Genomic DNA, 65,004 nt, shown 5'->3' with positions numbered 1-65,004 from the left:
GGATGCTCTTTCACTCTGGAGCTGAAAGGCAGGAGTGGGCTTACTCATAGCCCCCCGGCTTAGTGCCTGTATGTTGGGGTTTACCCAAGTGGACGAGAAGGTAATTTCCCTTTATAGTGATATTATCGGACTTGCGGCCATATGTTCTGGACACTCGGGTGAAGAGAGGTGCTGAGTGGTCTACTGATCACCACCTAGTGGTGAGTTGGATCACATGGCGGGGGAGGATGCCAGACAGACCAGGCAGGCCTAAACGTGTGTTGAGGGTTTGCTGGAAACATTTGGCAGAGGAACCTGTCAGAAAAATCTTCAACTCCCACATCCAGCAGAGCTTTGACTGCATCCCGGGGGAGTCAGAATGGACCATGTTCCGGACCTCCATTGTTGAGGCGGATGAACGGAGCTGTGGCTGCAAGGTTGTTGGCGCCTGTCGTGGTGGCAGTCCTTGCTCTCGGTGGTGGACACCCTGGGTGAGTCTGTCAAGCTGAAGAAAGAGTCCTATTGAGCCTATGGCTCATGGGACTCCGGAGGCAGCTGACAGGAACCAAAGAGCCAAGCGGCTTGCGGCTTCGGCTGTCGCTGCAGCAAAAACTCAGGTGTGGGAGGAGTTTGGTGAGGACATGGAAACCGACATTCTGTCGGCTCCGAGAAGATTCTGGCAAACCATCAGGTGACTCAGGAGGGGAAAGCAGTTTTCCACCAATAATGTATATGGTGGGGGTGGGGAGTTGTTGACCTCAACTGGGGACGTCATTAGGCGGTGGAAGGAATACTTTGAAAATCTTCTCAATCCCACCAGTCTTCCACAGAGGAAGTAGAGTTTGGGGATCCCAGGGAGGGCTCATCTATCACTGGGCCTGAGGTGGCTGAGGTAGTTGAACATTCCTTGGCGGTAGGGCCCTGGGAGTGGATGAGGTCCGCCCCGGGTTTCTCAAGGCTCTGGATGTTGTGGGGCTGTCCTGGCTGACACGTCTTTGGAACATTGCATGGACATCTGGGGCAGTGCCTCTGGACTAACAGAGTGGGGTGGTGGTTCCCCTGTTTAAAAAGGGGGGATCGGAGGGTGGGTTCCAAATATAGGGGGATCACACTTCTCAGCCTCCCCGGTAAGGTCTATGTGGGGATACTGGAGAAGAGAGTCAGACTAATAGTCGAACCTCGGATTCAGGAGGAACAATGCGGATTCCGCCCCGGTCGTGGAACACAGGACCAGCTTTTTACCCTCGCTAGGATCCTGGAGGGTGCATGGGAGTTTGCTCAACCAGTCTACGTGTGTTTTGTGGATCTGGAGAAGGCATTCCACCATATCCCTCAGGATATTCTGTTGAGAGTGCTCTGGGAGTATGGGGTATTGGGCTCTTTACTTATCCATTCCCTGTATAAACAGAGCAGGAGTCAGGTTCGTACGGCTGGCAGTAAGTCCGACTGGTTTCCAGTCAGAGTTGGACTCCACCAGGGCTGCCCGTTATCACTGGTTCTGTTCATAATTTTTATGGACAGAATTTCTCAGCGTAGCCAAGTGGCAGAAGGTGTCCGGTTTGGTGGTCTCAGGATTCCATGTCTGCTTTTTGCGAATGATGTGGTCTTGTTGGCTTCATCGGGCTGGGAGCTCCAGTTTGTAGCCGAGTGTGAAGTGGTAGGGATAAGAATCAGCACCTCCAAGTCCGAGTCCATGGTACTCAGTCAGAAAAAGGTGGAGTGCTCTCTCCAGGTTGCAAGTGAGATCCTGCCTCAAGTGGAGGAGTTCAAATACCTTGGGGTCTTGTTCACGAGCAAGGTAAAGATGGAGTGGGAGATTGACAGGCAGATCAGTGCAGCGTCAACAGTAATGCGGACTCTGTACCAGTCCGTTGTGGTGAAGAGAGAGCTGAGCAGAAAAGCAAAGCTCTCGATTTACTGTTCAATCTACCTCCCAACCCTCACCTATGGTCATGAGCTTTGGGTAGTGACTGAAAGAATGAGATCGCGGGTACAAGCGGCTGAAATGAGTTTTCTCTGCAGGGTGTCTGGACTCTCCCTTAGAGACAGGGTTAGGAGCTCGGACATCCGGGAGAGACTCGGACTGGAGCCGCTGCTCCTCCACGTCGAGAGGAGCCAGTTGAGGCGGTTCGGGCATCTGGTTCAGATGCCTCCTGGACGCCTTCCTGGTGAGGTGTTCCGGGCATGTCCAACGGGGAGGAGGCCCCGGGGAAAACCAAGAGCACGCTGGAGAGACTACATGTCTCAACTGGCCTGGGAATGCCTCGGTATACCCCCGGAGGAGCTGGAGAAGGTGGCTGGGGAGAGGGAGGTCTGGGTTTCTTTACTCGGACTGCTTCCCCCGCGACCCGGACCTGGATACGCGGTGGATAATGGATGGATGGATGGAGTTTCACCTTAAATAAAGAAAAATTAAGATACATCTGTGCCCTATTTAAATGAGCCATTTAATGTGGAAAGTAAATTAAAATAAAACCACTCAAAAATCTAATAACTGGTACGTTGGCATTGTACATTCGAATTAGAAATGTGAAAGAGGAAGCCACCTCATGAATAAATAAATAAACAAATAAAATATAGCACTTTCATAGATTTAGAACTCAAACAGTTAAGCGCTCCAAAATGGCGCACAAATAATAAGACCCTCTAGCTGTAATATTCTTTAATCAATTCACTCTCTGTAACAGTACTTCCATTACAGTTTTGGTCATTAAAAAGTCATAATTTTTACATTGTTTCTATATTTATTTACACTTTCCTACATGTATTTATTGATTTATCTCCATATTTCTACATCATCTATTTCTACATACATTTCTCTCTAGATCTAACTTCCAAGAGGATTGATTTTGTGAAAGGATTGTTCAGTGACATCTAGTGGCAAGTGTCAATCATTGAATGCTGTCAGTATTTATCCATTTTTGTATCAGTGACACTTCCCTGCTGATTTAGACCCTACAAATGACTTGTTCCACTCAACTAGGAACATGTATTTATTTCATAATTTGCCTATTTACATGTTTTGTGACATCTATATCAAGGTGATTGTACACTTATTCTGTTGATATTTTTGCTGTGCCACTATGGCCTTTCTTGTACAATTGTAAAATTTTTGTAAAATTGTTTTCCTGTGATTCATATGGTATTTCAGGTGATTGCTGGTTTCCTTCCATTTCACCCTCCTCCATCAGAATGAGTTTTTATTTTCCAATTGTTTTTCATCCAAATAATTAAATTCATTTGCCTACCTGCATTCCCATGATTTTGCATATGGTGGCCTTGATTACCATCTTTACCACTATATTTGACACTCCAAGCTACACAAAGAACAAAAATAAATATCTACATTAACTCGCCCTCAAGATTACACCACCATTTGGAACAAAAGAATTAAATTTGCATTTTGGCATTTTTTTTCCTCTTTTGCTGGGAGTGCCTTTTAACACTGTTACGTTAAACGCCTTGGAAAGTCTTAGAACATCCATCATCTCTAAGCCATGGACCTGGAGTTTGTTTTCAGTTTTGCTGATTTTGGCCTGAAATAAACTGCAAAAACTTAAGATATGTGCCTAATAGCAAAGCACTGCAGACTGATAAGATGAAAAGCTAAGACTTGTCTGATGAGACAAAAACAAGAATATGGTAACAAAATGAAAATAAAAAGGGCATACACAGTTGAGTAAAATTAACCAGCTACACCCACCTCAGGTGGTAAAATGTTGGTTTATTTTGGTTCGAGTTTAAAAGATTTCTCCATTTCTATGTTGTTCTTATAAACAGTAACTGCAGTGTCATGTATTAGTTGCTAAAAAATGTAATACAGAGGCAATGTTTCCCCCAACTTTATTCTTTTATTTTAAAAAAGGAAGAAAAAAAATGTAATACACATCCTATTGGACATACTCCTACCCAGCTTTACCCCAGACCAGTGATGAACATAACCTCTTGCTTTGAACTCCGAGGCCCACTATAACACTAATGAGAGATTTAAGCCAAGTCTCAGACAGACATTCACAAAAGATGAATAATCTGTCTCCAACTAGGCTTAAACATTGCTGTTGTATTTTAGGGAAAATTACGAAGTGGCTTCTCAAATTTGATGCCAAAGCATAAGAAGCAGCAACATTAGGAAGACCAAAGCTAGACTCGATCATTAGAGAAAACAAGGTTAAACCAGTCTCCCAAAAGGGCCTCGTCTCCTACTGCATTTCAGGACACTGCACAACCTGCCCTAAATCCAGCTCCACGTGTTTTTAAGTGCTCGCAGGGCAAAATGGTGGGCAAAAGTAGTACAAAATCAGCCACTTCACTTTGGTCTAATCAGTCCGATATTACACTGCTGTAAAACAAGGCTGAACTCTCCGTTTTCCACACAACCACTGCTATTCGTTGCTCCCTCAACAGCTCATTTACGAGAAGCAAAGAGAGGAAACATTTAAAGTTGGACTCTGAGGAAACCAGTACAAGTCAGAAAACAAATCTAAAGTGACCCCTCAAATAAAGGTCCATGATATGGCACCTGCTACTGACAACACAAGCAAACTGCTCCAGTACATTGCACAGATGTAAAAGGATGGAATGAGACCATGGGCAGGGTTTAAAACTACAGCTTGAATTCATAATGTTTTTTGCCCCTTTATTTATTTTATTATTATTATTTTTTTTTCACTGAAGACAGGACAAATGGAATATTAAAATGTACAATGACTGACGGTTGACTGAGTATTTGCTCCCCTACCCTATAACTGACATGCTGACTGGCTGATGGAAGGGCAATGAAACTGTCACAGGAGGCTCTTCTTAGGAATTTAAACTAAACAATTTTGAAAAAAATAATAAAAAAAATCCTGGGACAGGGATGTGTTGCCGTAACAGGACTCATGACCGCACAACTGGTCAAAGTGACTGAACAAGAACACTGTTGGCAAGAAGGAGACAGTGCATGTTTGTGTGTGCAAGTCTTGAGGTGCCTGATCTTTCCACACTGGGCAAAAAAATGAGGTTGAGTGACCCAATAATTATTGTACAGTAACACTAAATATTTGAGACTATTGCACAGTTAAAAGAAGAAAGACTCTCCTGGTGCAGCTGTTGTGTATAAACCGAAAGTGTTCATATAAAAGCTTGAAGAAAGAGGGAGAGAGAAAGGAGGGAGGAGAGAAAAAAAAAAAAAGAAAAAAGAAAAAAAAAACACTGCACCAGTCCTTGATAATTCACAGCATAAGACCAGATCTCTAAAAAGAATGAGGCCACACACAAACTATGCACTGATCTCCCTCAGAAGTTGCCCCAGACACACACAGGCTAATACTAGGAGGGGATCTAGCGCATCCTGTACTCTGAAGTCTTGGACATCTCGCAGAGCTGACCCTTGAAGTCGATGTCTACTGTGAAGTCCAGGTCTCTCTGCAAAGTAGGCAAATTAAACAAAATGAAACACTGAACAATGACTTGCTCGCTAGAATGAATAAAAAAAATAAAAAATAATAAAAAAAAAAAGATTTTTAAAAAGTTCCAGCTTTTACTGGAATGGAAATGACTCAAGCGGTTAAAGAATGAATGAGTTCCAGCTTTTTCAGGGAACATAACTTACGTTATTCTTGACATTAGGTTTCATGCTGATGGTGCCAAAAATCTCCTCCCCAGTCTTCACTGTGAGATAATCATCCAGGTAAAACACAGTCTGCTTCCAGTGGGTGTATGGAGACTCTGGACCTGAAAGATTAAAATAAAAACCATGTCAGATCAGAATACATTTCAAACATAAAAGGTCAAGATCAGAAAATCACAGCATATTGAGGGATTCATGGGACACGAAATTCCAAAACAAACAGCAGTACCCATATACTTGGTTAATACTGTGATAAACCAGTTTATGGCACACTACTTGTTTCACTGAACAGAGATAAACCAACATACACACCATGTCTGCTTTTAAATATAGAGCCGAACCATATGCCAAAAATTACAATCACATTTCATAATTTAAAGCCACAGAAAATCTGCCAAGAACTGAGATTACAATCCAAAAAAACTTCAGCTTTGTCAATATTAATATTTTTATATTAACTTTAAATTTGAGTGCAATGAACTGTTGGCAGCACCCTATAATAAACTTCAGTCAGTGACAGGTGCTGTAAATATTGAAAATGTAAAAAACATTGAAAATCACTGTTATAGAAACTTTATATTGCAATATATTGATATTGAATTATTGTCCATATTTGAACATTAATTACTGGTTACTTAACTAAGAGGCATTTTGCATTTTAACAAGTTCAGTGACTCTAAAAAAGAAGCAAATATTAAGGTTTTAGTTCTGTTTAATAACCTTTAAGCTTCACCATAAATGCTTGGTAGTGCTACAGAAAATCCAACTCCCAATTCACCCCAGAAGACAGTGACCAGTCATGCCTTGAGAGCATGCGCTTTTGTGGCAAGCGACACATCAACATTGAAATAGAGTTGCGATTTTCTCTACTAATTTGTTATAACAGAGGTACAACAAAACTAAATGAAATGAAGAGGGCAGACGAGTGGTCAATGCCCTCAAGCCCTGACTCAAGGTGATACTGAAACAGAGTGGCCCTGAACACACCCGTAACAGAAAAGTGGGACTTCAGGCATGATTTGCAGTCATTAGTGTGAGCATAGTGTGTGTAGGGACATTATAACTCAGGAGGTGGTCACTCACTGGTAGAGAAGCCGGTTCTTTTGTGGCAGCGTGTGAACTCTATGTTGAAGTAGGTGACCAGAGCATGGATGTAGTCGTTTCTCTTCACTTGCAGACAGAAGGGGGATGTGAAGGACAGGTCTTCTATCTTCACAGTGTAGATATCCACTTCCTGACAGAGATAAACGGAGGCCAGTCAATGACATTGACATCTTGGTTAGGACATAATAATTAAACATTATTGCCTATTGTTAACATTGCATGTAGGGCTCAATCTTTGAATCAAAGATGGGATCTTTCTAAAATGTTTACTTGGTGTGTGACAGAACCATCCAAACAATGTGACATGGCTCTGGTGATGCACCTTCAGAGTTACCTTTAGGAGTTACTCACTATGCTCCTCCACTCATCTGGCACAAATGATTATTTCACACTGAACAGTTTGCATAAATGTGAACTACCCTTGATAGATGGATTCAAATGTTCCATCAGCAGTTAGTTATACACAAAAGCACACAAGTTAAAAATTGATCTGGGATTTCATTGCAATTTGAATGGAGATTAACATTTTAAAAACCCACACCCGATCTCCGTTGTCGATTTGTTTATCATTTGAACAGCAGTCCTTCACACTGAACATTTCATAAAAAAGACAATAAGCACTTAGAATAAGATCTTTTGACATTGATGTTTCTTTTCAATCCCCTATAAAAAGATACAATCTGAGATTTCTTTTGGACAGTCTCAATATAAAACATTCAGCGAGATAGATTCATCCAGCTAACAGTAACTATCCATTAAGCTCATCAAGAGCTTAAGAACGCATACTTATTTCCACTTAGTAAAACCTGTTATTTGACCAAACACACAAACTTTTGCACTGCATTCACTCCATCAGTGTATTTTCACCTTAATGAGGCAGGCGCTGGTGACAAGCTGTTTGGGGTCAACAACATCCACCAGAGGTTCTTTAATGGCCACCTCTTTAATGCAGGACATGTCAAACCCATAAACGTTCTCCCACCCTGAAAAAGAATTTAAACAAATGAACAGTAATCTGTAAGTGACTTTGCTGGCATCTACTTGTGTCTTAAAACACATCAAAAATTTTTGGCCAAAGAGAAAAGCACAGAAGCAGGAAACTCACAGTGGATTTTGTAATCCTTGTATTGCCGATCCTCAATAGCTGTGACGTAAAGTGTTGCTCTGTCAGGGAAGATCAGTCCATCGGGTTTCTTTTAAAGAGAGAACACAATTAACCAACATCAAATTCAACTGGTCTAATATAGAACAGCACAGACTTATACACCAGCACCTATAGAAGTTCTGAATTAAAACCCTTTACCAGCCACTTGTCTCTGGCATAGATCACTGTGTTCAGCATGGACTCATAGAAGAGACAGTAGCCCATCCACTCAGAGATAATGATGTCTACATGCTCCACTGGAAGCTCCACCTCCTCCACTTTGCCCTTGATAATGGTTACAACTGGAAAAGACCACACACACACGCACTTAACTGCTGAAAAACATGAATACTGAAATATTAAATAAAAACATGCACCAACTGCAAAGGTTTTAACACAGGAGTTCCACCAATTCAAAGTTTCTTGATTGTTATGCAGAAATTGGAGCAACCATAGCCTAATGCTTAAAGAAGCAGGCTTGGGACTCGAAGATCATGGGTTAGGTTCTTAGGACTATCAGGAAAAAATGGCAGGGAGTAAAGGAACTGTACTGTATCTCAATATACACAGCTAAAATGCCCCTGAGCAAGGAACCTAACCACCAACCATTACCTAAGGGCTATGGCTGACAGCCCACTCTTTTGGGTGTATGCTCCCTACCTAGTGGGTGTGTGCGCCAAATTACTTTCAGAGAGAAATGTCTGAAGAGTTTAGTGCTTTTAAAAGTTCTCAGATTGATTTCTCAGTGTTGGGTACAAAATACTTAATCACATAAGTGTCACAAAAACATACATGCAGCTGGCTATAAAGGCAAAACTGCAGAACTTTTACTGCAAACAATAGAATTATGCACAAATAGAGGAATGTCAGTTTAAAATTAGTACACAAAAAAAATAAACAAAATAAAACCCTTACTATGATCCAGCTTGTTGGCCTTCACAATCTTCACAGCATAATCTGATATGCTGCTGCACTCAATCTAGAAACAAAAAGGGATACACCTTTTAAGTCAACAAATCCGGAACATTTTTTAAACCAGTTTATTCTTCAACAGAGTTATAGACTTTAGTAGTGAAAAATATGAAGAGTGAATATTTAAAGCGTCGTGGCCAGTTCGACCTCCTGTTTAGGGAAAAGCCCACTAAACACAGTTTCAATACTAGTATCGTGTCTTTGTCTGAAGCCAGTTTAAACAAACAGCAGCTATATGTAGGCAAAGCTCTAGATTAAGCTTTAATGATGATAAAACTAACATGTACAGTATTTAGCATATGCTCTCGTCCAGAGCAACTTTAATTCTAATCATGTTATAGAGCTGCATGTGTGAAAGACCACTCGGAAACATCTCCAGATGAAAGAGGCATTAGTCTGGTTACCCAGATAGGGAACTGAACCCTAGTCTGTTGTGTGGAAGTCAGCAGTGCTACAAACTACACCAAACCTCTCATGATGAGATCCTCATAAGGTAATGTCAAGAAATCACATAAGATCCTGTCCTTTCTCATTGAGCTAGTAAGTCATTATATGATGCTACTAGAGACTCCTGAATGCAATAAAAAAAATTAAAGAAATTTTCTGGGTAGATGTCTATACTAAAGTACACCAAGAATAATATTGATGCAAGTCTCTACTACAAAGATACAGACATGACAAATATCATACTCACTCCAATAACTTTCTTGGCTCCAGCCTTGGCAGCAAACATACACAGGATTCCAGTCCCACTGCCCACATCCAGCACTACCTTATCCTTGAACAGATGCTTGTTGTGGAACATGGAGTTTCTGTATGTGAGCGTGCGCACCTCATCCTTGAGCATCTCCTGAAACAAGAAACAAAACAAAGTGAGAAAAAAAGTTTTATGATGGCTCACGAGTTTGTTCCATCAAACTGGTAGAGAAGGCATTGAAAAAGAGACATTTGTCCAAATCTGGCACATTGACATCATAAAGCAATGATGATGTGTGTTATCTTGTTGAATAAACTAAACGCTCATCTGTCCTGAAACATCTAGGTAAAATTTGCTAACCTCATGGATACCGAAGTGAGCGTAGGAGTCAAAGTAGTAGTCCTTGGACGTCATGTCCTCTGCTGCAGGCTTTTCTGAGCTTTCTCCCTGGGACACCTGAAGAAAAGGGAATAGGGTGGGGGGGAAGCTTATATAAATATTACATTCCATTATTGGTTACAAGTCTAGAGAATTTAATGAAGTCATTGCCTTTTAAAACCATTTAGAACGTGAACATTAAAATAAACAGTTCAGGGGTCAGTCTTTGACCACAGATATTACACAGCTACAGTTTGTTAACCCTTCATACACAATGAGTACCAAACCCTGTTTTTAAAGTGCAACTCCAGTTAAATAAAAGCAAATGTGAAAACCTTTAATCTTGTATAATTTTTTTAAAAGGATTATGTCCATTGATATGAGTAAGCCCTCTTTTCCAGGGTATCTGTTAGAAGCTTCCACTGATGGTTGATATTACATGCTACAGCATCAGCAGGTCCTTGGGACAACTCAGAACTCAAAACTTGCATTTGTCCTTTTATTTGGGTCAACTGCATCCATCTTGCAGAAAAACGGTATTAAGACAACACAGTGGGGACATACAGAGCATTATGGTTCCAGTTTCCCTTTCCGCAAAAACATTGCATCTGCCACCACTGGATTAAGTTTACATCACGACTGACAGAGGCTTATGCAGAACCTTGGAAATTTATAGGGGGTTGGGTCCTTTCTAATCATTAATTGTTTAAATGTTATTGGAATGCAGATCTGAGTTACCAGAGCTGCTTTTTTATTAACTGCATACATTTTTATGACCGTCTACTCCTCTTCTGCTGATTCTATTAACCACACAGTCGGCAGCAGTTAAATACAACTTTGTAATGGATACCATCCCTGATACTTGTGTGTGAATAATTTCATTTTAGACAAAAATGATCGAAAAAGGAGAGTGGGTAAGAGTGTCGGTCCCGTGCTGGTAAATACTGGGTGTAACATGTTGTCACACTGAAGCTCTGTAAGTTACTTAGTATTTAATACTTAGTATTATCTCTCTTCTGCTGACACTGAGTTTGAGATTCATACTCATACATAGCCCATTCATATAGATGTACTAAACCCAACCCCACACTAAAGGAAATTCCGCTAACAACGAACCAATAAGATGATTTCCGTTTAGTTTGTGTTAGTTGTAAAGTTCAAGTGTGATTCACTCTCATAAAGAGGAGGGAAAAAGACAAGTTCAGCATGCGGACAAAGGCGGGTACTGAATACACACACGCGCACACACGTGGTGCTGGAAAAAAACGAGGCCTAAAATGAAACTCATTCCCATAGTTTAATACAGAACCATAAACACCAACTGATACGAGCCGTTAATGCACAGCTCAGCACAGCACACTTTGTGCACTTGGAGCACCATTATTACTGTAATTCTCCATTCCACCTTAAGAAACTGCCGCACCATTTAAGGGGGAACAGCAATGAGATTTTAGAAGCAGCGAGGTATCTCATTAATACACTCTGGCGTTTCAATTGCTACGGTATACGCAGCGCCATTTAATTTGGAATTGAATTCAAACAAAACTTGAGGCGTTCAATTTTAATAATTTTAAGATTTATTCATAATCTTAACGTCTACTCTCTAAAAGTTTAAATCTCAACATTAGTACTAGACCTTAAACGTGGCCTTCATTTCCACATCAAATATAATTTACAAAAACCCACATATTATAAATGTACGACATATTAAGAATTACATTGAAGGGCAGGTAGATCAGGTTAGCTCACTAGGCTAACGAGTTAGCCGGTCCCATGTGGTCTATTCTTCATTAGAAACGATAGCTAAGAGGCTAGTGACGAAGCTTAAAACGCCACTACTCAACGGATTTGTTTATCAGTTACAGCTTTAAAATGATACCATTTCACCTTAAATGACCCAGAATATTAGGTCACCGGGCTATACACTTCTTCTGAAACACAGCTGACTGAAAAGTTAATTAAGCTTATTAGACCATTCCGTTCCACCTTAAAAGATGCTGCTGGCAGCGCCAGAATGTAGCGCTAACTGCAGAACTATTTAAGGTGGAATGAAAAAAATCTAAAAGTGCGCGAATAAGTGACCAAGTATGATTCAGCGAGAAACTAAATGAGTTTTAAGAGTCACGTGGACAACGTAAACACAGCTCAGACGCCAGATTAGTAGGATTAAAGGTTTTATTAAACGCCTCGTGTTGAAAATGAATGGCGTTTTGTCGCTAAGATGGATGCTCCATTAACAACGTTAAGGTTTCTTCACTGCGCAACGAGATTGCGAGCCAAGACCGCGTCTTAACGGCAACAAAAAGTAAAGGCGCGTCGTGAAAGAAGACTTTTAATACACTCATATTTTCTTTAACATTTCTTTATCGTTTTCTCTAAATGTCTTTAGCTCACCTCCATTCTGTCCGTTGTCTCCGCCATTTCGACGAAAGATTTTGAGTCGGCGGCAGCTCTAAACGCTGCCCTTTTTACTGCCTACTTCTCTCTGATTGGTCCGCTCCAGGTTATCCCCGCTCTTTAGACATACCTCTTCTGCAGAGCTTCCCCGTAATTTGCTGTCAGTAGAGAAGTCATCGCTCTGATTGGCTGAACTCTTTGAGCTCTCCCACTATTGGATGTCAATCTAGAGATCGGTGCTCTGATTCGTCTACTCTTGCAAGGTCCAGCCCTTAAGTAACGCCTTCTCGTCCATTCCTTTCTACCACTGGTTGTAAGTAAATTTTTCCGCGCTCTAATTGGCCTGCTGTGATAAGATCCTGTCATTGGCAGCCAGTAGAAAGCTCGGTGCTCTGATTGGTCCATTCTTTCGAGGCGTCGTTTCCCTCAGTTTCCTAAAAACATCTAAGTATTAAGATCATATCAACAGCTAGAGAGAGTGTTCAATGTGATGGTTACTCTACCACTCAAAAATCTTCTTTGTTCTAAAATGCTTTTGGGAAATCCCAGCCTGAACATTTACCTTGGCTGAGATTTTAATCCAGATTCCAACAAAAAAAGTTGATCCAGGTTGTGTCACTGCTACAGCTCCAGGGTCCTGAGGTTGTTGGTTCAATCCCTACCTGGGGTCACTATCTATGAGTTATGTGGTGTGATTTCCCTGTGTCTGTGTGGGTTTCCTCTGGGCAGACCAGTTTCCTCCCACAGTCCAAACACACATTTGTAGGTGCATTGACCATGTGCAAGTCTCCATAGGTGTGTGACTGGGTGAACGTGTGATGCCTTGTCCAGGTTGTATTCCCGCCATGGGCCCACCTTGACCCTGAACAGGAAGCAGTTACAGGAAATTAATAAATTAATGAATGAATGCACATATTCTATGCTGAAGTTGATGTATTTTGGGCATTATGAAGCCATTCTACAGTAAAATAGCCAGTTTAGTTTAATTTATCCATTAGCATCTACAATAAGTTTCTCACCAATGGACTTAATTGCAAAGCCATCACTTCAAACATAAGCTGAACTTAGGTTTAAAATATGTTTTAATTAGTTCATTTGAGGATGCGGCTGGAGTGAAATGACCATGTCGTGTAAAAACCTCAAATATGTATAAGGTTTTGTATGTCTCTATGTTGTAGAAAATTCTACATCTCTGTATATCACATTAGTTTATGTGTAATTATATGTTATGCTGTAACACTTTAATGTCTTTTGGGATTAACAAAGGTTTACCTATCTATTTGTTCATCTATCTGTTCGGAGTGGTGGGCTAAGCCCCCTCCAAGGCTGACTCATGACGTCAGCCTGCAGTGAATTGTATTAAGCCGCTGTAGAGCAAAGGGAGTGATTGACTTTCTACACAGAGCACTGGTTGTTGCATAATGAGAATATTTATGACATACTATAACCAGCTACATTCATCCTCTGTGATAAAGTTCATGGTGCTGTGGAATAGTGATTTAAGATGTCTTTATTGCACTATGGTAAATGACCCTCTAGCAAACGAAAAGGAATGATCAGGAACTTCAGGAGAATGTGTCCCTCTTTCCAGCAGTAACAGACTCTGCTCTTCAGGGAAGACTTTGCACTACATACTGGAATTTTTTGTGAGGATTGTTGGCTTTATGCAATTTGACCATCAGTGAAGTCAGGTACTGATACTGGACGACTAATTTTGGGTCAAAGTAATCACGTCAGCTCATACAAATAATACTGGTTGGCGCTCCATCACCACAGTGAACTTACACCATAGAATGCCACCACTGCAGTACATATATTTTTGAAATGTATTCCTTCCTAGATATGATATGGTTGGCCACTGTGCCAGCTGTGAAGTTTGGTGGGGGAGAGATAATGCTATTGGGTTGGTTTTCAGGGGTTGGCCTTTGCTCCTTAATAAAATGAAACATTAAAATGTTACTATGCCAAAATATTTTCGAAACCTGTATTATCTGGGGAAGTACTTTTTCTTTTCCAGCATGACTGTGCCCAAGTGCACAAAGCAAGGTCAATAAAGGCATGGCTGGGCAGAGTACAAAATCATTAAAAAAAAGCCTTTCCAGAAAATCAGAAACCTCCATATTAATATTTAGATTTAGATTGGGAGTTACACTGGGATGTCTTAAATGTGCCAGTAGGTATAATGTGTAAATGTCCCAATACTTTTGTCCATATGGTATATGTGTGTTCAATGAGTGCACCTTCAAGCATCTGAAGTGACCCATTAAAAGGGGAATCTAGATTTTTTTAGATACTGAGTATATGGATACTACACTTCATTTGTGCAATTGGAAAATATGAGATTATCATTTTCATTATTAACCTAATGATCTATTACAGTTTACATTTAGGAGCTAATTAAAGCGAGTCACGATGTTTAACTGATTTTTAAATGATTTACAAATCATGCTTTTTGTAACGGGACTATGAACCTGTAACTGCCAATAAGAAAGCGCGGTGTTCGTGGGGGCGGGGCTTTACGGGAGGAAACGCTAGAATCTGTTCGTGTGTAGTAAGGTTCTGTTCGATTCAGTTCACTGATATGATTCTTTGGTTGTGTGATTCAATGACTCATAGACTCTGATTCAAAGATTCATTTTCGTTTTTTTTGAGATAGAAGAACCTCACAATGAACCTTTTCTTATCCTCTTAATTTACAGTGACTTTGATCAGAAATGTCCTCACGTTTTAGGCAGGATTCAGCAATAAAGAAGACTTTTCTGTCCCATAAAAATATGCTACTTAGTAGTTACTAATAATGAGAATGGTTCTTATGACAAATGACTTATACTACGATATTAAAAGGGAGTATATGAACTCATTAATTTGAGAAAGCAAGTAATGATTATGACATGGCTATATCTCTGAAACAACTTTTCATAAATCAGTCTGAATATTTTATTTTGCTAACAGAAAGATGCTGTTGAATTAGAGTTAAATATAGTTACAGGAATAGTTCTACAAATTACTAGTACCAGAATGCACATAAAAATAAACTGTAGCACTAAAAAACCCACTGCAATACTACAGAGAAAACATGTAAATGAAATTGTGAAAGTGAAAACAGCAAAAAAAAAAAATTCTAGTAGGGCTCCCTTGGACACTCAGCCTCAGAAAGTCGACAGAGGGTACTGAAATGGTGATCTCCTGATAACAGGAACAATGCATAGGCTTCTATTTTTATTTTTTAACTGTGCAGTTTCTAATATTGTGGACCTTTGTTTTTTTGGGGTGTAAGTAATTTCGTAACTTACGCCATGTTGAGCTATTCAAGGCAAAGTAGTAGGTTCACAGTTTTTAGACTTTCAGAATCTGGGGTCTCTCATGAGTTTTGGAACGTAACATAATACAACACTTCCCACTCATTTCAGTGCTGGTTTTAACAGACCCTCGTCCACTTAAACTTGTCATTTTTCATTTGAAGAACCTCAGAAACCATGTTTTGCACTTTTTATTTACTCAAGTTTAGTTTGTTATATGAGCCCTAGGGACTGGTCTGGGAGTGAATGCAAGTGATATCTTAACCAAAAGAACCTATAAAGGAATTACTGTGACATTAAGCAATTACTTTTAACCATAAAACATCAGCGGGCAAAAATTAAGCTGCAAATACATGAGATTTTGTCAATTAGCATCCATGTAAATGAATGATAGCATTAATGAAGCCCTAACAATTTACTTATATTATGCATGAGAGCATCTGATATTAAAAGGATTAATATGTGACTTACAAATGAATATTTTATGGAAATATGTGAAGGTAAAGACTAACATAGTGAGCTTGGGACTCATTAGCTGCTGAATTAAATAACAGTGCAACTATTATGAATGCTAAGTTAAGCTTGTTTATGTTGGTTAAGGGTCATATTGGTTGAAAAACACTAGATTTTATGACATTTCAAATAAAAGAATTGAAATATGTATGAAATAGGGACATTTTAAAGACCATCTCACCTGTTAGCATGTGCATGAAGAGCTGTTTAGAATATATATCAAGACTAAAATAAGCAATCAAAACAATGGCTGAGCATTTTTGTCTCAAAATCACAGATTCAGGTAGCCAGGGTTTCTTATGTCATAAACCTAAGGACCCAACAAATTAAGTCTGAGAGGCAGGGCATTCAAACTGCATGCAAGTGGGTGGGAACAGAGGTGTGGACTAATTGTATATGTGTAAATCAGTGCAGTGTTCTCCCCGTGTCCGCGTGGGTTTCCTCCGGGTGCTCCGGTTTCCTCCCACAGTCCAAAAACACACGTCGCAGGTGGATCGGCGACTCGAAAGTGTCCGTAGGTGTGAGTGTGTGAGTGAATGTGTGTGTGTCTGTGTTGCCTTGTGAAGGACTGGCGGGACTACAGGGTGTATTCCTGCCTTGCGCCCGATGATTCCAGGTAGGCTCTGGACCCCCCGCGACCCTAAATTGGATAAGCGGTTACAGATAATGAATAATGATGGATAAATCAGTGCAGAAAGAACAAACAAAGTGTAGTAGTTACATCTAATGCCTGGCCCACACCGGATACTCGGGCTGATTTTGAGGCCGACTTGCTCCTCTTGACAATTGCAACAGGACTCCTGATTTTCCCTCCAATTTTTACATAGTACAGTTTCTGCAGTGCAGAACCTGGAGTAGAAATGACAGAAGATCGATTCTACCTATTACAGATCAGTGGAACATAATATCTTGAAGCTATAATTTTAAGGTAAAAAAAATTACATGGTTACTTTGACATAAGAATAGTTATAAGTCATTATAATTGATGCTGACTTGATGAATCATGATGAAATGCTCAGAACATAGGAGGGCCACATTGGGTGGATATACTTTCTCCCTCTTAGCCACATATGCTTCTCATATTCATAAGCACTGCAAGGATGGGCATCATCGGGTGACTAGTATTTTTTTTTCTCTCTCTAGAATCCATTGCTGTGTTAAAGTCACAACCCCATATGACTTTTCCACAAGGAAATTTTAAAATTATCTGATTAATCTGTGTTTCATAAAAAAAAACCTGAAATCTGTGATTTATTTTTAGTGGCATGTACAGGCTTGACTGATTTGCAAAATATATCGTGTCTTCGTACTTTGGGACAATGACACGTCATCCGCGTCTTCAGCAGAGTTGAACCAGAGGGGGCGCTGCAGAGGCATAACAGACCACAATAAAAAGGGTTATTTTGACAGTTTGGGAAACTGAGAACTGAAAATGAGCATGTTGTTATGTATTATTGCATAACAACACATTTCAGCTGATAATTAAAAACAAAACCGTATTTAGGGTGTAATTACGCTTTAACTGATGACCGGAGGGGGACGTTTCAAACAGGACCTTAAGCGTAGAATCACTTTGATCCTGAAAGGATCCTGTTCAAAAGAGTCGATTCTTCAAAGAGTCGGACCTCGCTGTTCGCCCGTTCTGTCACGAGCCTCGTCCGTGAGCACCGACCTGGCGCGGCAGGCACGAAACCAACGACCTAGAAGCGAATTAGGAGTTGTATATTTTTATATTTGCTCCGTGCAGTTTCATTAATCGGTCGGCGGAAGAGTGCGCCGGGTGTGTTTGTGTTCTGGTGATGTGTTATAACATCTGATAGCGCTAGCCGCCACAAGCTAGCCGAGCTGTGACTCAGAGAGCAGAGAGGGAGCAGAAAGGAGAGCGCTTATTATTTTTTCATTTCTTTATCCCCCTCTTCTGGTCACGGCTTCATGTTTTGTAGGATTTCAGGTCTCTGACGGTGCTTTGTAAGGACGTTGTCCGCTGTTGAGTCGCAGATTGTTAGGGTTGAATGAGTGTCGTCGTCGTTTGGGCCATGAACCGTTGGGTTTGAATGAACGTAAACGGTCGACTGAGCTCTCCTCAATACAGACACACTAAATACACTCTTTAACGGCTTCAGGCTTTCGGACAGAGACACATTAGTTCATTATACTGTTGTTAGACACGGCATTACTGTCGTTAGAAAACTCCCAAAACATTAAAACCGCCGGAGTGTGTGGTAACCTTAGCTGCTCGGCTAGCTGGGTGTTTGCTTGGCTCCAAACCAACCAAAATCTACCGTATTTCTTTTTTCTGCCTTACAAAAACGCGACGTGAGCTAATCCCCCGCATCTGGAAATAATTTCTCGTTTGTTTGGGAGGGAGGAGAAACCCTGCAAAGATGCCGGCTGTGTCGAAGGGAGACGGAATGCGAGGATTAGCGGTGTTCATTTCGGACATAAGGAATTGTAAGTGCCTCATTTTCACTGTTGTTAACCAGAACACTGACTGCCGTTTTGAGAGGCAGCTTTAATTTAATCTATTTCTTCTATTTATAAATAAAATAACCTTCAGCTGCTCTTCATGGTCTTCTATATAGACCAGAGGCCTCCGTTTATTCATTGAAGCACACGTTATTCGTTTTCAGCCTCAGGTAAAACACAATATTCACAAATATGAACCCCGAAGTCTCAACAGCTAAAAACATCAACTGATTCATCCCCCACTTTTCTATAACAGCTACTTACCTGGGTTTGTAAACCTGCTTTCGGTTCCTCTGAATACTGCAGGGACGTTTGTCCACATCTCCAAAATTCAGTCTACCAACTTGCTTGCATTGACGTCCTCCCACAATTCCCAAAATTATTGCCAATAATGAGGGCATTTGGGCTCTAGGATGGAAGTCCGTTCTTTTGAGAATGCCCGCAGCATGTATTTTCTGTTTCCTTTTCTCATTTATGGCCAATTGTCAACTCCACATCCATTCAGACCCACGATTTGAGTTGTCTTCTCCCACTGGAAAGTTAGACTAATATCTGTGGATGTTTTCACATAGTAACGCGAGAGTGAAGCCTGTTTTCTCTCTGCTTTGGTGAGCTTTTTTATTCATTAATTCCTTTTCATGTTACTCCACATTTTCCAAGTGGGTTGTTATTGTCTGATCCTGCTAGATATGTCTCGTCTCCTAAAATGAATAACTTGTACTTATTGACTGGAAATTATATGGGAATTGTAGAATGGATCATCTTTGCCTTTTGTGCCATACTCAACACTGTCATTTTTCTGAATGTCTGGAGGTGAGGAGAGGTCTCAGGCTACATGTGGGTTCCTGCAGAATTGGATGTGCTTGATATGATATGATATATGTTTTGAAATACCCCTGCTTGGTGTGGAATAGAGAAAGCCTCAGATGGTCTTAATCATTTGCAAAGGATTCTGCTTCAGAGACAGCAGTAATTTCCACTAGAAAATTGAAACATGGAGCCTGTAAGTGGACTCCCATATCTTGCAGTGCATATCAGTCCTAGCCAAAAGGAGGTAGTTCAACTGTTTGTGTGATAAACACTTTATCATCAACTTCCCATGGGCTTGACCATTGAAGGCTTGTGTGTGTTCCTATATGTATTATCACTAACACGTGCCATTTATCACAACTAATAAAAAAATTTTTGGCTGCTCATCTCTGGTAATGAGGATGTCATTTGAAGGATGTTTTTGAATTTTGTTTATGGTATTTGCTGATATTTGCCCCTGATTTATATATTGCATGGTAGAGGAGAATAAGTCGCCTGTGAATAGTGGAGAAATTTTCCCAATACTTTTTTTCCACATTGTTTTTGAGATCTTGTAGAATGATTTTTGTATTGTATAAAAGGGTATATACTCATTGTTTTGGTTAAGTATCTGATATAGTATTTTATCAAAATAATTTAAAGGTAACGTTTAGATAATTTCTGTGTGCATGTTCTTGATGTAATTTAGTGGCTAGTGTTGTGCAACATATACACATTTGTCCATAATTTTGCTATTTTTATAGATGCATAAAACAGGTGATCGCTGGTCATCGATAACACCCCTAAAATCTCATCTCTGTTCATCAGGTTTACACATTTTAGAAATTATTTCCAAGAAAAAAAACTCTCCTGATACCCTAATAGTGGCTGTAGTGGAGATGCTATACTTTGCCTTCATTCCATATGCACAGATCTATGAACATGCGAAAGCCCCCTCCTGTATCCCCACCCACCCCAGCAAATCGACATTAGCTCTCGAAGGACAGGTGGTTTCTTCACCAAGCTTTCAAATGTTACATAGTGCAGTTTCCACAGTGATGAGCCCAGAATAGCAACAACAGCACCACTGTTTTCCCCATTACACGTCAGTGGAGCATCACAATGGTTTGAAGCTGTAATTTTAAACATAAAAATATTGTAGCGTTCCTTTAATGTTGCAATAAGTTGGTCACAAAATGTACACGCAGTGTAAATGTCCTCTTTTAAAGGTACAACAGTGATGTTAATGTCCAGTTGTTCAGTTACATTCTGTTCTCCAGAAGGAGAGGTGAATATTTGAAATCATTCATTCATCAGTCTATAACCTTTCATTACAGAACTGGGTTAAATAAAACAGCATAATATAAGTCCTGGAGATGAAATGGGGCGTATGAAATCAGCACAGTTTAAAAATCTACAATTATAATAGAATAAGGTTCAATTATGTTCTCTGACTAAATATACTGAATATGTTCCCTTGAGGGTACTACCACAGTCAGTGTTTCAGTTATGCTAAAGTAGGGAAATCTCTGCCACAATGTAAGTTGATGCTATAGCTTCATTAGGTCTGTAATGTAAAAACCCTGGATTCTGAATTTGCACTTTTAAGACTTTACGGAAAGCTGCAGTTTCAAAATGGAAATGCTCAACCATGGCATTAACTGCCACTTAGTCTTGCTATGTACCATACACATATTATAATATGCACATGCTAACATACATGATAATCAGCAGAGGGTGTATTTTAAATTTATTGTATTTATGTGCAGGTGGACCATCATACACTGTGAGAAAAAAAAAAGATATCAGCACTGCTTGACAAGTCCTTCATTTCTATTAAATCTATTCCTGTGTGCTTTCTTCTTCATTTTCTCTACAGTCATGTTGTCCCAGGTGTCCTCTAAATGCACTCCTGCACCAGGCGGGAAGTGTGTTGTTACAGCAGAGTGTGGACAGAGCAGGATGTGGCTGTTTCTCATGGAGATCGTTGTGTTTTCTATGGCTTTGAGCAGTCCGCAGCAGTAGAATGACCACAGGCCAGAGCAGGGAGCACACACTGATCATTTATCTTTTGAGAGTTTCTCTTGCAGTAGGCACTCCTTTTTTTTTTTTTTTTTTTTTTTAACACACAGCCTGTTTGTGCAGTGAAAGAAAATGAATTGTAACTGTTCCCACAGTTATGTGTAGGGCAAAAGAACAATAACTTTACATTTTTACATTTACAGTAGATGAAATGAGATTTCATCTGAATTTACAGGAAATGAAAACAAGATCATGGCTCTGTAACAAGGGCGTGTTTTTAAACCATATCCCACTTTAAGCTTTTTGTGTTTTTCTGCTAAAATTGCTCAAATATGGTTGAACAGAGAACCTAACACCTAACTTTTGATGTGTTGCTGATGGATGTTTTGAGCAGCATTGTGATTTACCACCTGTGAACACACAAGAGAATTTTATCTCCACAAGGTTCAGTAAATACACGCCAGCCATTTGTGGTGTGTAAGTGCCTCACAGAATCAGATTCTGACACAGGATTGTGGACCTTGGTCAGTGCATCTGTCATCTGCTGTCGGTTTACCCACTGAGAAATGGTTCTGAAATCAAAGCTCTAGCATTAAATCTTACAACCAGAAACACCCTTCAGCTGGCTTGTAAGAGAATGAGTCATAGTATGTTTAGACTACCAAATATACAGCGCGTTTGACAGAGATATTTGTATTGGTGCATAAATGTCTTCGCTTTGATATACTGGTCCTAGGTTTGGGTAACATTGAGTACAGCATATTGGGGGGAAAAGTTGCTGATGTTAGAAAATTAAAACAGTATGCCAAAAAAATAACATGAAAAAATTCTGTCTAGTAAAATGTAGTGAGGGCGTTCTTTTAAGACAAGAAAAAACCAGCAGAAAAGCCCCACTTAGAAAAATTGACTCACAATAAGACAGGAAAGGTCACAGCACTGTTTAGTGATAGGAAGATTACAGAGGGGGTTAATTGAGATGCCTTTAATTAATCTTTCATCTCCCATGGGGGAAAAAAAGAAATTTTGTGTAAACTACAGAGTTTTAATCAATTAAATATTATGATTTTTTTAAAAATGCCCATTCCTGATGAAATCATACACGTAAAATAATTGAATAAAGATGTTCTTTGGAAGTACTGACAGTTGATTTGAAACATAAGGCTAATGCCACATTATCTTGTACATGTTTAATTTGCTTAAACCAGCTGTGTAAATATTATGCAGCCTAATTTATTAATTTCAATGTTTAGACATGTGTTGTAATTTTGCTCAGCCAAGCATATTGCAAATGGAAATATTTTTTTGTAGTAGATTCAGTGTGTAATTGAGTATCCATTTGCCTCTCTAGTTTATTCAAGAATATCTTCTCCTTTGCAAATTTGTCATAAACCTCTTCCCCCATATAAAAATTGCGTCAGAGTAGTGCTGAAGTCGATAAACAGCTGTGTGGTGCAGTCAATATATTTAGTGTTTTATTTCTGGTAGACAAAGTCCAGAAATGGTCAAGAAACATACTCTGAACAAATCCAGCTTTTGACAGTAGACTGCAATGTACTCTTGTGCTGTCAATTTTTGCTGTTGGCTGTGTGATTGAAGTTGTTGTGATTGATATATGCACAGTTGTGGTCTCCCTGTCCAGTGGTGGTTAATAGTTACCCTATTAATTTGTAATTATTCATTCAAACTAGCTGAACGTAAATAGTTCTTCATTAAATGCAGCTACATGTACAGATGGGTAATTATATTAAAGCCTTTAGTCATTGCACCATGCAATCATTCTCATCTGCAGCATTTTTCATGTTGATATTGTATTCTTGGGTGTATAATTATGGCAGATCACTGTCGCAATACGATCTTGTTGGTGTAACCTAATACTACACTTGCTGTTTAGGGCTGAGAGTATATTACATGGTGCATAATATGTAATACAGTGTCTGTCCCGAAACCTAGTGAGCTGTCTAACTAGAGAGCATTTTATGTGACAGAGTGTGCACTCATGACATGTAGGTTGTCCCTTCACTTCATTATGCTTTGATTATTACTTTGATATCTTAATCTGGCCAAATTTTAAAGCAGCATTGAACCCTTCCTCTCCTGTGAAGGAAATCCCCTGATGCAACACCAGAGCAAAAATAATTAAAATCGCAATTAAAAACGGGAAGATTAGAATCCACCGTGCAGAAATGCTGAGATGACGCTAGCCACGGTGGTAATAAAACACCTGTTGCGTGTGGTGGGTGGGAACAAGTCGTGACACACGTTCTCTAGCTAGAGCGTCTCAATAATCTGCTATTTCCTAAAAACAAGACTCTGATTTGTTAATTTACTTGAAGATTTATGTAATTGAAAAAACACGAAGAATCTATTATTCTCATGGCACAACTTGATTGTATTTTGTAAATATAATTGACAAATTTTTTGAATATGATACGTTCAACACACTCCAAGACGTGAAGCAGAGGCAAGTATATCACACTGTGTCATCATCTTTCCTTTTAATTATGCTGTTTAATCATTTGGGAACTGAGGATACAAAGTGTTAAAATGTACCAGGTAGAGGTTTAGTGTATTCTTGCTTGATTTAAAAAAAAAAATAAAAATTTGCTTCCTTTTGATCACAGCACACATTTATATTGTCTTTGCGCATATAATGTGTGTTTTTTTTCTTTGTGAAATAGCTTCACCCTACATTTCTTTATGTAGCAGTGGACTGTTATGTGAGAAGCGTTTTCCAAAGTGCTCCCAAACCCATATAGCTATGTTATTTACAGTAATTATCATGACAGTTTCTAATTCCATGCCATCTGAGGGCACTACAACATTTTTGCTCTTTAATTTTTTAAAAATACTATGTACAGTAGATGGTGAAATATACAAATCTTGCATGGTATATTCTTGTTGTGAAAAGTGGTGATTTTGTTTTTGTGATGAGCTGCAACCTACCTTTGCCTGCAAATATTGAGTCTTTGTGGGAAGCTGATTTTGTACCCAATTATGATGCCTGTTACCAAGTCACCTGCTTATGAAATATTTCTTTATGGCCTTTCATTTATTAACGAAGATTCAAATGTATTTTGCATTTTCTATAAAATTTTACAAACTAAAATTCAGTGGCATTCAGTGAAAACAATGGGGAAAATTTTTGTGGGGAAAAAACTTCAAGACTTGTCACAAATTTAGGTTTTTATTTCTTTTACAAAAGTCAGAAGTGTTCTGGAAGTGTGCTTAGTATATTAATACATTTATTGGAAGTGTAAAAAATAAAACAATTATTGATTTGAAGACAAATGAGAAATGTTATTTGTTTTCCAAATTTAAATATTGAATTCCTAAGGTATTTGAGATGTTAAGAAAAAAGAGTCTTATTTTTTATTAATTTATTTATTTATTTTTCTTGTTCCCAGGCAAAAGCAAGGAGGCTGAGATCAAGCGCATCAACAAAGAACTGGCAAACATCCGCTCAAAGTTTAAAGGGGACAAAGCTCTGGATGGCTACAGCAAGAAGAAGTATGTGTGCAAACTGCTCTTCATCTTCCTCTTGGGCCACGACATCGACTTTGGCCACATGGAGGCAGTCAACCTGCTCAGCTCAAACAAGTACACAGAGAAACAGATTGTAAGTAGGATGATCCTTTTCCTTTAGGTGAAACTCTTCCTCTTCCTGCTGTTCATGTTCACACAACTCTGAATTCTAGAAGACTTTGTATATCTTTAGCTAGGTGTTCCCCTCAACTGAAGGGAATGAGCAATTGTTGTACTTTAATGCTTTCACACAAACTGCTCCAGTGACACTCCATGCCATGTATACTCACCATGAGCCCTAATTATCTCCTGCTGATTTTCCACCCACTGTACCAGTCAGACTCTCATCAGTTCTCTGCTCTCTTTTGGCTCGCAGTCTCTGAGAGGGAGTAGAGACCCATGGAGTCACAAGTAGCTGTAAAGAGCTGTTTACTGAGTTCAACTCATTTCAGAGTTTGAACTGCATTGTAAAGGATTTATAGATGGCATGTTGCATTTGCGTATTATGTTTGTACTTTGTACGGGGGCATAAATTTCCTCCGGAGATGAGATTTGCTAGTATCTTTTTGAATGACCCTCCCTTTATCCTTCCTTCTCTTTCGTCACAAAACGTTGCCAAAGAATGTGGTGATGCAGTTGTGTTTGGAGGAGCATTTCCTGTGAAGTCATTGTTTCAGTACTCCAGTTTCCTCCGAGCCTGATCCAGCACAGTTAGCTCCTCTTTGACTTCACTCAAATACTAGTCTCATAACACTATTGTCTACAAAGTAAACATACTCTCACTTCTGTATTGTAAGGAGTTTCACGTTTTCCGGAAAGCTCTGTTTCTCCTCCTCTATGTTGGAAATCTATCTTATAATAAAAAAATGAGGTCATTCTGTTAGTGAATATTGAGCTTCATCCCAAGTCATAAAATGACTTGAATTGAGGCCTGAGGCTATGAATTTTCTATCACTAGCATTTTCTGTATGTGTCACTCAGCCATGCAGTTCTGCTGTGCTCCATTGAATTAGCTGAAATGCAAGATGGTATTCAGTGAGGCTTTTCTATTTTTCCCACTGTATTTTACTTTTTGAGTTTATTTTTACTGAGGTTGCTAAAACCTTCATCTTGTAGACTGGTGGATCTCTCTGCAGCTTTACACTCTTGCCGTGTGGGAGAGTAAGCTAATTCAGATTAGCATTTGATCTCAGACAGCTGGTGAGGCAGACTCATGTGAACCTGACAAGTGCTCACCTCCTCTAATCATATGCCAACTGAGCATTTATTCTCTTTATTTTTGCATTAATTGTATTTTAACTTAGTTTGAGGCACTGCAGCAAAAAATCACTTAAAAAAGCTGTAAATTGTGTTCTTCAGGTGAGCTGGATTGTGTGAGAATGTTTACATTTCATTATTTACACAAAGATTACATCAAACAATACTGTGTATCCAAGACTCCAAAAGCCTATCTTACACCCAAAGCAGGATTTCTTGCTTAGCCAGCTAACCTTATTTTTAATTTTCTGTTAAAATGATGTCCTGAGAGATTTCAATTATACCAAGCAATGATTACAAGGTGAGCATTGTAAATGCTTTTTTGTAATTTCTATATTTATTTTTAAAAAAAGCCATTGGATTCATCCTTATGTTTCATATGACTGGCTGTTTATCATAAACATCATGCTTTCATGTGCAAATGGATTATTAGTTTGAGTATTAAAACCTAACAAACAGTAGTTAACAAAGTTATATTTACTAGGTTTAGATGAAACCTGAAATTTAGCCACATCTCCTGTTTACAGTGAGCTTACTTTGTGAGGCAGGCCCCAAGTCTGAAAATTATTAAACAGTATTGGATGAAACAGATGTTAAAAATGTGTGAATTATACTAACATTTTATAAAGGCATTAGATGAATCTGTCATTGTTATTTCATGTTTTTCTTTGCTACTTTCCATTTTAATATTTTGAAATATCTTTAAAAAATGTAGCACTCTAACAAACACAGTGGCAGACTGACCCTGACAACGCAGCTTATTATCATGAAATGAACATACACTCTATTACTGTATTATGATTGGGTTTTTTGATCTGTTCACAAGAGCCTGTTTTCTCCTTGTATGGATTATGTTGCTTCCCTGGGTTTGTTCAGCTGTGGTCATTTAAGTAAGATAATTGGGTTAAATTTCACAAGCCACTCATAAATTTGATCTATCTGTTTTAACAGTCTATCAAGCAGTGTTGAATAACGATGTGAAATATCAAACTCTTCAACTTGACTCTCGGGTGAAAATATTTACATGTAATTATGTTAAGTGTTTTAATTACGCAGCTCAAGTTCCTGCAGAGTCAGAGCAGCTGAAATTGTATGAATTGATAAAATTGATAAATCCAGACTTGTTTATGAATCCAGACTTGTAGAACCCTTTAAAAAATATGTGAGCCTCAGGGTCTCATCCCTGATTGTACTCCTCATTTCTGGCATCAGTTCGATCACTGTCATGATCTCTGGGCAGTTCCAGAGTTAATGTACTGATCCATGGAGCAGTGGAAAGACACTCAGGTTGACATTTCATACCGTAATGCTCCACTTATTGATTTGGAATATATCCAGATACATCTATATGAAGAAGTGCACAATAAATATAAAGCCTTACAGAAGAGTGGTCAGTAGCCAAGAAGTCTCCTCTTGGGCGGTAATGATTTACTTGTTTGACCTGTGAAGCACTGGGAGATCTTACCAATTCAGCTGTGGGATTGCATTTTAAAAACACAGAGACATTCAAATACTCTTGCATCAGGCCCTAAATGATTTTTAACTAAGCTGTGTTTTTCATAACCAAGAAATGTTTCTTGAATCTTTTCAGATAAATCAGCATAGCTGTCTAATGATGAGTTTCTGTTAGAATCAAACACTCACCGAATATTACATAGAATGTTTATGTTGACTCCTCTTCCATGTTGCTTTTTGTTTTTAATCTCCCATTCAGCAAATCTCTGTAATACATCTTAATTTACTGAGTGAGGCAAATACACATAAGTCATTGTTAACAGTAAGCTGCTTGGCCTCACTGTGTGGTCTTCAGAAGCTCTGAAGCAAGCAAATGGCTGCATTCCCACGCCTCCTAATTGGAACCTGTGTAAGCAATGGTACTGAGCATCACTGCCAAATATCAGACGCGTGTGAAACAAATTCACTGTGTTAACCTGCTGTTATTCTTCAACAAGAACAAGCAGGTTATCAGAGCAAGGGGTCATTAGCCTGCAGTACATTTGTAGCAGTGCTTTAAAACGTTCCACTGATCAAACACAGGCATATGTATTCATAGGGTTGGCCTGATTGTAAAGCACATAACTTGTTAAAAAGCATAATTTTAATGAAACAAACTGAGTGACAAACCAATTCCATCTAAAAGTGATTCATTGTACAAAAAAATCTTTATTTTAGTGTATTGGTCCAGATACAGCAGTTTAACACACATTTAGCATTCATGAAATTACAAAGAATAAAAAAGCTTGACTGAGAGAGGTCTCAAAAGGAAGCAGTGCAGATGTAAAAGGTCTACGTAAAGAGCAGAAGTGCCTTCGGCAGTGTGCGAGACGCACATTTGCACAGCGAGAGAGAAAAGCACTCTCCTGTGGATCGGTGCTCTGTGTCATCTGAGCAGTTGGGCCTGCTGTCTCTGTGAGTCTGTGAAGATGACATTTCTGCAGTACTGCAGTTATTCTCTGTACTTCAGCTCAAAGCTCAGCCATTATACCAGCCTTGCAAAGCTGAGCCATCACAGCACCCTCTCACATGATTCCCACCTCCCAGGGAGAGCATGGTGTTAAGGGCATATGCTGCAAAAGCACGGCACATAATCACAATAGTATTTCATATACAGTACATTTGTTTTGATCCTATGGAAGATTCTGATTTCCATAGAGTGAAAAATGTAGACAATAAAATGCACTTAATCTAATAACTGCACAAAACCAGTTTTTGTGAGTAATGTGATAAACGCGTTCACACGGGAAGTCAGCTAACGAGAAAACAGAGTTTACATAAATCTGGTAATGATCTGATTTCTGCTTTGCTGCAGTCAATAATATCACAGAAATACATGATATAAACTACCTGCTGCTGCATTTGGTAAACTTGTACCCATTTTAGGATCTTTCTTATTTCGACAGCTCTACACTGTCTGGTTACACTTGTGCACACAAGTGCAGACCGAGATATCCCAAAGAAATCGTAGTATGGTTATACATGCACTGAGACACTGGGTTAGTGAGCTAAAATTCAGCTCTCTTAAAAGGATTTCTTGATCTGATTTTTAGACCTAACTCCGATATTAAATCTGAGTATGCTATTTATGAGGCCATTTGAAAAATTAGGTAACTGCAGAGATCTGATTACGCACTCATTTTCTGCTTACTATAATTAAGGTAGAAAAACAGGAGAATCTCACATACAATGCCGGAGGGGATTTTTTTTTTTTTTGTGAGGGGGCAAAGATGGACGATTAAGCAAATTGTACACTGGTTTATGTTATGTATAAGCATTTAGTATATACTTGGCATGGCAGCTGTGGTCAAACCTTTTTAATGTTTGGTTCACTGTACCTCACCTTTCCTGTCTTCCCTCATTCTCTCCCTCTCTGCCTTCCTCAAACAGGGTTACTTGTTCATCTCAGTGCTGGTGAACAGCAACAGTGAGCTGATCAGGCTGATCAATAATGCCATTAAGAATGACCTGTCCAGCCGGAACCCCACCTTCATGTGTCTGGCCCTGCACTGCATTGCCAACGTGGGCAGCAGGGAGATGGCGGAGGCCTTTGCTGGAGAGATCCCTCGCATCCTGGTGGCAGGGTGAGAACGTTAACAAGCAATTATCTCATGGAGAGAGGGATGAATGGACAATGAAGGGTGGGTTACAGGATGCTAGGGAAGATTAAGAGATTGTTGAAAGTAGGATGGTCTGGGAAGAAAAGGAGCATAATTTTGTAGTTTGAATCAGTATGCAAAAGATGATGAGTTGGGCTGGACTTGGTGAAATGAGATTAAAGCTCATCTCTGTATGGGTGGAGGGAATGAGTTGTGGAAATATGCAGTTATTCAGTTTATCTTCATAGTAGAGGGCAGGGAGGAGGAAGATTAGGAAATGGCAGGGAAATATAGAGGAACGAGTCATTTTTGTAAGATATGATATAATATAATGAATGTTTAGTGTTGGGCAAAGGCGAATGGTAAGAGTCCATCCCTGTCCCAGTTAGAGAGAGAGAGAGAAACAATTATACAGTTTCCATGAATACTTCTCTTTGGCGCACACTATTTCTGTGTGGTAACTTTTGTGGAATTAATTTTCTTGCTGTGGCAGGGACACGATGGACAGTGTGAAACAGTCTGCCGCTCTGTGTTTGCTACGGCTCTACAAGACATCTCCAGACCTTGTGCTGATGGGAGAATGGACCTCCAGAGTAGTGCACCTGCTCAACGATCAGCACATGGTGGGTCAGACAAACAACTCCCCCACTATCACTGCTTACACTTGGAGGAATTTCACAAAGCAGATTTCTTAGTTAACCAGACACTTGAGCCAACGATGAGCCTTGAATGACAGGAGAAGTGGTTAAGGGCATTGCTTGTTGGACTTGCTTACTCAGAATTCCTGCTTTGCGAAATACCCTCAGGTCAGAAGAAGCCCAGTTGCTCAATTAGTTTTTCTACAACAGGATTCAAGAGGGAGTTCTGCTTTATTATTCTAATTTGGTCTTCACCTTCTCTGCTTTTGTCTCGATCTTGATGGTCTTATTGGTCACTTCCAGGGTGTTGTCACTGCTGCAATTTCCCTCATCACCTGCCTCAGCCAGAAGAACCCAGATGAGTTCAAAACCTGCGTATCCCTCGCAGTGTCTCGCCTCAGCAGAGTATGTCTCTCTCTTTCTGCTACGATCCATCTAATGCTGATTTAGTTTAAGCATGTTTGCACTCAACCTATGGGTGACTTCTTATTAAACAAAGGTGTGCTTGTTTCTCGTTCAGATTGTGTCGTCAGCATCCACTGACCTACAAGACTACACCTACTACTTTGTCCCTGCCCCTTGGCTCTCCTGCAAGCTGCTACGTCTCCTTCAGTGCTACCCTCCACCTGAGGATGGTGCCGTCAAAGGCCGACTGGTGGAGTGTCTGGAGACCATTCTTAACAAAGCCCAGGAACCTCCCAAGTCTAAGAAAGTCCAGCACTCAAATGCCAAGAATGCCATCCTGTTTGAAGCCATTGCACTCATTATTCATTACGACAGGTACATTCTGCTGTTTGTATGCACACATTGCTCTTATATAAATTATTTCTTTCTTGTTTTCTCCTGTTATTAGAATCCTATTTATACAGATGCACAATGATCAGACTGATACCTAGACTTGACTAATTATTCAAACTGATATTTGATAACATATTTTTATTGTATTTCTATAGTACAGAGAATTTAGGCAATATTGGGCCTTCATACTGGCTAAATGTTAGACCATAAGTACATGCATTAATCTCTACATTGTTTAAAATGTCCACAATCCTATTGATATTTCTTTGGCGCCATTATTACTCAAGTGGATGATAACAAAATTGACTCTGAATTGAACTGAATTGGAATTGTAGTATGAGTGTCTGTATTTTGGTTGATAGCTGTACTGTTTGTGTAAATGTGCAGTGAACCCAATCTCCTGGTACGCGCGTGCAACCAGCTGGGCCAGTTCCTGCAGCACAGAGAGACCAACCTGCGCTACTTGGCACTGGAGAGCATGTGCACTCTTGCCAGCTCAGAGTTCTCCCACGAAGCTGTCAAAACACACATTGAGACAGTCATCAACGCACTCAAGGTGAGGATCCACTTGCAGACTGTCTGTGGGAGGTACTCAAAAGCATATAGAGTGATGATTTATTTTTTTTTAATCTAACCATTTCTAATATATTGTAAATCTATCTTCGGTATAATGTGGTCTTTGGGCCCAGGTGATATTACCCACTACATTTATTGTTGTTACTGACTAAAGTAAATAATATTACCACACTCAGACCGAGAGGGATGTCAGTGTCCGTCAGAGAGCTGCTGACCTGCTCTATGCCATGTGTGACCGCAGCAACGCCAAGCAGATTGTTGCTGAGATGCTGAGTTATCTGGAGACAGCGGACTACTCCATCAGAGAAGAGATGGTATGTTGAAGCTTCTCTATTTCCTCCTGCACAGTGGCCTGCAGTTTTACCCTTTAATTGTTCACACGTGCTGTGCTCATGGCTCCTGTCTCTGCTGCAGGTGTTGAAGGTGGCTATTCTGGCAGAGAAGTATGCAGTGGATTACTCCTGGTACGTGGACACCATCCTGAACCTGATCCGCATTGCTGGAGACTACGTCAGTGAAGAAGTGTGGTACCGTGTCATCCAAATTGTCATTAACCGGGACGATGTGCAGGGATATGCCGCCAAGACTGTGTTTGAGGTGCAAACACATGCTTCTCTTTTATTTCTTTGTTTTGTCTTTTTTCTTACAGATGTTGTTCCTCAGTAATCATATTTATTGTGGTTAGTGACTGAGGTGTATTATGATACAAGAGGAAGATGTACTGTAGTTTTCTCATTGTATTGGATATTCTACAGCTTTGTTCATCACTCTGTCAATATAAAATGCTTAATTTATTTCTTATATTTGATCCTAGGCTCTTCAGGCTCCAGCTTGCCATGAGAATATGGTAAAGGTCGGGGGTTATATCCTGGGAGAGTTTGGTAATCTTATAGCTGGCGACCCTCGCTCTAGGTATTTGAAATATATATATATATATATATATATATATATATATATATATATATATATATAATATATATATATAATTTTTTTTTCCCTCCCCATCTCTTTTCATCTGGAATATTAATGCTGTTTCTTTCTCTGTCTCTCTCTGCCCCCCCACTCCAGTCCACTGGTTCAGTTTAACCTCCTGCACTCTAAGTTCCACCTGTGTTCAGTGCCCACACGTGCTCTGCTCCTGTCTGCTTATATAAAATTCATTAATCTGTTCCCTGAGACAAAAAGCACCATCCAAGAAGTGCTGCGCTGTGACAGTCAGATCAGAAACAGCGATGTAGAGCTTCAGCAAAGAGCCGTGGAGTACCTCAAACTGTCCTCCATCGCCAGCACTGATGTACTGGTATGAAAATCCACAAACACTAAAGACTGGGTGACATTTAACTAGAGATTTCCACAGATGTAGCTGTCCTGCTGTCGTGTGTGTGTGAATGGGTAGAGTCTGTAAGAATGCATTATTAGAATCTGTTTGAATATGTTATAGAAATGTTCTTTGAAATACATGCTTATTTGTCTTATTTGAACAAGATAAAGACAATTTTCAGAACTAAATGCTGAGTAATGTTGAAACATGTCTGTATTTCCAGACTGAAGGAACATCCTCAGTCAATCTATTTATGTATTTACTGAATTAACAAGAAAAAATTAAGAGGTGTATTGGGATTAAATTAATTGCGATGTAAAAATGAATGAAGCTTTAATAAATATGATTCTGTACAGGCTACAGTGCTAGAAGAGATGCCTCCATTCCCTGAGAGGGAGTCCTCCATCCTGGCCAAACTGAAAAAGAAGAAAGGACCTGGTGCCGTATCTGGAAACGAACTGGAAGAGGGCAAGCGAGAGGGAGGAGAGCTAAACGGAGCGGGAGAACGACCTGGAGAGAGCTCAGCCATAGGAGCATCCAACGCTGTGAGATTCTATTTCCTACACATTCAATCACTTTCATCTAGAAGTGAAAATTTGACAAAAGCCTGAACAAATATCACATGACCATTTTGCCAGGCTTGCACTTCAGTGGGAAGTGAGTCAGCACAAAAACGAAGCTTCAACAAAAAACGGGAAATGCTCTGTGATTTATTCTGTTACATATATAGGTCTCCATCCTCCTATTGCAGTATCCATGAGTGTAGCCTAAGAGTTCCTATATTGAAGGGTCCATATAATTGAATAAAAGCACTGCTTTATCGAAATGAGAGTTTGATGTAATAAGCAAACACGGTTAAAGGCCCAAAACATACCATAAAGTTCATATAGGGAAACTAAAATTAAAAACATTAGTAAATTTGAATTGGTTTTGTGATGTCACATAAACCAACACCTTTGCATGTTGCACTTTTACTTGTTCAACCGGCAGCAGCAGTGCAGCTCAAACAGTTTATTTTATTAAAGATGTTGTTTCAGCCAGGATTACATTTTGAATTAAGCAGAATAAATCATTGCAATGGTCTGGTGCTCTGTCCACTGTGTATTGCTGCCTTGAGTCCAATGATTCTGGATTACAGCGTATGCATGGATAGATGGATGCCTGCCAGCTGGAACAAAGCTCATTTACCTATATCAGTCTCAAATGCACAATAACAAAATACAGCCTGTTTCATTTTAATGGAGAGCAGGAGCTTGGAATATAGTCCATTTTAAGAAAATTGTAGAATAAGGGCCTTTATAAAATGATAAATTGAGGTTATTACTTTATTATTTCATATGTGCAAAGTTTTTTAAATATTAAATAGTATTCCTTCTTCACTCTCCTGTTTGTTTTCTCTTTCACAGTCCACTCCCTCTCCATCAGCGGACCTTCTTGGCCTCCGTTCTGCTGCTCCAGTCAGTGCTGCTCCTCCCAGCGCAGGTAGCCTATTGGTCGATGTCTTCTCAGAGGCGGGGCCAGCCGCTCCTGCTGCTGGTGTTAATGACGACGGCTTCCTGAGGTAAACAAGGTCATTAATTAGTCGATTAACATCTGTCTATTTCCTGGACTAACTAAGATGAAATGTTGTTGGAAGCTAATTCTGTAATGCTCTGCTGCTCAGAGGGTGTAGTTGTTTGTCAGGCTTTCTGCTCTTGTTGTTTTCACTTTTCTATCACTTGCTTTTTGTGTTCCTCTTTGTGTTTGTGTAATCTTGTCTTCTTTATCTTACTGTGTATGTGACTGTCTTTCTTTTTTTCTTGCTTTCTCTTTTTCTCTCTCTCTCTCCCTCCCTTTTCCATGTTGTGTGTGTGTGTGTGTGTGTGTTTGCTTGAACGTGTCTTTTGTCCTCACTTGTCATTGGATGATGACAGAGACCTGGAACCTCCCACTGAGAGCTCTGACTCCTTATTGGCTGAGGGTCCTGGTGACTCTGAGTAAGAGGCCAGTGGTTGACTACTGTGTCAATATGCAAAAAAACAAAAAAAAAAAACAAACCTGTATGACGACCATACACAAACACTACAGACACTGACATTTTGACAGAAATTGTATATGAAAATGTAATTAAAGGGCCCGTATAAAGGGAAAGCATGTTTTCCTTAGAAGTAGCTGTGCAATTTCAATTTGTAATGTTATTTTGAAGCCGATATGTTCATATTTTGTAATGGAACAACAGGAAAGGCCCATTTTTAATTCATTTGTTATTGTGAATTATTTTTGGCCAAAAGCAATTTTGCCCACCCATTCAGACTGAGGTTATGAGGAGTGTTTCTGCATGGCTTTTTTTGAATAATCATACTGCAGGGCAGTATAGCAAGTATAGATTTTAAAAATGAAAATACACAAATATCATCAGTGGGCCTCAGAAGAAACAGTCAGATTCTAGGAAATGGAGGATATGGGCCCTTTAATGTTTTCTACTTACCTTCAGGTGTGCGTTTTTTGTTTCTGTTGCACATTTATTCAGAAATGTTGTTTCTTTGTGTTTTCTTTGTGCTGTGTGGTGTTGTGTTAAAGGTCTAACTTTGTAACTGGGCTGGGGTTATAAATGCTGGCACTAACCTCTCCGCCTTCACTCCCCCCCCCTTGCGTCATTGCTTTGGCTGTTTGGCTGCTGCTCGTGTTTCTCTCTTTTGATACTGTAACCTGGCCTGTCTCTCCTCCTCTATGCGGGATTTCCTGTGTTTCTCCACACACCTGCACTCTCAGCTCTGCTCCTCCTTCTGTGGTGTCTGAAGATCCTACTCCACCTCTTCCTGAGTCAGACGAACTGCTTAACAAGTAAGAGCCCCTCTCTGCCCCTCTCCTTCCTTCAGATTTACGCTTGTGGATCAGGATTATTCAGTTAATGATGTAGGTATTCACATCCAGTGAACAGGATTCTTGCTAAAAAAGGTTTTCTTCAAAGAAGCTTTTGTTTATGTTTATTAATGTTTTTTTATGCATTATATTTTTAAAAAGGAACTTTAAATGACTTTGTCAAGATTCCCAAGATATTCCAAGATAATGTGAATTATTCAGAGCAATGGCCCTACTACCACCATTTACACACACCCATGTCTAGGATTAGCCAATTAAACCATTGCAATATTCTCCTTTTTTAAGCATTTTATTTAAGCTCCATTCCCTCAATCTCATTGGTGTGTCTCTCACTGTCCTGCAGGTTTGTGTGTAAGAATAACGGAGTTTTGTTTGAAAATCAGCTGCTTCAGATTGGCATCAAGTCAGAGTACCGCCAGAACCTTGGTAATTTACTAAATCTGTTTGAGTTGTATTGTTTATTGATCACTAAGTTATAATTGGCCTCTGTATAGATTTTGCAGGAAACTGCAGCATGCATATGTACTGTTAGTTTCATGTTCAATGCACTCTGCAGTTCATCTTCTTAAGGCTAATATTAGTGTATGTTGTGACTGTGCTTGTCTGTGTGTGCCAGGGCGGATGTATCTGTTCTATGGCAATAAGACGTCAGTGCAATTTGTCAGCTTCACTACCACAGTCAGCTGCCCAGGAGAACTTCAGTCTCATATCCTTTGCTCATATACTCACACTCATCTCTGTTACTGCCTCCTTGTCTTATGTTTTTCTCTTTTTTTTATCTCTTCAACTCAGTCATCCTCCTCCACACAAACATACTTTTTTTTCTTTTAGTTAAAGCATTTCACAGGCCCTGGACATGTTATAATTTAATATGGTTAAAAATCTACATATCCATGACTTCAAACAGCAAAGATTTCTGATCATATGTAAACTGTTGTATTTGTTATGGGACTTGTGGGTTGTGTTAGCTTAGCATTGCTTTATAGAAGTGAGCAGATGGTGAGTGTAAGCTTATAAATCCACAAAATCCTCATAAGTAGATGATTTTTTTTTCCTGAGTGCCTTTTCAATGCAATTTAAATCAAGCTACTAGTTTTTAGAGAAGGCAGAATGGGACTCTTCTTTTTCCTAACCAGTACTGAGACCTGTTCTTTAAATAGCAGTGTTAATTTAAAAAGAAATTCACAGCTAACATGACCACACAAATATTGCGTGTGCTTTTTCCAAATTGTTAGTTATGGGAGTCGCATTCATTTTCATCTTCCTTGCTGATAATCAACCCGTTATCAATATCTAATGATATTAGTATATTTGTACTTATCAGTGCTTTGATACTGATAAATCTCTTTCATTACTAGATATTAATGTTAATCAAATTTGTAAATCAAGCTCTAGATTGTATAGTGTAGTTGGTTTGTGTGCTCAAGTTCCCTGATTTAGCTCCTTGACTGAAGCCACAGCTGAATGTTCAGTTAAAGCCTGTGGACCCGCTAGTGGAGGGAGGCGCTCAGGTGCAGCAGGTTGTCAACATCGAGTGTCTGACTGACTTCTCTGATGCACCACTTCTCAACATCAAATTCAGGTAAAATGCCCAACACACAAACAAAACCACACACGCTTTCTCACATTGTTTTGAACTAATGCAGAGGCAGATTTAGATGAGCTCAGTGATATTTAAAAGGGTTTTTCAGGAACATCTGAAGTTACACACACACACCATCCTCTGTCAGCAGGTTTTTTGCAAAGCAGGGGCATATTGAGCAATAGCAAGTTACGAAAATAGATTTCCTGTCCAGATGTAGGTGATGTTGCACAGATTATATACGAAAGGCTAAATGTACATACTGAACTTCTCCATTTAACACTTGTATACTTTGCTTTTTTAAGCCCAAATAATGGTTTATGTTACTGATTTTGATCCAGTAAATGCTTTTTCACACCATTATATTAAGTGCATGCATTTAAGCAGAAGGTTGCTTATTGCTGTTGTTTCAGGTATGGTGGGGCTTTGCAGAACCTTACGCTCAAGCTGCCCGTCACCATAAACAAGTTCTTCCAGCCCACCGAGATGTCCTCACATGACTTCTTTCAGCGCTGGAAACAGCTCAGCCAGTAAGTGGATTGTGTCTGTGTGTTTTGGGAAGTGTGTTACAGTTAATATGGGCATGCCTGAAATTATCTAGACCTGCTGCAATACCATGATGCTTGCACATGTGTGTCATGCAATTTCTGTGTGTCATGTAGAATTAAAATATAATAATAATAACGGTCACTTTCTGTCACAGACCTCAGCAGGAAGCACAAAAGATATTTAAGGCAAACCATGCTATGGACACAGAGGTGCTGAAAGCTAAGGTATGAAAAACGTTTTTGTGATGCTGGGATGCAACTTCAGTGCACATATGAAAGGCTGCATCCCCCACTGACTACTTATTTGTATAATGTTATGCTTCATGGCACACGTTCTGAGGCGTCAGCGAGGCAGTGACAGCAAGACAGGCTTTTGTCTTATGAGAGATTTTATAAATCATTTTTTTCACAGTTTGATTTGCTTCAGGCAGGACTACCTTTGGCTCACGTGATTTCGGTTCTGTAACAGAACCAGAGTTAACAATGCATTTTGTCACTTATCTCAATTAAGACACTGCTATTCGGTGCATTCAGCCTCTAAAGCCTTGTTAGGAGTGGAGTAGTTTCTCAGAGGATAGTGGGAATGAAAATATCATTACTGAGAATGTCGATTGTTCCACGATTCGACCCTGCCCTCTCAAATCAAAGCAGGCAGCAGATGGGGGTTTTAGAGATTTTAACTGCTGTTATACTTGCATTACTTTATAAATTGCACATTTTTTGCACATTACATGGGTAAATGCTAGGGATGCACCAATTTATCATTTTTTGGGCTGATACAATAACCGATAATTAGCACCTTGAAATGGCCTATACCAATATTAATAACCGATAAAGACTATTTTTGTAATTAAAGGCTAAGCACCACTGAATATTTTAATAAATGAAATAATAAATAATAAGCAATAAATGAAACTCAAATTTAGAGGTACCATTATTCTTGTAAATGTGTTCGAAGTCGAACTCGAATTCATCCGACACTATAAACCTCCGTAGTGCAACTACGTAGCCTAGTATAATCTGAGCCACCAAGTTTAGCAAATCAAGCTAACATTAACTAACACCAACTAAAACAGGCGAAGTAAGTGTACTTACCCTGTTTACCTCCATGTATACAGAGGCTCTTGAAAACCCTTACATGCCCATATTGTTGGAAAAGCACCAGTGAAATGAGCACTACAGATAACGGAGTGATAATGGTCCTTTCCAAAGTGCCCGTTTAAAGTTGACAAATTTAGTCCATTTTCTGGATATTTTGTGATCTTTGGGCCATTTGTGCACAGATGTCCCACTGTACATTGAATTATTGCAGCCAAAAACTAGACACCTTTTGATCATTTTGCATTAAATTAAGTGCAAATTCTAGAGTTGTTGTCCACCATCTACGTCACATGCAAGAGTTATTAGAGTTTCCGAACACTGTTTCTGGGGGACCAACGGTCGTTAAAATCTTATTCCTTGAATTAGTAAGAAATAAAAAATTTTCTGACTATCAATAAACACAAGTTAGGAATTCAAATTACACTGTATTTATTTGTTTGACACTTTCATATAGCTGGTGCTTAGCCTTTAAAGTAAATTCACTTTGGATTAAAGCAAAACATTCTTTTTATCGTGGGTTGCCAAAGGACAAGTCTTTTCTTCAGCATTTGTACATTTCTGTACTTTTTTAATGTTGTCTTAAGTTTATAAGTTGTAGATATTTTATATTTTTATCAAACATTTCATCAGGTGGCAAGTTAATCTAAAGTTGTAATATTGGCTAATATTCCAATATCAGACAATAACAATACCTAACAGACGATAAAAATATCTAAAAAAAATATATATCTACCTATCGGCAAATATATCGGCCGCCGATATATCGTGCATCACTAGTAAATGCTAATTCCTTGCCATACCTTCAAGGTTAACATACATTCTAATATTGTTTAAAAACCAGTGAAAGTTTTTATTTTAAGGAGACAAAATGTCTTCATAAATTAATTTTTATTCATTGACTGGTAAAAAGAGTGGTGTGATGTGAAGTCGTTCGTTGTGGAGAAACTGATTTCTTTAGTGTTGGTGATTAGTATCCAGTGGTTAGCATGTCTTCAACAAAAATTCACCTATTTTAGTTACTATCTGTAACCGCCTTGTGATTTTCACAGTGAATTTTTACAAATATTTCTCCTGTTCCTCTCCTTCATATGTAGCTGCTGGGATTGGGCACAGCCCTGCTGGAGAAAGTGGATCCAAACCCAGAGAATTTTGTGTGCGCTGGAGTGATCCAAACCAAGGCCCAACAAGTGGGCTGTCTACTGAGACTTGAGCCCAACGCACAAGCCCAGGTATGAGCACGCTTCCTGCTTGTGTTTAGAGACTGATGATCCTGAACACCCACAGTGTTGTATAATTATGCACAACTAAGACCCCAAAATATTTAGCTGCTGCCAAAAACAGGATTTCTCTGATAGTTCCTAAATTTACCCAGCTCCTCTACATAATGTAAAGTAGAATTAAGCACACACTCTCTTTGACATCCACACACTGTCCAGCCCTCACTGCTCAGTCTGTGTCTGTGTTTCATTGCATCTCACTACTGTGTGTGTCTCTGTATCTGATGCTGCATCACAAGCCTGGGGAGCAGGTAACACTCATCCTGGCCCTCCTTCTCCTGTTCATGCCATCAATCAATCTCTTTCTCTCTCTCACTCTCTCTCCTTCTCTCCTAGTGCTTCATCTGTTTTTCATTCCCTCTCTTCTTTCCTCCCCTCCCCCCCACTCTGCAATAGTAGAACCAGACCACTTTGGTGTGTCATCAGATTTCCCTCTGTGTATCTGTGGTTCATGGCACAGTTTTATTTGTAATGATTGTCTGTGTTTCACAATGGCTGTAGGCAATGCAGGATTAGGATTAACTACACACTCAATAAGTGGTGTATTGCAGTTTTGTTTGTGTGTGTCTGTTCCTCACTGAGCTCCTCCGTCTGCCTCTTTCTGCTCAGATGTACCGGTTGACTCTGCGCAGCAGTAAGGACACCGTGGCCAAGCGTCTCTGCGAGCTGCTGGCAGAACAGTTCTAGGACTAGTTTCTAGAGTCCGCGTCTAGACCATCACCTTCTAGAACCGAGAAGAACCACGACCAGACCAGCGTTCCACCTTCCAGAACCCTGAACAAAGAATCTCCAAAAGCATTCGTACATAAGGGAAAAAGTAGCTGCCAGCCTTAACGGCAGCAATATTACTGTCCTAATTCTGAAAATTATTGTATATTATCATCAGCGCTACAGTTCTTGTTTTTATCGGTGTTTACCTGTGTGTGAGCTGTGAGAGGAAGCGTGAGTGTGTGTGCACTTGCAGGGAAGAATTGTAAATTTTTTTTTTTGCCCCCCCCCCCCCACCGTCCTGCCTGTTAACAAGTCCGTCTGTGCTTGTCTTGACAGCTGGTGTGGGTCGTGGAAGGAGGGATGACAGAAAGAAAGGGACCAAGAGAGACAGACAGAGAGAAGTTCTTCCCATTTTCTGACTTTTCTGACTTTTCTCACTTTTTCTCTCTCTCTCTCTTTCTCTCTCTCTCTCTCTCTCTCTCTTTGTCTTTGTCTGTGTGTGTTCTGCAACATTTCAACCGTTCAGCATTCCTAGGACATATTTGGGAGCATATTAAATCATGCACGCACACTCATCTCGCACGTGTCCCATCACACACGAGACGTTTCTGTGGAACATTCCGAGTTGGTTAGTTAAGAGATGGGCTTCTTGAAGGACCAGCTCCTCAGCTGGACAAAATAAACAAAGACAAAACACTGCAATCAGAATACACTAAAGACATGGCACTTCACTGAGACGAATCACTACCCCCCCCCCCCCCCCCCCCCCCCAATACTCTAGTAATGGAAGCCCTCCCTGCCTGACTGAAGGTTTTTTTTTTTTTTTTTTTTTTTTTTTTTTTTTTTTTTTTTTTTTTCTTTGGGGGGTAGGTATATCTCCAAGTAGACTTACTATCTCAGCAACTTTATTACTTGTAATGATGACTACCCAAAATTATCAATAACTTAGACATTTAATTACTGGTTGGATTTGCAGAGTAAGTCCCAAGTAAGTCATAATTCTGAGAAACAAAGTCAGTATTTTGACGTACCACACTCAGAATTGGAGGACAATATATTCTCTTCTTTACCTGCAAGGAATGGTCTTCCATACTCAACAGTCAGTGGGGCATATGGGGAGGGGAATAATACATTTGAGAGTATTTTCATTGTGTTTTTTGCTGTTCCACATTCCTTGAAAGCGAGTGCTGGCCAGTGCACTTTAAGAGGCCTGGAGAAGTAAGGCTTTTGTAGATCCCCTCCCTTTCCCCATTCCCCATTGTAGTTACTCTAAAGTTCAGATACTTATCATAATTCCGTACCTGATTACAACGATGTTTATGAAAACAAATGATATATATGAAATATATATATATATATAAAAATAATATGTAAAAAGAAATGATTGTCCGTCATGGTTGAGTTTCTATGTTGTCTCTTCCTTGTTTGTTTTGATAGTGGCATTGTTGACGTGTTTGTACGCTTTCTGAAAAGTGTCTTTTTGCATTTATGTTTTTTGGACATTCCATTTGGTGTTAATATATTAAGTACATGGGCATTGAGGTCTAGGACAGGTTTAAAGTGTTCAGCTGGATGGTCAGGAAGAACTAAAGGAGATGAAGGCAGACGGGAGGGAGATGTTTTGTATGACCGTTTGTTTCAAAAAGCAGTGAAACATCACTTCTTCTAGTGGTATTTTTCTTTTCCTTTTTTTTTATTTTTATTATTTTTAAATCTGTGCAGAAAGGACTCTGGAACATCAGCACTGACTGTCCAAAGTGTCCTCCAGCAGAGAAACTGACTGAGGGGAAAAAAAAAAGCAGTGGACAGTGGGTACCTTTTATAACTTGATGTCTCCCACACACATGCACACACACTAACATACAGTAGATGTGGACATACTTGTTAACTGGATTGTTTAATGACCTGCTGTGAAAAAGTCGGTTCACCCTTTATTCAGTTTACAGGTAAAATGACCATTAACTACAAGGAGCCCACTATTCTAGAGAAATCAAATATATTTTCCACTTAAAGACAAAATAAGCATTAAAAGAGGAATCGGGACATTCAATAACTGTGCAAGGGCCTGGTGTTGCGCCAAAACTGTCCCTCTCACTTAAACAGCACTTAAATCTCTCATCTTTGAGAGAAAGAAGAAAAAAAAAAACCCAGCTTCGCTCTCGATTCAAATCCTGAACCGTCTTGATCTGTCTTTTCACTGTGAGAAGAAACTCAAAATTGGGAGTCTGAAGAGATGAGAGCTGTGAAGAAGTCCTAACTCGGCCCATGTGAAATAAACACAAGTCTTATAACAGCAAAAAGTGGAGGGAAAAAAATCTTGATGCCTTTAGTGTATTTCTGTTAGGGTTTTTATTTTAAAGCTAAAATAAATGGAAGTTAAAGAAATGAAGGGTGGTCTTTGACTTTTTCCACAGTGCTCTTTCTCTTGTGTTGGAGCTAAAATCCAGCAAGAGCACTTATCAGTGTGAACACTAGTGACCAGAAATTTGGCTCACGCCTTCACGCAGTTTTAGGACAGGATGCTTGAGGGAGGGCTAGCAAAGGTCTACCAACTGTCAATCACAAACACAGGGATAATGTCAGCATTGTGAGGTGGCGAATATGAGTGTATGAGCTGTGTGTGTGGGTTGCACGTGTGTGTGTGTATTTTGAAAAATCTAATGGAAGTTAATGGGACATTGTCATATTAGGCTAATGAAGAGTCACTATGCTTCCCTTAGTGCAGCGCGGACGTGATGCATTGATGGGACTTTGTCATGGTAGTTGAGTTTAGATTTGTCATGGTGTGTGTGTGTGTGTGTGCGCGCACGCGCGTGTATGGTTGTATGCGTGTGTACGTACGTACGTGTGTGTGTGTCTATGCAGTATCCGCTAGCTAATGCAGCCCCTGTGTATCGGTGTTCAACCTGTCAGATACCTGTGTTTAGATTAAATTTACTCTGTACTGAATAATGTGAAAGTAAAACTATGCCATATACTCCACTTGAGTCTCTTCTATTTTTTGTGTCTTGAATTGAACTCAGATGAAAAGTTAGGTCATCATGCACAAGCATGGCTGTTTTATAAATGCTGTCAACTCACATTTCTTTACAGATTCACAACCTGCAGTGATCCTGTGCTGCCCTGTTGTAGTAGTATTACGTTTAAAACAAATGTTTTATGAGGAACATTTTGGAATGTTACACTGAGCATGTACTACTTCATTAATGGAGATGATGGAGTTTCATCATCTCTAGAGTGAAAGGATTTATACCTTTTTAATGGAAATTATAAAAGCTGTTTTTTCCAAGGACGGACTTACCCAAAAAGACTCCAGATAAGGTGTGTAGTATTATAAAACGCAAATGATATCTCAGGGTTTCCAGGTGGCTGTTTGCAGTCCTTCTGTTCAAATAAAAGGTTGAGCGGTATGAGATGTGATAAGGGGGGGGGGGGGGGGGGGGTTGTAATCACACAGGATAAGATGTAAAATATCCTATGCCTGTATATAGGGCCTAGCCCAGTCTTCCTAGCAGTGACCACAAAGTTTCTGTTATCTATTGTTGAACATTTTTTTTAAAAAAAAAAAGGTATCCTACACCTAATCACAAGTTGCTGTGGTTGTTTATGATCTGAATAGCAACCAGCTACAGGACCCAAACCACCGACTACATGACTAGCTTTTCACAGGCGTCAGCAGGTAGATACCTCCCCTCCGCAGTGTTTCCCTGAATTAAGCCCGCCTCCGGAAGATTCCACTGTGAAGTCTGATGTCCCAGACCCATGCCCCTCCAATCTAGCTTTACAGCCCTATAACATGTAGATCTACTCTGGACCTCTGGTGAAGGCTGTACCTAAATATATGCAGAGTTTCACAATGCAGGAGTTGTAAGTTAGCTAGCTAATTCTAGCTTAAGCCCATAGTTGATGACTGTCCAGTAGCAATGTCCTTCAGCTCTTTTTCATTGGACACATTGGATTGGATTATCCAGCTAATTCTGAAAACTGTGGAGTCAGTAGTGTGGTGCAAAAAACACAAAACAGCTCCAGCTCCGGTGCAGTTCTCTCCAAGCACCAAAACAATAATGCTATTATTTCAGCACAGCACAATGAACTAGGCCGTGTGAATTATGCATGCAGTTTACAGGCCTGAAGAGAGCTGGTAGACAGATAAACAAACAAAATTAGATACAGACCTCACAACCTAGGCTAAGAGTAAATGAGGTAAACAAAAATAAATACACAAATCCTGTTAGCAAACAAAAACCCCTCAAATGGCCAAATATCTCCAAAGACTGTTCCACAAAGCATTTCCACTTTGAATCTATGATAGGCAAGGTTTCTGACATAAGTTGAGGATTTTCCTACAGTGCCCTCCGCTCTGTACCAGTTGGGCATATCTGAAGAAGAGGTTTAGGTTTTCTGGCTAAACGTAGAACTTTGAACTTATCAAATATGCACATGACTGAATATCTAATCTCAAGGGTGTATTGCACAGTTTATCTAAATTTAATCAGATAAGATCAAAGTCAAAACTGACCAATAGGAGCAGAGCAGAGCTGAGAGACATTCCTATTGGACAATCCTCAACTTCGGGATTATGTTATCTGGTTAATGATAAATCCTGCTTTGTGGAACTTTAACTCGACCTGCTGTTTTTGGGGAAGGCCAAAAAAGCTCACATCATCACAGCGTGTAAATAAATAAATAAATCGACAACAACACAAACTGATGAGGTCGAGCAAATGGATGGACGCGTGCGCGCTCCCGTTGCTCGCTCACGGGGCCCGCTCGACTCTGATTGGCTGGAGATGACATCACAACACAATCGAGCTATTTTTGGCTGGAATCGGCATTACGTCAGTCTCTCTCGCTCTCTCTCAGGTACAGAGTCAAACAACAACAACAGAAGGCAGCAGCAGCAGAAAGAGAGACACACATCTCTCTCCCTCTCCACTTTCACTCTCTTTTCTCTGGAAAGACTTATACTCATCTCCTCTCGCTGCTCTGTCTTTCTGCGCCACCCTCGGACACTTATTTCTTCCCTTGCTGCTCCGTTTCTTTTTAAAGTGGATTTCGCCTGCGTTTTGTCCTCGGATCTGGTTGGAGCTGGTGCTTGGTGAGTGTTGCTGGTGACTCTGTTGTTCTTTCTGCTTTGTTTTTGCTGTGAACCAGGTGCTGTGCTGCTGGGAGACTGAATGCTGGACTGAGTCTGAGTGTATTTGCTGGGTGAGCAGTGTCTGTGCTGATGCACTAGTGCAGAATGCTGTGCTAGGTCTGCTGTGATTATTTAAACTCAGTTTGCGTTTGGGTTCTTCACCGAAGCCTAGTTTTTAATTTATATTAATGTGTATTTATTCATTTATCATGATGTTTTAATGCCCATGAGCCCAAGCTTGTGTTAGTAGTCTAAAAGCAGTGTGCTGAACTAAGTCTAAGCTCTTAATTTGATTGTTGAGGAAGGTTTTTGCTGATGCTTTAATGCTCATAAACAAGGTCTCGATGCAGTGTGTGCAACTAAGTCCACTGTTTGTAGCAGCTTGGCCCTATATTTAATTAGTCACTATTTATATTTTTAATGATGTTTTGATGCTCCACATGCAACCTGCAGAACTAGATCCGGTTTTATTGTTTGCTCTGGGGGGGTTTATGGATATTTGCATGTTTAAAGACTGAATGCAGTGTGCAGTTTTATACTTACAATAAAATCATTTTGTAACTTGCTTGGTTGGCTGTATTTTCCGCTGATAAACCACAGCATGTGCATTTTAGTCTGACTGTAATTTGCTGTTATGCCAGTGGAGGGTTTTCACATGATCCAGGTCACTGAACTGTGCAGCAGCACTAAGTCAAGGCTTGAGTTATAGCCATGACATCATCAGTGTTATACCTCTCCAGTCCAGCAGTCGTTGGTTTCTTCAACACTAGCTGAAAGGCTTGAGAATACTCCAAATCTCATGCAGCGTTTTCAAGCATCTGTTATTTAAATCATTAATGACGTTGCTCCCCGTTGATGACCTTTTATGTGTCCCCCCAGATCTGAACAGAGTCTCTGTGTAGAGATGGTTTTCTGCAGAGATCAGCCCGAGTGTGCACCGCTGTCCCGCATTCTGCCGCAGCTTTACCTCGGAGCTGAAAGAGACATCACACAGGTAACTTTCAGGTTTCAGAAGTAGCCTTAAAGGAGAAGTCTATCCATTTTGCAAAATGTCTGTCTCATTCAGTCACAGAGTGTAAACAATGGCATTAAAATCGTGTGTATCTGAGATGGTTCCTTGCAGAGGATTATAGCATCAAATATTTCATTATGTTTCAGTTACAGTGACACTGATAGGAACCAGAAGTTGCAGAGTCTACAGTGGTTCTGAAATGGTTTTTATTCTTGAATTTTCTCCCCAGTTTTATCCTCCTTAGCTCTTAGCTAGGACTACACCCCATCATACAGTGCCACCTGCCTCAGAGAGTGATGGCTAGCGCATGCTTCTATTGAGATATGTGAAGTCAGCCACTGTCACTTTTTGAACTTCCACTGGGCTGCCCAGATCTATCACATCAGCTGACAGAAGCCGTGCTGGCCAGCACCACACACACTGTAATGAGGGAGTTACATACACACACACACGTACGTGTGATTTCCTTAGAAAAACACTGAGAGTATAACAGTAGGAGGCTCTGGAGCAGCGCACATGAGTCTAATGTCAGCTTGCTCAGTGCCAGCTGTCAGCAAGAAGGGTATAAAAACCTTCCTCAGTGAGCAGTGGAACAGTGAAACTCCATTCTCCACCTTTGAGATGAACAGTGATCCAGAACTAATCATCCAGTCTGAATGCAATCAAATCCTCACAGCAATCTCTCTCTCTCTCTCTCTCTCTCTCTCTCTCTCTCTCTCTCTCTCTCTCTCTCAGGACTGTCTCTCTGCCCAAGGTATTTCCTACGTGCTGAGTGTGAGCCGATGTTGCCCCCAGCCCTCTTTTCTGCCCCAGTCTCAGTACCTTCGCATTCCTATTGATGACTCTCTGAGGGATGAGCTGCTGCCCTGGATACCACAGGCCCTGCGCTTCATCGGTGAGACAAAGACACACATACACACACACACACACACACATTGCTCCTATATTGCATCATTAGCACACTTGGGGAACGTGGCAAGGACACAGAGATCCATGCTGATGTTTACCTCTCATGACATAACGCTAAAACTCCCTGGTGCACCTTGACCTGGAACATGCAGTGATTCACAACTTTAAAAATAAGTGATGTCATTTTATGGGGCATTAACACTGGACATCCCCTGTGCCTGGCCTCAGATTCTGCTTCTTAAATGGTTGCATTCTTAACAGTTCTCAGTGGATATTTACTGATAAATTGTATTGGAGGTTAATTTGTATTTACTGTATAAGATATAAGGGCAACACACAGCTCCAGGGACCTGGAGGTAATGGGTTCAAGTCCCACTCCGGGTGACTGTCTGTGAGGAGTTGGTGTGTTCTCCCGTGTCTGCGTGGGTTTCCTATGCACTATATAACTTTTGGAGGAGGGTTGCTCAAGGGCAGTTCAGCTGTGGATATTTAGTGAAGAAAAAATCACCGTTCCTTCAATCTCCCCCCACCACCAATTTATTCTGGAATGGAAACAGTTACCTACAGGTCCCAAGCCCACTTCTCTAACTTTTAGGCCACATCTAACCCAAAAGAAACAATGCAACAGTGAAGTTCAGCACACTCAGAGGACAATGCCTGAGCCTAACCTTGAATAAACCACCTTCTGTTATCATGGATGGTATATCCCTGTCACATGATGACCATTAAATTATGGGATTTTTTTGTGCCCCTGGAGCTGTGTGACTGCGACACTATCTGCTGCGCCACCGTGCCGCCTAAGCTTTATGTGTCTGTTAATATTTTTATGAATAATAATAATGTGTACTGTACTTATGAAACTGCTGTGTCTTTTAGATGGGGCCATGTCTCTGGGCTGTTCGGTCATCGTTCACTGTGCGGCAGGAATCTCCCGCTCCCCGGCTCTTGCCATCGCTTATGTCATGTACAGTCTGAGAATGGACCTGGATCAGGCCTACAGGTAATGATAGAGTGAAAGAAGACAAGAATTAGAACAAAAATACAGGTCTAATGCTGTTACATTAATTGGCTCATTTAAAATTTCATACAAAATAAAAGTTAACAGTATGATGTAGTATGTAATATAATGAGTAGTGATGGTATGTTCACCCCTGAGTCCATACAGCACATACAACCAAACTGGCTGGTTTGAAATTATTGTATTTGTGATGTCATAAATGCACTGATCTTAAGCTTTTCTGTCAGGAGTGCTTTTAAATCATAAAAAAGGTTATTTACATAGATCATTCTTAAAGATACACTATCCAAAACAGCCTTTTTAGGTCTGTGGGATAAAAATTATACATATATAATATATTTAGCTGGAAAAAATATAAAATACAAGACAAATGCTGTATAAGAAATTTTTTAAATTGGCAGTTATGTTTAGGGTTCTCCTCCCAAGTGTGTTGAGCTTTTAGCAGTAGTTGGAAAAGAAGCAGTGGCTGGACCAAGACAGAACTAGTGTCTATTGTGAACACTGGGTTTAAAAAATGTCTAATAAAGACTTGGCATTCATATCTGTTTTCTCTTTCAGGTTTGTGAAGGAGCGAAGGCCGACCATTTCCCCTAACTTCAACTTCTTGGGTCAGCTCCAGCTCTTCCAGGGCACTCTTCCTCTGAAGAGTGTTAACACCAGCCTGACCACACCGCAGACCGTTGTATCTTCTGACACCTGCCAAGTAGCCAGTGGCAGCTCATCTCCAGAAATCTTAGTTACAGACAGTAACCACAGCAGTGCGATTATGGAGGACACCAAAGCAGAAGTTCACTGTGAGAATAAAAATGTTCAATTGGAAGCTGTTCTGACCCCAAACCCAAAGCCTGAGTTCATGTTACCTCTCTCTGAGAAGCTCAAAACTCTATCTCTGAGTCTGGAGCCTGTAAAGGTGAGAAGACCAGCTTTAACACTAGACACGCTGACACCACCAAAGCCCGCTCAACTCCAGCTGCCATCTCTTTTAGAGAAGCGTAAAAGCCTCACTCTGTCCCTCACACCGGTCTGTCCTAACCCAAGCACTGACCACAAGGAGGAAACAGCAGTCAGCAGCAACTGTGTGCAAAATGAGGCATGCAGGACCCCTGATTACCAAAAGGGGGCGCCAAAAACCTCAGGAAAGAGCAGAAAGTCAGATTCTTCACTGAATAGATCAAAAAGGTCCAACAGCAGAGAAGCATCTTCAAGATCCACCTCCAGAAGAAGGGAAAGAAGTGACAAAAGAAGCTACTCCTCAGTGAACCAAGTAAAGGAGGAGAAACCCAAAGCAAACCCAAGCCCGGACACTAAGACCAGGCTGAACCTAAGCTCAGGCAGTACCTCAGCTCACCAGCAGGAGGCAGGTTGTGTAGTTGAAGCAGTGGAAGCTATAGATATTGCTCAAAGCCCCCTGTCACCCATTAATTTGACCATTAACAGACTCCTTGGCTGGGGGGAGCGCATGCTGCTTGGGGTCCTTCTCGGCCCCCACATTAAAGTAGGCCAGGCTGCCCTGCCGTACAGATGCTGATGAAAGATTCATACACTGAAATGTGCCCTAAAATGGCTTTGATTCATGTGTACATCACTTCCATTATTTCAGTCTTATTAGGTATGATGATTGTAGACACTACTTGTGGTTAGGGACTCAGGGACTGCTGGAAAGGCCACATGACCCTAAGGTCCAAGGTACCAAGTTTAGCAAGATGTATCTAACGCTCTCCAGCAGTGCGTCGTGGAACTGTCGGGAGTGGTTGAGCTCCATCCAGGACCAAACTATTCGTCCTACACCAATAACTGCATGCTATCACTAATTTTTATGTGGCTGAATGCCATCAAATCTTACAGCAGTGGTTCTAAAACCTTCCCAGAACAGTAGAGGCTGGTAGTGCAGCAAAACAAGAAATGTAGATCTACAAAATATTGGCCATATAATGTAAGTGTCAATGTGGAAATGAGGCACACATTTAAATCAAGTCATTTCAGGGCATAAGTTTAGGGAGGTGTAACAAGAGGAGATTAGGAAGTGAGAGAAAATGTGTGTGTATGTGTGTGTGTACACAATTCTGTTTATGTATATTTTATTGTGAGGATGATTTTGCTCTTTTGAGCCGACTGCATGCAGGGCCTCTGTCTGAACTGAACTGTGTGGCAGATATTTTGCTCCAGTGCTGTCTGTAAATCTGCTGTTGATTCTCCTGCACTGAATGTGTACAAATTGCCGAAGAAGTCCTTGCTATGTATCTGTGTTCTGTTCCCATGCACAGCCTGCCTGTGGAATTATTTATTAAACTGATTATTGTTGTTATTTATAAACTGATATTTTCAGGTGGACTGGCTATTTTAGCACTACAGCTTGTACTGAGACACAGTGTTCATTAAAGACGACATATTTTACACTTAATGCTTCTGTCGCTGTGTTTCTGTTCCAGTAAACAGACTGGGCGTTCCCTAGCGAGTGCTAAGGATTTATAAATAAGTTCATGAGGGAAACAGAGAGTCTATTTTCAATGAATTGATTTTACAGATAACTAGGCTGGTAAAGCCAGTGCAAAGAATAGACTCTTGATTGCTAGTTCAGCACAATACTCTAATAACTTTTCAACAATGGACTGGACGGGGACCCTGTCCAGGGTGTGTTCCTGCCCTGCGCCCTGTGATTTCCAGGAGGCGCCGGACCCACCACAATCCTGAACAGGATGCTTACAGAAAATAAACAGATATAGGGGCTACATATACTATATATATATATATATATATATATATTACTATAACAATTATTACAATTTTGACAATTTTTTATATTTCTGGGTGATATTTACTCAATTGGAAATATTCAAAACAATTGTTTCTACGCATTTTTGTCATTTTATCAGCTCCACTGACCAGGCAGGAGCACTTTGTACTTCTACAATTATGTAGAGCATCTGTTGCTCTGCATACTTGGTTAGTCACCGTTTACCTTGTGAATATCAATACATGACCCTCACAGAACAGGAATTATTTGAAGGTAGATGATTCGCAACACTGCAGTGACTGTGACATGGTGATGGTGGTGTGCTAGTGTGTGTTGCACTGGTATGAGTGGATCAGACAAAGCAGTGCTTCTGGAGTTTTTAAATACCTCAGTGTTGCTGCTGGACTGAGAATAGTCCACTTATCAAACATATCACACTAACACACCATCACAGCGACACTGCAGCTGAGAACGATTCACCACCCAATTCATATCTGGTCTGTTGTTGTCTTTGTAGGTTCTGAACAGCGAGATAACTACATACAGTAGTATTGGTGACTACATACCAATGATCTGCTAGTGTAGGTCCACAAAGTACTATATGAGTGTAGAAACAAGGAGGTTGTTTCAATATTTGGCTGATTGGCGTGTATGTTGCTGTATAACTGTACAGTGTTGATATAGTTGTTCCAGTGAACACCCAAAGAAATCTCACCAAAGGGAAAATATTTGGACTGAGTGACTATCTGGGTTGGGTTCAGACAGACGATATTTCACTACACCCTGTTACTCATGTCCTGAGGGTGGAGTCATGACAAGAACATGGAATAACTTAAAACATACCTCAGTACTAGAGGAGTTTATCGCATGAACACATTCTGAGAAATTTTGATATCTAAAATCCTCCTCTCTGATATCAGAATACCTAAAAGACTCAATACAGAACTTATTTATCTTAATACAGCTTCCTTTTTTTTATTTCACCACATCCTTCCTCTTCTAAACAGTCTGTAAGAATTCAGGCAAAAATAGTGAGCTGTAGTGATTGTTTTCCTATCAGTAATCTATTGCCTTGACATGTTTGACCAGACAATCTAATGCCCACATATGGAAATAACAAGATACCCTTAAATAATACATATTCTTTTACATTTAAAAGTGAATCTGAAATAAAAAATAAAGTCGTTTGTGGACAGCAGTTCATTCAACTGATCAAAAATGAATGATATTAATGAATTATATTATTAATAAATAATTTGACCCATTTTTGTAACAACCTACTTTTGTTAAGGCTTTAGATGTTGGAAATTTGCTGTGAAGGTGTGATGCTATATTTAGCCATGAGAGCGTGAGAGGTCAGGTACTGAAGTTGGATGATTATTTCTAGATCACAAACATCACTCCAACTTATCCCAGATGCATCTCTATCATTCTAGAGAACGCCGTTTCACTGTTCCACAGTCCAACACTGGGAATATTGGACTCTTGGCACTGAGTATGCTGATCCTAGGTTTATGCTAATCTGCACTGCGTCCCGTTTTACTGGTAAAGTGTTAAACGTCACAATGAATACACCTTGAGTTCACTAGGTTCAATAGGTGTCTACAAACACTGCTCTTCTCACTGTCATTTGTAAGGGATGTACCTTTAAATTAAATGTACACCCCTGAATGTCTGGTGTGGTTTAATATCTGGGTTAATATATTTAATTAGGCTTAACGTCGTCTTTAAGCTCAGTAAAGCATTACTTCAGGTTTCAAAACTGCTTTACCGTCCTCTCGGTTGTGAAAACGCTGCTAGAACAGAGACACTCCCATTCCCCACACGAGCGCTACGTATGAAATTATCTACGCTGCAAGCGTTGTTTTTTTCTCCCACCCGTTAAGTGGAATGTCACACCCTTTTGAACCGTGATTGACTGTTTTCAGTGTCATTGTGACCAACTAGCCAATCGTTGCGTGGAATTTCGGGCAGTATTATCCTATCAGAGCTTACGATGGGCGGGATATGTCAGAAAAAGGGTGGGAATTGAAAAACGTTTCACCGCGGAGGGAGAAAAAAGTAGCGCCTGGTTGAAAAAAAAAAGTGAGGGTCGAGTAGAAAATCAGTTGAAAACAGCGTGTAAACGCGGCCAAAATTCACAGGATCGTTCGTGTCTGAGTTTAAAGATGTGTTGGGCGTTTGTACGTTGTGATTTCTGATTTTGGGGAAGTTAAAGAGCTCGGTTTTAACTTTAAATCGCTGTGGTAAACTCGCCCCAAAGGCGGCTGCGGAAGGAAAAGGTAAGTTAATGGACGGACCAGTGCTTTTTTTCCATTCACTCCTTTTTCTCTGGGCCTTTCTTCACTAAAGTTGTATTTCTCGCCTGAAATTGTGTTTTGTGAGTTTTAAACTGAACCTAAACGAATTTAAAGGACATTACTTTTAAAGAAGACTGAGTGATTGAAAAGCTGCTTTTGAATGGTTATTTACGAGGCCATAAAGACCTTAACTCCATTAATGAGCAAGAATAACGAGCACAGAAATCAGGGCAGCAGCGACCCGATTTTACAGATGCAAGGATGATTTTGGACTCCTCTTGGCTCATATCCTGTTGGTGTACTACATGAAATGTAAGGTAACATCTTCTAGAAGGAGCAGTCTACTCTAATTATGGTTGGGAAATGTTCTTGTTGATTATAAGGCTTTGGAAAAGCCTATACTAATATAAAATGTATATAAAAGGGTTTTGAACGGATTATGTTTTTCAGTTAAACTTGGAGTGTGTTTGATTAAAGTTTATTTTCTCTCTCTCACACACACTTGTGTGAAAGTGGGCATTAATAGAACACATTCCTACAAGTTTTAGAGACCTATAATTTCTAAATTAACAAAACCTAGCCTCTGCAACAACAACACTTACAAAAAATTGCGTCTGTGATTGAGGGTGTGATAAAGAATATAGGATTAAGTTCTATGTGGTATAGTTTATACGTCAATATATAATGTGTGAAATAAGCTGTCACCACTAAGACCAAGAGCATTCCCACTTTGAAACTGCGGTGTCTCAAAAACACTGATTCGAACTGCCAGGGAATCTGATGTCATAAACCTAAGGAACCAATCCTGTCAACTTGATGGGCGAGGCTTTTGAGCTGCAGGCGAATGGCAGAGGGGTGCGTGAACACAGAGGTGGGAAGTAATTGCATATTCATAGATCTGTGAATACTGAATTAAGGCAAAGGATTACATTTAAGCCATGTTTAAGGCTTTAGGGGATTCTTATTTATTCTAAATCTGTAATTATATTGAAGATAAATGAGTCTACAGATATAGCATTGTAATTATTAGCAACCTTCATAATTACGCTTTAAAGGTCTCATTTATAGAATGTGTATTTATTTATGTTTCACTCATTTTCATTGTTTTCCAGCTACTCTGTCCCAAACAAATAAAACCTTCTATAGTCTTTTATAGTAATGTAAATGACCTCTGTTCTCATTGGTAGCTCTGTATACTGCATTCAGGACTGAAACATTCTTTGTAACTTCAGAGTGAAAAAGGCATGGCTTGGCTGCTAAAGGCTGATTGGATACAAGTACGCAACATTACAAAAATAATGAATTCATATTTGGTTTTGAAGCTCCACTTAAATATAGGGACTGACAGTGCTGGGGTTTTGTTTTTGATGCAATGAAAACATTAAGCTCTTTTACATGATATAGGCTCTCTGAGTAAACTTAAAACGGTGTCACGGTTTAGAACTCACTATTAATCTTTTTTTATTGGTATATATTTACTTCTCTTTCATGCTCATTTATATGTGAGGATCTACTTTAACATCAGTTCCAGCTTAGTATTACTTTAGCCTTACCATATTTAGTTCCTTCAGTTCCTAGATGCTGTAGTTAGACATGAAACTCAGTGCTGGGTGTGGTTTTAGCTGAATTTTTAATCTTCTATTGAATTTTCACAAGAGTTAACCATGAATTTCAATCAGTTTTAAAAGTTGTTTTTAATTTTGTGGCAGATTGCGTAAACCATGTCGTCAGAAGAGGAGAGATACAAGCTGGTGGTGGTGGGCGGAGGTGGTGTGGGGAAGAGCGCTCTGACCATACAGTTCATTCAGGTAAACTGAGTCATGTTGTATTCTCATATTAATACCCTAATGGTGATCTTTGTAGACCAGAGTCCAGCACAGTTTGATTATTTCCCAGCGCACCTTATTCAACATGGTAGTGAAAGTTATAGCATAACAAAAAACTAAAGACATTCTTTGGTGTTGGACTGGAGTTGTGAGGCTAATGTAGTAATGTAAGCACACTTACCAGATTTAAGGAAGCTCAGCTTGATTGTTCATGTGTTTTCTGAAACTGTACAAGGTACTGTACCTTAAGCATGTCTCTGTTAATTGACTACATTTGGAGAAGCTAGATTATTATAAATCTTCAGACTGCAGAAATTTTCCAGTGACAAATGGAATGTAGGTGTGTGATTTCTAGGACTAAATTTACCAGAGTTGTTAAGCAGATTTAGACTGACTTGTTTAAGTGGTTTCTGCTATTTACATATGGGAAACTAAAGGTTGGCGGTATGGTAGAAGTATAATGTCACAATAAGTCCAGACATTTTCACGGTACATGGATGGATGAGTCATGCCTCTTTTAAAATATGAATATGATCATTATTTAAGGCTGGCACATGCTGTGATAAACATGGCTTGTTATACCCTCTTTAAACTGAATTGTGCATTTGGTCAGTGTTTCTTTTACATACAGATTATATCTTCAACTGATCCAAAATCTGTATGATCCAGTTTAATTTGTCATAACTTATTACAATAATGATAAATATCTAACTAAACCCTCACCTCTGATTACATTTCGATTAAGGGGAACTATTACTTTTGTTTTAACATGGTGTGTTAAAGCCGAAGAATCTCTAAACTATGTGAGCCCTCCAGGCAATTTAACGGCTAGGAAACGGCTGTCCAACATGAAATAACATGGCTATATAGAACTATAGTTTCTGTTTCATGTCTAACGCCAAATGATGATGTTTCCCAATCATCTTTTGTAAACTCTTAACAGTTAGCGGTTATCAGCTTTTGGTTTCTGAGAGTGTGTTAACACCCAGGTGAAGTCTCAACATGTTCTCTCATGTTGAGGCCCCAGATCCTCTTTGTCTGCAGGGCACATTCTGAAAGCAGTAATATCTGACTCCTCTTCTTTTTTTTCTTTTTTTTTTTTCTCTGTCACAGTCCTACTTTGTGTCTGACTACGACCCCACCATCGAGGATTCTTACACAAAAATATGCAACGTGGATGGAAAAGAGACGCGATTAGACAGTAAGTTGTTGTTCCAGTGTGCTTTTGTGTGAGAGTAACTGAGACAGACCATGGGCAGAAAGCACTCAGACAGCAAATTTTTTGAATTAGAGTTGCATCATTGTGAATCATGATTAGCTCTAATAGCTCCTGCCTGGGTTTTGTTTTGACTTGCTGCATCAGTTTGTCAGCACCTTTCAAAAGCTTTTAAAGCCGAGAGACCACAGCCAGTGAGCCTTACAGCCCTGTGACTCCGTAGGTGTAGATGTGGGTGTAGGTGAAGGTGTGGATAAATGTAGCTTCCAGATAGCCCCTGAAGTGTTGTTCATTTGTTGTTTGTGTCTCATCCTGCCTTTACAAAACTATTACTGCACTACTGTGATGTTACCATCATGTGGTTTCATGTAGGAATGAGTCAGAAATGTTTAATATCGGGAAAGTCAAAGTCATCCAGCCGAAGCTCATTTTGCACTTTTTTCCAAATCATTTTAACAGAAATAAAGGCTTATCATGTTAGTTATCCGATAACTTGCTTTTTTAGTAAATCACTATTTTCAAGCTGAAAAGATGAGATGAAATATGATGTAATTTACATAGAAATGTTAACAAATGCTTATCACTTCTTTGTTAATCTAAAATCTAAGATGACTGTAATCTAACAAAATACTTGTGTAAATGTCGTCATTGCCCTGATCCTTCAATTGGCATGTATTTGGAAGAGTACTCTGCATTTTATGAATTTTTCCCATATTTCTTGAATAACTTCAATATCACACTTGTCTGATGTGCGTGTTTGTGTGTGTTGTCATTAGTTTTGGATACAGCTGGTCAAGAAGAATTCGGAGCAATGAGGGAACAGTACATGCGTTCAGGAGAGGGCTTTCTGTTAGTGTTTGCCATCAATGACAGTGGAAGGTAAGAGTGTGTGTGTGTTTGAGGGAGTGGGGTACTCAGGAAAAAATGGGATTTGAAATTGAAAATTTGAACCCTTTAATTTATTTTTTCCTAAATTTTTTATTTAAAAACATGGTTTTGTGAGTTTAAGGGAGTGAGGACTTTATTCAACTATAATAGATATTGTGCCCTCCTTTGATGTTTTATAATACAATTATATATATATATAATGCATACATACCCAGACACAAACAAATTAGACATATGTGGTATATTACACACATCCTCCCTGGGCAAAGAAATCATGCATCTCCAAAATAGTAATTTTACTGGAAAAGTAAAAAAACTTCAACTTTAAATGGAAGTCGGTGTAAATGTTATTTTAAAGTTATTCTGAAGAATTTCTGTTGCTGTTGTGTTACAATCATGTAGTAAACTAAAACATTTTTTGGGAGAGTGATGATATGTAATTACACAATATGTATTTTTTTGACAATTTGAAAATGCCAGCTCCCCTTTACACTGTGTCAAAATGTAACCATGAACAGACCAGTAAGAATTCTTAATGTCTTTAAAATGATGTTTTATAACTTAACCTTTTAATTGGAAATTTAGTGTGTTTTTATAATTCTAGTATATTGGGTTATGTTTTTGTATAGTCACGGTTTGGTTCTGACACAGATGATCTGTATAAGACATTGAGACATTGGAGAGAGAGAGAGAGAGAGAGAAGCCTCGTACACCTAGACATTTTAATATACAAAAACAAAAGAAAAACAGGCTGTAAAAACTGTCCCTGGTTGCGTGTTTGGAAGGGAACAGAGAGTCCCTAGCCCTTTGTGTTTGAATGAGTGAAAGGGAACAGAGACTGTGTAGGTGCAAAAGTTTTGTTTTCTCTCTGATGAAAAATAAAGAATGTGTGTGTGAGAGAGAGAGAGTGTATGCATATATGTATGTGAGAGAGCTGTGATGTGTGATTGTGGTCAGGTTCTGAGAATATATCTCAACTAAATGTTGTTTGTGTTAAGTGGGTTAGTTTTATTCTGCTGCATGGGAATCTCCAGCAAACAAACAGAGATCCATGTTGAATGGCATGGATGGTAGTTGCTGTGTTACAATGGGCATTCTGCATAATTTACAGTATTAAGTGTGAGATCAGCTCAGCAAACCTGGAGCGTACGTTCTAGGCTTGGTCTGAGTGTTCCCAGAATACACTAGAAAGGTGTACATTTAGTTGCGTGCTTGGTTAGCTGATTTGAGGGACCAGAGGAAATATATAGGTTAAGAGCTGATTTTATGAGTTAACTGGAAATTAAAATGTGAATGTATATTTCTGAGCAAGTGTTCTTCAGTGGTAAATGGAAAAAGGATGCATTTTTGATGAGAAAAAGGCAGTGATCACAGGGCAACACACACACACACACACACACACCTATGGATAGTTTCACACACACACACCACTTAGCTCATTGGTTCATCTTTTGGATCTCTTGTTATTCATCCAACAAAAACCTGACTGAATTCCTTTGTTTGTTCTTTGAGAGATGATTACTGAATAATTTGTGAATAACAGCTCCTTCAGAAATGTCCTCAAGTGTCATGTGATGTTTTTGCTCATTATTATTGTTGGGTTGGGGTTCTGTACCTTTTGGGTGGTTGCTGGAAGCTTGGACAAGTTTTAAATATTATTGAGAAACCTCCTTTGGTCTTTTGTAATTGGTCCTGAAGTGCTAATGTGTTCTAAATGCTTCTTTTAGTTACAATGAAATTCAGAAGTTTCACACCCAGATTCTGAGGGTAAAGGATCGAGATGACTTCCCCATGGTCCTCGTTGGCAACAAATCAGATCTGGAACAACAGAGAGTGGTAAATATCTTATAAATCAGGCACCAGGTTATTAGAGACATTGGAGAAATCCATGAAAATGTGTTTCATTAGTATCATGTTATATGTTGCTTGTTTAATTTAAAAGGAACTCTGCCCCTTTTCCACAAGAGAACACGGTTCTGGATTTTAATAAAAGATATGTGATATGCTTTGGTCAAAGTACCACAAGGATCAAACAACACAGCAGCACTCTCCCCCTCTTTATTCCACCACGTACAGGACAGCCTTTTTCATTGTCTGCTCTTTTAATTCATAATAGAGCGGACAGCAGTGAGGAGCAAGGAGGAAGCTCTGGATTTTAGCTGTTTTCACTCAGTTATCTTTCTTGTTGCATCTGTTTTGCAGCACATTGGATTAAAGCAAAAATTAATTTGTGTTTTTATCAAAGATTTACTGCTGGTTCCACATTAATGGTTTCTTGCTAATTAAGGCAACACGGTTTTTAGAGTGCGAGGAAGAGAGTGGCATAAAGCACACAAGTGTGTGTGTGTGTGTGTAGACAGTCATCTGTGTTCATGTACTGAGCGTTGCTGATATTTTAAATTAGTTTTCACCATGGAGAAGTTTTATCCCAGAAATTGTTCTCTGCAGGAACTGTGGAAAAACTTCCACACGGCAGACATATGTATTTACAGGCTTCAGTGCATATGCGCAAGCGCAAAATAGGCAGCAAGTTATTGGTGTAATATCAGTGAAAATTCTGATATCAGACTGATGAAAAATAATTTTAAAAATCCACATATCGGCTAATAATGTATCTGCCTCCCGATATATTGTGCATCACTAGTAAAACACCACATATACACGTCTTATCTGTAAAACACATAAATACAATGATATCTGCAGACCGTGACAAGCAATCAGATAGTTGCTCTGTTGATGCATATATTTAGACATTGGGGAAGTATATTCAAAGCCAGTGTGATGGTGTGTGCATTGCTGTTCTCTTTTGATTAAGCAGTGTTATAGAAGGAGGAACGAAGAAAGTCTAGTACTTGTTCTTTCTGCCAATTGGTACTAAAAAAATGCCTCCCAGAAGTTGGTTTTCCCCATTTAGGACATGAGTGGTGTCCAGGGTGGTTATATTGGCCAACCTGATGGTCTGAGTGTAATAGACCTAAATGGCTGCACCAGAGTAACCCACCACTTTATTTCAGTTTGTGTGGGTAAATGGGCTCAAGAAACTTAACTTAAAGTACACAGGCTCTGAACGAGTGATTTCTTAAGTAATGTGTCCCCTTTTTAAAAATAGAGTTTAATATGTGTTTATCATTTAGCTGAGTCTTCAGTAAAGTGGTGAGGATTTAGTTTCTAAAGCTGGTCTATTGTATCTAGATCTCCAAAGAAGAGGCCATGGCGTTTGCCAGAGAGAACCGGATCCATTATATGGAGTCATCAGCTAAGAACCGCCACAATGTGGATGAAGCTTTCCTCGAGGTGGTGCGGGCAATAAGGTAAAACTCATTACGGAAATACAATTACTGATTTACAATAACACCCCCGGAAGTGCTGGGGAGGATGTAATTGGGTAATTTTCTTTGTATCTCTGCCTCCACCCACCTCTCCCTCCCTCCCTCTTCTGATATACAGAAAGTTTCAGGAGACAGAAAGTCCTCCTGTGCTGGCAAATCACTCGAGGAAGCAGAATAATGGCGGCTGTCCTTGCACCATCCTCTGACTGCTGTCCATATTGTCGCCATGGAGACTGAAGCCCGCCTCCTCCTGTCTGGTGCCTTATATGTCTGCAGTGTGTATGTATGTGTGTGTGTGTGTGTGTGTGTGAGATTCAGTGTCCAGAACTGCTTATGGTGGCATTATATGTGCCCAGTGTAAGTGAACAAAAGTGTGTGTTTGTGTGTGTGTATGTGAATGCTCTTAGTCATAGAAGCGGCTACATATGTGGTTTATATGAGAAGTGAATCTGTTTGAGGGAGCAACATGGTTTAATTTTACAGTTTTCCTTTCTCATCTGCACTTTTTAAATTCAGCTACATTTCATAATATTTCTCTGTTGTTTTTTTTTTTTTTTTTGTTTTTTTTTTTTTTTAGTGATGATTTGGTAATTTCAAACTGTTTCATCCACAGCAGAGGAAAATGGAGGGACATATTCGGCATTCATAGTAAATGCTGAAAGCGTACCCACACTATGTACACAGTCTCTGGCTCTACTTTGACAAAGCTGGGCTCATAAAGCTGCTTTATTTTGTGGATGTTTTAGTAAATCACATTATAGGTGAAAGATTTACCAGTTATATCTGTCTTATCTTAAGCTGAATTGTGCAGATCTTCACAAAACCAGCCCAGGCTCATGGGAACAAGCTAAACCTATTTAAATTCTGATTATGTGAAGCTGAACCTGGTCTGTGCATTCAGCTGCACTCCAGGCGTGTACTTTACCTGCTTTAAAGTATCCATTTAAGTTTAAAGACATCCCTACTAATTAGTACATTAAAAGTGTCTTCGTTGTGGTCACAGGTGTTCATTTGTAAAAACCTAGCTTGTGTAATATTCACAGAAATAGTTACACGGCCAAGCTTGTGCTTACATTGTGTTCTACGGAGTGATGGAGCACCATTCAGTATGTTTGGGATGAGTTCTAGTGGTGGTTGTTATCCAAAACTAATCATCTAACATCAGTACATCGCTGAAGGCAATTCAATCCAAACCTTACACCAATGTTTAGTGTAAAGCCTTCCCTGGAAGAGTGGGTTAATACTCCCTTTTAGTGCGCTTTGTTTCAGAACAAATGTAGACTGAGCAGGTGTCCACTAACTTTTTTTGACAGTGTGTAGATATAGTCTGTTTTTATAGAAGACTGTATTCCATATTGTGTCCAGGAACCACATATACATGTCTATTAAAAATTGAACACAGTTTGAGACCATTTGCATGCATGTAAACAGTGTTAATTGGGTCGTTTTTAAGATTTCATCATCGGTGAGGTACATTACCAGAGGCAAATTAAAGAAGAAAATTTCAGACGCCAACTGTGCCTTGGCAGATCTATTTTGGGTTAAAGGAAGAAGTGTGTAAACGTGGGCGTGTCTGCACAAGGGAAGCCAATATCATGAACTTAAGCTCCAGATCTGGTGTAGTGGGGATCTGTCACTTGATTAGCGTCTGTCACTGCATGGATTTTTAAGAGTCGTTAAACAATGTTTGCATAGTGTCTTTTTTTTACTAAAATATTGGTCTTTGTGTAAATATCACAGAAGGCTTCAATATGCAAAGGATTGGTCCTCTAACCAATCGCAGTGTTTTTTTTTCTGTGTACCATGAATATCCTGACCATTCACAACTCCAGATGCAGCTATGTTCAACTAAATTCAACCAAAACTGAGACACCCCCCCCCCCCCCCCAATGTCCTATTACAGATTCTGAAGTGTAGTTTAAAATACCATAACAAACTGCGTCACGATTTTGTTAGTATTTAAATCAGGCCTTTATTTAATGAGGGACTTTCACATTTTAGGAGTATACACATTATGTATGAATGATTATAAATGTGTGTGCAGTAGTTGTCAGAACTTGTCTGCATTTTAGTCCAATTTATTTATTTATATAAACATACATAATGTACACATTTTAGATCGAAAGAATTACTCTAAAATTGCTTGGAAAATGTCAGTGTTTTTGATGTACATTAAAATTAATTTAGTTTTCCCACTACATTTGTCATTTTGGAGATGCATGGATTTGGCCTGACAGTGGTAATCTGTTATAGCAACGCTACCTTTACTGAGCCTCATTTGGGCCAAGCAGCAGATTCTGTAGGTTCTGTAACATTCTCCAGACGTATAAATGTGGATATAACTTTGACTTTGATCACACTGAAGTCTGGGTCTGTGGTTATGTTTTGTTTTTGTTTTTTTAAAGAGAGGAATAAGATGAAACTGTAGTCTTGGGCTAATGGCTGCATTGACAGTATATATTTTTATGATGTTGGTATTCAAATAAACCAAAGAACATACTGTGTACGTTTGCACACCTTGGTCATAAAAAGCAGTTTAAGTAAAAGTAGTTTGACACTAAAATAGATTTGTGCGTTTTTGTACTGTAACCGGGGTTGGGTGTTTAATGTTTGTGTGTCTGTGTATATTGGAGCGAGCATTTCTGTGTGAAGGTACTATTTTGTGCGTTTGCAAATTGTGTGTAAAAGCTTGTGCAAGTTTTTATTTGATACGCTTCCATTTGATTTACTTGATGAGTACGCAGTGATTTGTATGCAACAGCCAAATGCAATGCATTTCACATTCAGTGCAAAACAGACAACAGTCGATCTTTCACACACAAGAGGGCGCAATAACCTCAGGATTGAGGCAACACTCGAGACTACGCAGCTGTTTTCAATCTGAAAAGCAGCTTCTGTAGTAGATGCATATTTTAATGTGATTCAGGATTGTAAGAATAGAATTAATAATCCATACATATGTCCTATCATTTCATTTATTTCAAATCAAACTCTTTGTATCAGTGGCTCTGAATAGACTCCAATCTTACCATGCTGCACTATTTAGGCTTCTATTATCAAATGTTGACATTTTTATATTGATTTTGATCTTAAACATTTTGTACACAATTAAAGAGAACTTACACAAGCCTGATGAACGTGTCTTCTTCCTTAATGATTTTGCAGTGCCACTATAATTGAACTTTCTCTGAAAGTCTGCACTTATTAAAAGGACATAAACATTGGATCCCACCAATCCACACATTGAAAAGAAACAACTAAGTAATGAACGTTTTATTTAAAATTATTTAAAATTTAACAGTTTTTCTGGGGGCTGCTCAAGCCCTGATTTTGTGCTGCATCTAATGGAAAGACTTCAGGATTGTCTTGCCCCCTCATCCGAGTCTCCCCAATTACAGCGTTGGACCCGTGTTCATGTGAGAGCACAAAGACAAGGTTAAACAGAGTGTGGCTGAAAACAACAAATGCCCCTTACAGC

At 39.6% G+C, this 65,004-nt stretch overlaps 4 protein-coding genes across 5 annotated transcripts; 3 read left to right on the top strand and 1 right to left on the bottom strand.

Annotated features, from left to right (window-relative positions):
* Nucleotides 1–4,630: 4,630 nt before the first annotated feature.
* Nucleotides 4,631–12,389, bottom strand: prmt1 (protein arginine methyltransferase 1). The gene is made up of 10 exons (XM_066642979.1): nt 12,280–12,389; nt 9,868–9,963; nt 9,505–9,660; nt 8,754–8,817; nt 7,998–8,140; nt 7,800–7,887; nt 7,562–7,677; nt 6,674–6,824; nt 5,573–5,694; nt 4,631–5,385 (listed from the first exon to the last, which is right to left on the bottom strand). The coding sequence occupies exons 1-10, from the start codon at nt 12,304–12,306 to the stop codon at nt 5,302–5,304; spliced, it is 1,047 nt and encodes a 348-aa protein (XP_066499076.1). The 5' UTR covers nt 12,307–12,389; the 3' UTR covers nt 4,631–5,301.
* Nucleotides 12,390–17,737: 5,348 nt separating this feature from the next.
* Nucleotides 17,738–41,961, top strand: ap2a1 (adaptor related protein complex 2 subunit alpha 1). 2 transcript variants are annotated; one of them, XM_066642999.1, is made up of 22 exons: nt 17,738–18,545; nt 24,776–24,987; nt 29,535–29,728; nt 30,237–30,366; nt 30,685–30,786; nt 30,902–31,161; nt 31,567–31,735; nt 31,932–32,069; nt 32,170–32,352; nt 32,570–32,667; nt 32,824–33,055; nt 33,433–33,621; nt 34,483–34,637; nt 34,990–35,052; nt 35,828–35,899; nt 36,282–36,364; nt 36,555–36,644; nt 37,397–37,520; nt 37,934–38,050; nt 38,224–38,293; nt 40,264–40,398; nt 41,056–41,961. In XM_066642999.1, exons 1-22 carry the CDS (start codon nt 18,479–18,481, stop codon nt 41,131–41,133), a joined length of 2,961 nt encoding a protein of 986 aa, XP_066499096.1. In that variant the 5' UTR covers nt 17,738–18,478; the 3' UTR covers nt 41,134–41,961. The 2 variants fall into 2 exon arrangements, with proteins under 2 accessions (XP_066499096.1, XP_066499097.1); XM_066643000.1 differs by lacking the exons at nt 34,990–35,052; nt 35,828–35,899.
* Nucleotides 41,962–46,019: 4,058 nt separating this feature from the next.
* Nucleotides 46,020–51,622, top strand: si:ch211-195b15.8 (dual specificity protein phosphatase 16). Its single transcript, XM_066642974.1, has 5 exons — nt 46,020–46,255; nt 47,174–47,288; nt 48,042–48,201; nt 49,092–49,215; nt 49,792–51,622. Exons 2-5 carry the CDS (start codon nt 47,199–47,201, stop codon nt 50,759–50,761), a joined length of 1,344 nt encoding a protein of 447 aa, XP_066499071.1. The 5' UTR covers nt 46,020–46,255; nt 47,174–47,198; the 3' UTR covers nt 50,762–51,622.
* Nucleotides 51,623–54,023: 2,401 nt separating this feature from the next.
* On the top strand, nt 54,024–64,650 carry rras (RAS related). The gene is made up of 7 exons (XM_066642989.1): nt 54,024–54,249; nt 55,977–56,075; nt 57,207–57,294; nt 58,086–58,188; nt 59,925–60,033; nt 61,390–61,508; nt 61,645–64,650. The coding sequence occupies exons 2-7, from the start codon at nt 55,989–55,991 to the stop codon at nt 61,730–61,732; spliced, it is 594 nt and encodes a 197-aa protein (XP_066499086.1). The 5' UTR covers nt 54,024–54,249; nt 55,977–55,988; the 3' UTR covers nt 61,733–64,650.
* The last annotated feature ends 354 nt before the right edge of the window (nt 64,651–65,004 follow it).

Source organism: Hoplias malabaricus, chromosome 13 (assembly GCF_029633855.1).
Source record: "Hoplias malabaricus isolate fHopMal1 chromosome 13, fHopMal1.hap1, whole genome shotgun sequence".
In the NCBI taxonomy this organism is placed as follows: Eukaryota; Metazoa; Chordata; class Actinopteri; order Characiformes; family Erythrinidae; genus Hoplias; species Hoplias malabaricus.
Note: the sequence above shows the minus strand (reverse complement) of the source record. Positions and strands in the feature narration are given on the sequence as shown.

What these genes read in the sequence shown, in the direction of transcription:
- prmt1 (XM_066642979.1), bottom strand. Translation starts at nt 12,306, where the DNA reads ATGGCGGAGACAACGGACAGAATGGAG. An exon ending in CTCACTTCGGTATCCATGAG is followed by an intron (nt 9,661 to 9,867) that starts GTTAGCAAATTT and finishes TTCTTGTTTCAG; the next exon opens with GAGATGCTCAAGGATGAGGT. An exon ending in CCAGCGCCTGCCTCATTAAG is followed by an intron (nt 6,825 to 7,561) that starts GTGAAAATACAC and finishes TATCTCTGTCAG; the next exon opens with GAAGTGGATATCTACACTGT.
- ap2a1 (XM_066642999.1), top strand. Translation starts at nt 18,479, where the DNA reads ATGCCGGCTGTGTCGAAGGGAGACGGAATGCGAGGATTAGCGGTGTTC. An exon ending in GCTGGCGACCCTCGCTCTAG is followed by an intron (nt 32,668 to 32,823) that starts GTATTTGAAATA and finishes CCCCCACTCCAG; the next exon opens with TCCACTGGTTCAGTTTAACC. An exon ending in TCGCCAGCACTGATGTACTG is followed by an intron (nt 33,056 to 33,432) that starts GTATGAAAATCC and finishes GATTCTGTACAG; the next exon opens with GCTACAGTGCTAGAAGAGAT.
- si:ch211-195b15.8 (XM_066642974.1), top strand. Translation starts at nt 47,199, where the DNA reads ATGGTTTTCTGCAGAGATCAGCCCGAGTGTGCACCGCTGTCCCGCATT. An exon ending in CTGAAAGAGACATCACACAG is followed by an intron (nt 47,289 to 48,041) that starts GTAACTTTCAGG and finishes TCTCTCTCTCAG; the next exon opens with GACTGTCTCTCTGCCCAAGG. An exon ending in GACCTGGATCAGGCCTACAG is followed by an intron (nt 49,216 to 49,791) that starts GTAATGATAGAG and finishes TTTCTCTTTCAG; the next exon opens with GTTTGTGAAGGAGCGAAGGC.
- rras (XM_066642989.1), top strand. Translation starts at nt 55,989, where the DNA reads ATGTCGTCAGAAGAGGAGAGATACAAGCTGGTGGTGGTGGGCGGAGGT. An exon ending in ATCTGGAACAACAGAGAGTG is followed by an intron (nt 60,034 to 61,389) that starts GTAAATATCTTA and finishes TATTGTATCTAG; the next exon opens with ATCTCCAAAGAAGAGGCCAT. An exon ending in GAGGTGGTGCGGGCAATAAG is followed by an intron (nt 61,509 to 61,644) that starts GTAAAACTCATT and finishes TCTGATATACAG; the next exon opens with AAAGTTTCAGGAGACAGAAA.